Raw genomic sequence first — 72,089 nt, forward strand, 5'->3', positions numbered from 1 at the left:
AGTGCCTGGTTTGTGCACCTGCCTGTCCTGGGGCTGCTAACACTTCAGAGCAGTGGTTCTCAGCCTTCCTAACGCCGACCCTTTAATACAGTTCCTCATGTTCTGGTGACCCCCAATGTCATTGTTACAAATTGAACATAATTAAAGCAGAGTAATTAAACACAAAAACAATATCTAATTTATCTGTGTTTTCCGATGGTCTTAGGTGACCTCTGTGAAAGGGTCATTCGACCCCCAAAGGGGTCACGACCCACAGGTTGAGGGCCACTGCTGTAGAGGAAAGGGTCTGGTTTACTTCCCACCAAAGTGCCATCCACTTGCCAAGCCACGTGTCTGCAGGACTAAAGGGGGGAGCAGAGGAGCCAGCTTTACAGACTAGAGCCCTGAGTGGCTATCCTGGATGTACGTATAAACTACAGTGGGGCCTGGACTTACGAGTTTAATTCGTTTCGAGACCGAGCTCGTTAAGGAGCTCCTTAACTCAAATTACTCTATCAACTCAATGCAAAAAATGGGCCGAGAGACTGCTGGTATCTCAAAAAACTCGTTAGTCGGGACCCTCGTAAGTCAAGGCCCCACTGTAGTTATCTCTCAATGGAAATTTGGGCGGTTCCTGTAGCAGGCACCAATAATTGTCTGCATGCACATGTGTGTAGAAAATTCCTGAAGTGCAATTGCTGATAAGGTCCTGTGCAACAGGATACATTCACACCAACGAATGTAATGATCAGAGCTGGCTGGTGCTGTGGAGTTGCCTGCTTTGGTGGTATTCAGGCAGAGGGGAGTCCTCAGGGAGCATGTGGAGGGCTGTCCAACTGGTCAGGATCTGGAGCCAGCTGGCCTGGACAATGATTTAACTCGTCGGTCCTCAGTTTTCTCATACAGAAACTGAAATAAATCGTAGATCTCACTTCCTAGAGCGGTTGTGTGCTAATTCATACAAAGCCCTTAAAACCATGCCTGCACAAGTGCTGAATAAATGTGAGCTGTTACCACCATCCTCTTCATCATCACCATATCACTGGACTTCTGGGTGGGCTCTCTGGCCTCGGGAGGTCCTTTTGGTTCAGGGAGCACCTCAGGCCACTGGAGTTCAGGTAGGCCTGGCATTTGTGATGAGTTCTCGCACTGTTTCCCCCATAATTTGCCACTGATTAGCTGCCAAAACTTGAGACTTCCTTGGGCTTATGCTGTTTCTTCTCTCCAGGTTAGAGTTTTTCTCTGCCTCTTAGTAAGACCCCAGCTGTGGGATAGTTCCAATGTGCGTGTGTGCGTGCAGTCGGCCTGGTCGATGACCGTTGTCTGCCTTGTCCCCTGCACTGTCCATAGCTAGGGTTCAGGGTACTGCCACCGGCAAGCACGCGGTGGGAAGGGCGGAGCAGGTGTCCCCACTAACGGACTAATTGGCCTGGCTCAGGACCGCATTTTCCATGTTCTGAGAGGGTTTTGGCAGCAGCAATAACTCCCAAAGTTGGTTGAATGCTGCCTGTGTGTAAAACTGTTGCTCTGTCAGGGCTTGAGAAAAAGTACTTCTCAAGGGGATAACAACTTTCAGCATTACAAAGGAAACCAACGCTTTCTTTGCAAATTAACACATCGTCCGGAGTCCTATAAACGCAATGCAAATAGCAGGAACAGGTCTCGGGAGCAAGGGCGGCCCTCTTTCCACCTGGAGACGGTGGCTGGGCTCCTGTGGTCACATCACGGTGTGGCTGGCAATGCTACGCTCTCAGGGCCCTGGGCTTCGGTTGCTAGTTTTTGTTTATGCCATTTTTGCAAAGCCAGTGCACGTGTCTGAAGCAGACAGATTTTCTAGAAGCTGTGCACTTGCTACCGATATCCTGTGAGTGCTCTGTGAAGCCAGAGAAGGTTCGCAGGCTGCCTTAGCCGGAGGGGCCTGTTTCAATGGCTCTAAATCACTCTGCCTGTCTGAGCTCACGTCTGGCCCAGGAGACAGACCGGGCCCTCTCTGTAGAGTGTTCATTTCTTATACCTTCCTTTCCCTATATCTTTTAAGGGATGGAGCTTGATCTCCTTTGTTTCTGCACGTCTCTGAGGTGTGTATGAGGCTGAAACAGTACATTTTCCTGCTCAATGAATTACACAGATATTTCTGGGTAGCACAACGTCAACACGGGCTCCAGCAACCAGGGGTCTCACGTCTTCGTTTCCCAGTGAGCTAAGTAGGCTCATTTCTGTGGTTTGCTCCTGGTTTCACGAGTCTTGGTGACGGCATTTATTTATATTCACTAAGATGTACACATCTAAGTTGCAATTTTAGAAATGTGTTGTTGTTTTAAGAGCAAACTAGATGTCAAAACCCTTTGGTTTTGTTGGTTTGCTCTCTGATTATTTGGTAAACATCAGAATGACCATGAATCTTGGGCAGGAAAGTTTTACATGAGAACATTTTATACGGTAGTAATTTTCTTGGAAGTTTAAAGAAATATTACAGAACAAGGGGATCCTCATGAGTGAGCACTTTGGTCACTCCAGGCCTGTGTCCACTTTGCTATTGACAGTAAAGGGTCATTTAATAATAATAATAATAATAGTAATAATAATGTATACTTGTAAGCTCTCTACTCTTTGCCTAGTATTCTCATATCTCCTTTATCCTACTAATTCCCACATCTCCTTTATCCTACTAATTGCACTATGAATTATTAGGTGGAACCATAATAATATGTGACCCTTTTTGACAAAAAGAAAAAGGGCAATTTCAGAGGCCCTTTGAACAGAAAAGGCAGTTACTAATCACCAACTTCATCTCTAAAGTTCAACTCAGAACGTTAAATGATGCACCAAGGCCACATGGGCTGTTGCGTGACTGAGCCCAGTCTGAACCCCAGGCCCTCTTCTGATGCCCGAGTTTCTGCTCTCCCCAGGGCTACCAACATCTGCGTCTGCCCAAGAATGAGGAAGTTTCCAGGACCAGGGACTGGACAGTGTGATATGAGGACAGATCCGGGCCAATCAGGATGAGGTGGTCACCTGCCATTCCCTGTCACGCCAAGGGACACCTGGTGACCAAGGTTCCAGAGCTCTCTTTGATCACAGTGCCTTCCTGACCCCAGCTTCTCACTTGGGGCACCTTTCAAGGCCTCCCATCCCCTCACCAGTCCTTGTCTTCTCTCTTTCTCGGGTGAGGCTTCAGTCAGAGAGGCCCTGCGATAGGAGAAAGAGCACTGAACTTGAAGTCAGAAGCCCAGAGCAGCTCCATATTTTACTCTCTGTGAGACCTTGGGCAAGTAATTTATTAATGTCGAGTCCCAATGTCCTTGGTCATAAAATAGGGACAATAATTCTTACCCCATCTACACGACAGGGTCATTTTGAGACTCCAATGAAATAATGGATGTGAGAGCAAACTTTCAAAGAAACATGAACTTATTCATATTTTGGAAAAAGCTCTGTGCATGACTGGACTTAGGGCACCTGCCTGAGCTTTCCGGTCTCATCTCTGTCTCTGTGGCTTTGCCTTCGTGCCGCTCAGATCTTTCAGATTTGCCAGCTGCCCTGTGAGCCAGTCCGGCCCCGGTGATTAGCCGACTGCTAGCCCCTCAGCCCTGGCAGTGACGCCATCACTTGTTCTATCCAGGGAGCTCAGCGCAATATCCACCCTGGTACAGTACCTATGCGCTCATTACTAACTGGCTCTAACTTTCTTGACTCTATGCTAATGCATTATCTCTTTTACAAGAAAGTGTTCCTTCATATAGACCTTCCTCACAGAGAATTTGGATTTCCTTTACTTGGATTTTCCTGGGCCCTGCCGTCCCATCCTCTGGCATGCTGGTCTCTGTTCTGGACTCAGATTCGTAATAGGTCATGTCATTTCCTATGTCTGAGACTTCCCGATAAATGAGGGCTCCTAGAAAACCAGCATTCCAATTCCCCTGTCAGTTCTTGCATTACTATGATAGTAAGAATACCTTGGTTTCTCTGTTTTTTGTTATCGTTCAGTTGGTTTGGAAACCAGTTACTAAATCAACACCATTTCTCTCATTACCTGACCGCTCCAAAGAGGTATTTGTCTTTTGACCATCCTCAGGCATTCGAGGTGCTGCACAGGTGGGCCATGTGGCTTTTTGGCTCACCCTACAGTCCTGCTCATTCCTATGTTCAGCTTTATCTGGCCGATGGGCCTCATCCCCAGGTGTACAGGATGGCAAATTTGGCCCTTACTTATGGTAAGGCCATTTTCCACACTGTGCTGTATGTTTCTAATTCTTTCTCACTGTCAGTCTCATTCAGATCCTCCCTCAAAGTCAATTCCAAGGTCCTCATCCTCTGTGAAGTCTTTTCTGTCCCAGACCAAGGCTAGAAGTCTCTCTTCTGTGGGGTCCCCATTGAGGCCACCTTGCATGTCTTGAGCTCCCGGAAGACAAGGATTATGTCTTAGTCTTCTTTGTCCACAGAACATTTCTTAGTGTTTGCTGACTTCTTCAGAAAACAAGGCTCACATACAGTCTTACAATGATTGCTTTATTGCTTCACTTATTTATTGAACAATTGTTTGTAAAAATCCTTCTCATAACACATTTATAAATTCATAGATACTTTAAATGAAGGAACCTCACATACCTTTTATCATGGGAATCTTGCTTTCATTCTTGCTACTCTGCCACGTTCTCTAGCTTCTAAAGTGTGGGAAAATGTAGACACATTGACTTTAAGAAATAAAGCTCATGAAACCATTTATAGCCATCCTATCTGGTTTTCAGGTATCAAATCATTTGCTCATTTATTCACTTTTTAATTCAAGAATCTTTCAGTGAGCACTGTTGTTTTAAGTGTTGGGTTTCCAACAACTAACCCATGGATTATATTCTCCAGTTGCTCAAGGCCCACTCAGAAGATATACACATAACCAATGATGAGAACACTGAGTAATATGTGTTACGATAGAGGGTCCAATGGAGTGCAGCCAAAGCATACAGAAGGCATCATTATCTGAGTTGGAAAGGTCCAGAAAGGTGAATTGGGGATGGGAATTCCTGATGAGGGAACCTTCATGGGAAAGGCTCATAGGTGGGAAATAGCATGTGGGCTTTAGAGACCTTAGGTGTCTCTAAACCCAAGAGGGAGCGTGGGATAGAGAATGAGAGGAGATCACAGAAATTGGCAGGGTTCAGATTATGAGGGCCTTAGTGTTCTAAATGAAGGAGTTGAATTTCACTCTGAAAAGCCACAGGGGGGACCATTAAATGATGCACAAAGGTTACTTAGGTTAACATTTTAGAAAGACCATTGGGTCAGCAGAGTGAGTTGTAATATTCAGACAGGGAATTATGAAGTCTGAACAAAAGCTGTATGTGAGAAATGGAGATGGGTGGTGAAGGTAGAATCAACAGGGTGAGAGAGAAGGAGGAATTATGGAAGATTTCCAGGTTTTAGTTTGTCTGGCAAGGTCAAGGGTGCAAAGCTTTTTTTTGCCCAGGGCCATTTGGATACTTATAACATCATTCTTGGACCATACAAAACTATCAGCTTAAAAATCAGCCTGATATATTTGGTCAAACATTTAATTAACTCACCCCTAAGGCCTTGGCAGGGCCAGACCAAATGATTTCATGGGCCTTATATGGCCTGTGGGCCGCACGTTCCCCATCCCTGGATTAGGTGGATGGACATTGTTGGTTATTTACTAAGATAGAGGATAAGAAGCAAATTTTGTGGAGAAAATGTGTTCTGCTTTGAAAGTTATTTGGGTTTTAAGAAGACATGGGTTTGATAACCATCATACAAATATATCCATAGTTTTTAAAGTTTTGTGTTGAAGGAGGTCAACAAAGAGACTTTAATGGTGAAAGGGTCAGAGGGCCAAGGATGGAGCCCTTGGGACACTGACATTTAGTAATGAGTAGGAGACACAAACACTTCAAAGGAGACTTAAGGCTTGGGTGACCATCTAGCCCAGTTTGCTTGGGAGTGAGGGGTTTCTCAAGATGTGGCACTTTCAGTGCTAAAACTGGGGCAGTCTCAGACAAACTGGATGGTCACCTACAAAATAATGGCTAGAAGGTACAGGGAGAAAAGCCAGGAGACTATGATGTGAATAAGAATGTTCAAAGGAAGAAACTGGCCCAAAATGACAAAAGTTGCAGATAAGCATAGAAATGTCATCTGAATATGAAGATGAGAAGTTTCAGGGACCTTTTAAAGATGAAAGTCAGATTACAGCCAGGAGTTCATGAGAACTGCAGACAGCAATACAGGAACTTTGGGGGGAGGTTTTTATATAATGAGATTCTAGGGTTTGTTTGTTTTTTCAGCCTTAATTAAGCTGTACCAACTATTCTAAAATGTACACAAAAAGAGAAAATATCTGTTTCCTGTGTGAGGGAAAGGCACGTTTTCTGCTGTTTCTATTATTTCTGTTTATGTTTTGGTAAGATATTGATTCCCTAAGTGCACATTTTAAAATTATTTGACCTAAGACTGTAGATGACTTGGGCCTTGAATACCATTGAATCTAGCTCAGGAAATGGTATTTTCTCATTCTTCATTCTGCAATGTGCAAGCCTCTGGTGATTAGTCTTCCTCTACATGCTTCTCACAGGATTGGAACATAAATTATTGCAGTGTTGAGATGTCAGAGTTTAGATTAAAAAAACAGCATTTAAATATCTTAGGAAATGGAGGACACATCAGAGAAGAGAATGAGGTGAGGACTGGAGCAGACCTGAGGGAACTTGATTGGAACTACGGGCAGAGTAAGTGAGCCCCTGGAAGCAGAGTCATCATTAAGACAGCAACTGCTCAGGAAATAAAAGGATTACATGGCAATTCTACTACCAAATGACAAGCCCCAATTTCAAGCAGAACATAATTTGCAAATTGAGACCAGGATGGCAATCTATATATATAAAAGCCAAGTGGCCAGAATGCGGAAACAACCGGATTGACTGGAACAACCAGTTGCTTTGACGCCCACTGTGGCCCCAATCGCCACCCCCCCATTGGGGGGCAGGGCTGGCTGGCCAACCACCTAAGGCTTCTCCCCCTGGCCGACCCTGCCCCGATCAGCTCCAATCAGGGCAGGTCAACCAAACCCCACCCATGCATGAATTCATGCACTGGGCCTCTAGTCATTACATAAAAACACAATGTATGGAAGTTATACCAGTCCATTGGGTTTGTCCAAGAAAAATTTGGAAGGAAAATAGAGCTCAGCTTGGTTTAGATGGTTACAAAACTTCTCAAGGACTTTTAACCAAAAGAATTCATCATTTGAGATGTTACTCCCTTCCCCACCAACTCTAATATTACAGTTGCTGTCTGTGTCCTGTTTGGAACTCTTTCAACTGTTGTGCTTTTGCTCACATCTCACCAAAGTATGATACGTTTGTCCTCTTTATTCCTCTGTTCTAAGCAGCTTGGTGATTGGCATGCTTCACCAGTGTGGACAAGTTAGCATGGAGAGAGCATCATCAAGTTGAAGATACTGGAAAGAGGTGCTGGAGTTACACCTCTACTTCCAGGCCTTGGTTTCCAGGCTATCCTGACCATACCTTGGTTTGTCACTCTTAGATAGACCCATTCTTTGCACTGTGTCCCCTTTTAATAGCTTTAACTTCAGGCTTCTATAAGTATTTTCTCTGAGGTTCCTTTAAGTTGAACAATTGTTTTTGGAAGCCCTACTAGACTGTGATATATTCTGGGCTGTGTGGGAAGCCACCGCTTTCCCAATACTGTCATGAGAGTGCACCAAGGAATGCGGAAGGCCGATGGACCTTGGGCGTTAGCAGGGCTGTGTTGAGATAGAGGTGGCTCGAAGCAATCTCCTGACCTGATAGCCTCAAAGTAAATGTTTCCTGAACCTTACCGATCTTTACTGATCTTTAATGACCTTAGAGACGGTTTGTCTGCTACCTATTTGCCGTGCTTTACTAAGGGCAAGATGTGTATCTAAAATTGAATAAAAAGCGGATAAGGCCAGGTTTCAGTGTGCCTCTCCAAGAGAGAGGACTCCACCTGGCCCCCCATGCCTTCTAAATTCATATTTCTTGTCTAGTGTTTTCATTTGTGCGTCAGCCCCTTCTTCAGATCCTGAACCCCTGCCATAAAAGGTTGTGGCAGGGCTGGAAGAGATAAATCAGACAGTCCCAGAAAAGACCGAGTGCTGTGAGCATTGACTCCAAAGATATGACAGGAGCCTTGCAACACCTGCCATGGAAGTAAAACATTTCTGAACGCTCAGGGGCTCATACTGAAATACACACTGAGAATGTGCATATGGCGACCCTCTTTCCTTGATCTCAAGCAAGGTCCGGAGAGCATGTTTTCTGTTCCTAGGACCTTTTACAAATTTAAGAACTTATCAACCTGTTAGTATGTGACCGGCATTGTTCCAATTCATTTGATCCTCATAACAACCCCATGAGAGGTACTATTATTACTTCATTGATGTAAGAGAGGCATAAAGAGATTAAGAGACCAGCCAAGGGATCAACAGCTAGTAAGTGGCTGAGCCAGAATTCTAGTTCAGGCAATCTGCCTGTAACCACTCCTCTATGCGGCCTTTCCATGGATTCCCACTGGAAATCACTGGCTTGGTAGACAGCTGCTGGTTAACTGTATTAGAGTTGTGGGTGGGTTGGTGGGGAGCGAGTAACATCTCAAATGTCAAATTCTTTTGGTTAAAAGTCCTCGAGAAGTTTTATAACCATCTAAACCAAGCTGAGCTCTATTTTCCTTCCAAAGTTTTCTTGAACTAACCCAATGGACTAGTATAACTTCGTAGCGAGCGCCCGGGAAGTCACATGGACCTTTCTTTAATTATTGGCAGCTGAATCCAGGGGCGTTTGGCAAAGCCACGTCCTGGAAACATGTCCTTTGCCAAAAGGCAGGAGTGTTGTCAGCTTGACCTTCAGCCCAGGTGCCAGGGGATGGGTTTTGTTATTTAAATCCAGCCAAGCACCAGGAATGAATACGACTTGGGCCCACCCAAGAATGAAATAATCTCCTTTGTCTTGACTTTCAGTAAAACTTCCTGTTTTTTTGCTGTATAAAATAAATACGCAGTATCAGCTCTGGGTCCCTGTCCCTATCTCTGCATCAGAGGACAGTGGTCCCATCTGGCCCAGCTTTTTGCTTTCATCTCTGTGTCTGTCTCTTTCTTTCATTTTCTCAATCCCAGCCACCCCTACTCAAGAACCAGACCGCTCTCTAGCCGCGCTGGACATGGAGAAGAGAGACATATTTACATAACTTCAATACACTGTGTGTCTATATAATGAATGCTGACTTGGGTCTTAATTTACAGTTTATGCTCTGGTTAAAATTAGGGTTTGTCTTTTGCTAGCAGAATTACCATATAACCCTTTTATTTCAAGAGAATATTGGATTATATACCCTGTGGTTCTAGAAGGAGAACAGCCCCTGAGTATAATGTTAGAGAAGATGTAGTTGCATTTGAAAATCTTGACTGAACTCTCTGGAATTCTAAATAAAAATTCCAGGAGACTTGGAGGTTTCTGAACTGCAAGGTCACATTCAGGGGGAAATAGATATTTTCTAGCAAATTCTAAAATCTCTTTCTCAGATGAAGTGTTAATAAGAAATAGCTGTACAGTGGGGATGCTATTCTAAGTGATCTATTTTTCCTCATGTCCTCTGGCTTTTTGAGAGCCAACTCTGATCTAGTGTAGAGGGCTCAAGTGGAACCTCTTTCTTTTTTTCCTCCTTGAACTGAGTGTAACCGGGTTCAGGACTCTGAATTTAGATTACAATCTGGATGTTGCTTGATTGATACCTTACTAAGTGATTACATTCATTTCCAATGTGTCATTGAAAGTATTTATCAGAAATCATTTACCTTTTGGTCTTCGCTGCTACATGAAGTTCTCCATCATTAAAGAGTGGCCCCTTTGGTTGGCCAGGGGTAGACTCCTTTCCACTTTTCAAATTTATTCTGCCTCTTTGTTTCATCCAGAAAACTGGTGGTCTGATGGCCCTCCCTGCCACAGCATGCTTCCTGGGCTCTTAGTTGACCTCGGGACACAATACAAAGGAGAATTGAGAAGCATTAGCTGCAGGCCTATTGCTGCCTCCAGACTGCATGCAGAATCTATAACAGAGCTACTGCTGGGCTGAGATCCCAAAAGGAAAAGCAGAACCGGTAGTACACCAAGCTCTCCTGGTCATTACCTCTCCCTTAAAGAGCCTGTTCCCACCACCACCTTCCTGCCTGGGCTTTCTGGGTTCGAACCAGCCTCTGGGTACCTGCCTAGAAGTTGCACATGATCAGAGTATCCCTGGGGCCACCACAATAGGTCACATCGTCCAAGAGCTCAGAATTTCCCCCATTTCCCCTACGGCTTAGAAGTAGATCTAGGAAGGTTTTGTAACTCCCCAAGTCTCCTCCCAGCCACAGAGGGAATGTTGGGACTAATTCTCTGGGCAATCTAATTGCCAGTTTAATCACGTGCCCCGCCCCCCCCCAGCCCCCCGCCTCACCTGGTTCAACACCTAAGAATAAAGCTTCATTCATTTATCTTCTCTCATGTTATTCTGATCCAACCTTCTCTGACCTTTTTATTCCATTCTCTGAAGCTTCCAGACCAGGATAGACACATTCGTATTTCTCTCCTCTCTGCACCAGGCATTCGTTTATCTTTCATGCTTCAATCAAAAACTGAAGGACACAGCTTTCTGGAAGCCATTTGTTACCGACTGTCTTTCATGTCAGTGTTAAGGATGGGGTCAGTATCACCTGAGGTCTTGCTTCACTTCACTATAAGTCCTCCACCCTCACTGAGAGATCTAAACCCCTGAAATGATTCTTCTTGGGGTTCTTGCCATGAGTGCCACTGCCTCCTGTCGCTTTCATCATTTGACATTCCATATTTTCTACCCCAGCTACTGGAGGGGCTCAGATTTCTCAACCCAAGTCCTGACATCATCCTGCATGAGGTGACTTCAGCGATGAAGTAGATAACTCATCTCGCCAGGGCCTCTTTGCTCCTTATCTGCAATAACTTTGTCCTCCGCACTTATGAAGCTACCCACTCCCATGGCCAAACCTCCTGGACCCATCCTCACATCAAATGCTTTGCTTCTAAAATAATGAATGAGTGGATGGAAACATCTGGAACAATAATGATGATGCGATAGTGAAAACGTGGAAACGTGGAAATGTGGAAGGAGATCATATCATCCCCAGGTGGTTGATGCCAGGGGGATTTTTGAAGACTTTCTCCCCCCCCCCTGGCAGATTTGAATTAGTAAAGAAAGAATATAGAAGAAACAAAGATGTGCTTTTAACCCCCCTTCCTGTGGGGGTTAAAAGCCTGTGATTTCTCCAGGCTTTTCCTCCAAATGCAAAATCAACCATATCTCAAACCTGAAGAATCTGTTCCAATAGCCTCATTCAGGGGAGATCTGGAGGACGCGGCTGTAGCCTGTGTGGCTGTGTGTGTGGTAGGGATGATGGAAGGTAGTGCATGGGGTTGGTAAGTGAGGGGTGACAGGTGTACTGGGCTGAAAAGCGCCTCCCTCCCCCACATTCATGCCCACCCAGAACTTCTGAGTCTTTTGGAAATAAGGCCTTTGTCGATGTAATTAGTTAAAATGAGATCAAACTGAATTAGGGTAGACCCTTATCTTATGACTGATTTCTTTATAAGAAGAGAAAGCAGAGACATAGACACAGGGAAAAAGGCCATCTGACGACACAGGTAGAGACTGGAGCTAAGCTGCCACAACCCAAGGAGCACCAAAGATTACCGGCAGCCACTAGAAGCTAGAAGTGGCGAGAAAGGACTCTTCTTGCAAAGTGGGGGGAATGGGGACATCTGGAATAGTGTCAGCAATAAAAATAAAGTTAAGGAAAGAAAGAGGGTTCTCCCCTGGAGCCTTCAGAGGGAGCACGGCTCTGCTGACACCCAGGTTTCTGATTTCTGGCCTCCAGAACGGGGAGAGGATACAGTTGTGTAGTAAGCCACCCAGTTTGTGGTCATTGGTTACAGCAGCCCCAGGAAACTAACACACAAGGGGAGTAGTGAGGTTGTTTCATCTTGGTTATACTCCCTGAAGCGCTTATTTTCCCTGCATGTTAATGAAGCTCATTACTCTACTGCCCCGTCATCTCTCCTCCTTGCCTCCTATCTCCATTGACAGTCTCATTTGAGTTAGGAAAAGAATGGAATAATCTCTTGCAAAAAATAGAACAGAGGCAGCATCACCATTGCTTTTGCTGGATTAAAACAACTATTTACTAAGTGTCAATACTATGCAAAACACGGCAAAGCACTCCACATACACTATTATCTCTAATTCTCGCGACAGCTTTGCAAAATAGGCTATATTATTACTATTTCTGAAGTGAAATGAAGCCTCAGGAAAACTTCTTACAAGTAAATTGATTTATGTGGACAGTTTGATGACAGACTCGACATCCGTTAGAGTCTTTACCAACCGTGCATAAAAAAAAAATTGTGTCCCTAAAGCATTTAGTTCTGAATATGACGAACAAGAAAGAATGATGCCCAGTAATTGCTTGCTCCCTGGTTTGTTTGCTAGCCCAAATAAAATGTTATTAACGTGCAGTAGACATTTGAGATATTCAATCCAGGTTTCCTCCTCTCCCGCCCTCAATCCCACAGCACTTTCCATGACACTTGTACAAACCCAAACTCTCAGAGGGAGGCCCTGCCCGGGCACAAGGCTGCTGTTTGGTGGTCTGCCTGCCCCTTGGCGTCCTTCTCACCTGCCCAGAGGTGGGCACGCATGCTCCAGACGTCGCTGTCTGTGCAGTGATTGACTGAACAAGCCAGACAGGTTAAATAAATAAACCCCCCACTGACCCTGCACTTGGGTCCATTAGGCTTCCTTTGCCAACACCGTTACATATGCAAGTGTAACTGCCTCCTGGGAAGGAAGCAGGAGTCCTGAGAGGTAACCTCGGGTGCTCGTGAACAAGGACAGAGCAGGAGACTCATCTGCTATGATGAGTTTCTTTTAAAGATGAGGATTGGCATTTGCCTCTGTCTTTTCTTGGATTGGGTATTAAAATGGGGCTTTTGTTTGCTCCCTCACAGAAAGCACTTTGTGGTCCTTCTGTCGGCTTCTTTTCCAGTTGGAAGGGAGAAAAACTAGCGGTCTTTGGACATCAAGTCTTTCGGGGGCATTCTCTTAGTCCTCATCACTTGGAAGAGTAGGCTTATAAACGGACAGGAGAAAACCTATTATCTTTCTCAACCACGTTCCTAGAAACAAATAAGACTACCAGAGAGAAAAACAACATCTGCATTCAAATTCTTGGGACGTTTATTGTTACCATCAGAACTTATTTGCTTGTATTTAAATATTAGCATATTATTCTGATGTGATTTTCAACTTATCAATCAAAAATATATTTTTTCATTTAAGTATTTATTTTGTACCTTCTGTGTTACGCTATGGAGACTATATTTATAAGGTAGTTATTCCTGTTACCAAGGAGTTATTCCTGTTATCAAGGAGCTTATGGATCAGGTCTATGAGAGCTGTGCACAGGTGAAAGAGAAGGAGATGGCTTTTGCCAACACTTACTGAGTGACTTCTATGTGTCAGGTACCATTCAAAGTGCTTTACAAGCACAAACTCTTTTAATCTTTAGCTACTCTATGAAATAGGTGATATTTTTATCATCATTTTACCAATGAAGAAACTGAGGCAAAAAATGTTTGGAAACTTGCCCAAGGTCAGACACCTGGTAAGTAGTAAAATCAAGCCACAAACTCAGGTGAATTAACCACAATTGTTATATTACATCTCACATTGGGTAGAACACACAATATATATCAATAATAATAAATTACTAGTAGTCACTAGCAATATTAAGGCAAATGATAAATGGGGAGGTAATGTGATAAATGATGAATGGGTCAAGGAGGCCTTTGTGATGTGAAACCACAATTAGATCCAAACAAATGAGATCACTCCCATCCTCTCCTTTAGCACGAGGCTGCAGGAGAGAACCTGTGTCTTAAACCCATTGTTTCTCAAACTCTTTGGGTTTGAAGCCATTTTTTCTTCAGGGAACACTTAAAGAATACCTTTGTCACATTTTAAAGCAATATTGAAAATTGCTCAGGGCCCATTACTTCAGCTGAAACTCAGAGTGAAGGCAGAGCTATGCCCTGAGGGTGGGACCAGTCAAAAGATTGGACGCCACTCAGTCTGACTTTCTGGCCCAGTGTTAAGGAAATGGATCTCGTGATGTCGCCAGGAGCTCAAGGCCCACCCAGATGTGATGTAACTTCCTGTAATTCGAGTATAAATAAAACTGCTTCCGGTGCTGGCTCTCTCTGTCTGTCCCTCCACGAGAGGGCAGATGCCACACCCAGCCCAAGCCTTTAATCTATTTTTGTATCTGTCCAATTCATTTTTCCTTAATCCCAAAAGCGCCTCCTAACTTAAACCAACTGGTCCACGTCTCTCTCTCCCTGCGGGACTTGAAGAAGAGACCCCAGCCACAGCCCGGCATAGAAAATGTTAGCTTAGAAGAGTGAACTAGATTGTAGGGTCATCTATTTACAGAGACTACCCTGTATTTCTCTGCCTCTGCTGTCAGTATCCAGAAAGGATCTGAAGTTATGAGAGGAAGGGCCACTGGAAACATCAGAGGATTGTAGGATGTGAGTGGAATTCACAACCATCAAGTTTTATTTATTAGGTAAACCTTCTCTCTAGCCCGGGTTGTATTGTCATGGACTCTAGGGAAGGAGTAGATTAAACAGGTTGGTTCACTCTGGCTGACTGAGGAGTATTTACTTTAACATAAAAAAAGACAGTTCCGGCCTGGCCCATGTGCTCAGTGGTTGAGCACCAACCCACGAACCAGGAGGTTATGTTCAATTCCCAGTCAGGGCACATGCCTGGGTTGTGGGCTCGATCCCCATCACTTAGAAGCGTAGGACACTTCTTAACATCCCATCAGAGAAGAGAGGAGACTCCCAGCAGGTCATAATAAATGCGAGAAGTCCTCAAAAGGTTGAGTGGACATATTCAGCAGGGCTGAAAATCTGCATGTTATTACCTGCTGCTGGAACAGCTGAAGGCAATTCCCCTAACGTGATGGTCCATTACTGTTTACCTGGACTGTACCTTGGATATGTGTATCTGCTTTGCTAAAGGGCAGAACGTGTGAATAAAAAGCCGTGGGTCCGGACATTCAGAGAGCTTAGTCACTAGAGCCAAGCCTCCAATGGCTCCCCCAACATGCCTCCCAAATTTATATTTCATGTCTAGTTTATCCATTTATACGCAGCCCCTTCTCCAGATAACTGAACCCTAGGGCGGAAAGACTGCAGCAGACTCAGTCCTGCCTCCATGAGAATGTAACAGACGAGTGAACAAGGAGCTGTTTGCTATGAAACAGTCCATGATGGGCTGTTACAGTCCAGTAGGGGATGTGCAGGAGGTGGCCTATCAATGTTGATGTTTCTCTCTCTCTTTCCCCCTCCCTTCCTCTCTAAAATCAATAAAAACATATTAAAAAAAGAAGATAGCTCCTTATTTTCTCTGATCTTAGGTATTTAGTTCCATAGGAACACTTTCGTCTTCTATCATACACTTTTATAACATTTTGTTCATATTATAAGGATTATTTTACAGTCATGTTGGTCACCTGTAGTTACAATCATGTTCAGTGTCTATTAATTGGTCTTGTGTTTCCTGTTGCACAAAAATTGTACAACCTAGAGAAAGCAAAAGATGTATCCCAACTCCCACTTTGTAGATTTTTTTCTTTAAAATATATAGACATTTACATTTGTTGAGTACACTCCTTCTGCTAGAAACTATACGTTATGTATGTCTCAAATGTTGACCGCACTCTGGGAGGTAGGTGTCACTCTCAGTTTATACAGGAGGCTCAGAAAGATTAAATTAACTACTTGGGGTTAAATAGCAAATGATTAACAGTGATTTGAATTCTCCTCAGTTTGACTCCAAAGCCACACTTTTAAACCTCTACCATATTGCTTCCTTAAATGGGGAAAATTACTGAAGAATAAATCAGCCCTTGGAATATTAGAATTTAAAGCATGTCAGGCAATTGAATAAGAAAATACGTCGTTGCTTAGATGATCAAGACAGGCAATTTTCAAACCATACCAGCTAAAACTTAAAATTGTTCCAATCATCTCTCTGGCTTAAGTGGGAAAAAAAGAAAAGCCCAGTATGGACGGTTTCATTTCTGCAACCCCCCTGTGGAAGAAGTCTCATGGCCCATATCTGCATCTGTGCTCTTTTTCTTGGATGTTTCCTCTACTTAGCACGGGATCCTTTTTGTTGAATCCAATTGGATAGCTGGTAACATGTTACTTGGTGAGAATCAGGATATTAGCATGTTGTTATATTTTTAAGAAATTACCTTTATTTTGATTGTTTATCTAGACATGCCAATGGATATTTAGGCCACATTTTGAGCAAAAACTCACAAGGTGTTTATTTTTTCCCCTCCCCAAAACTTACTTGTGTACACAAAACAACACAATTTTAAGGATTTGCTTAAAAGAACAAAGCGTAAGAAATACAGTGAGATACAAGCTCATAACCAATTTTCAAATCAATGAGCATATCTGATTCTACATGAGAAAAGGTTACAAAACAGGCCTGCATTTTGTAGGAAGCACTATATAAGGACAGTGTTGCAGGATGCGCTCTGAGTCCCCTTGCGGGAAGCCTTAAGCACTAGAAACTGGGATCTTGACTCAGCCTCGCAGGCTATGGGTGGGTCAGGGATTCATGAACAAGGTTTGAACTATTCACAGAGGCTGTTACAAAGAAAAGCAGGCTTTGCCTACCAGGCCTGGCAGTGTTATATATTCTCTTTCTCTCTTTTAATTTGATTTCAACTTTACCTTGCTTACTAAAAATAGCCCTTTGACCCTTTCTTCTCAAGCAATGAAAGAATTAAAGTCACGTCAGCTGTCGGTGGCCCATGGACCAGAAGAAGAATGTGAAGACAAGGTCCATGGATGGTCTGCAGCTGTGTCTTGACTAGTAACTGGACTCCTTCCACTGAAATATTGCAAGAGAGCTACTGGTAGGCAAGAAAGAAATGTTTTCACATTCTCTTGTTTTGCCTAAAAATAAAGAACTCAAGAAATCTCCAGATGACTGAACGGAGGCCACAAATGCCACAAATGCATCATGTCTCATTTTACTTCTGATTGTTATTGCACCAGTAGCTGCTCCATAGGCTTACCCCCTGGATATTTGGTAGTTTTCTCCGTGACTTTTTCTTTAAGACCTAATTGTCGCATAAATACTTTGGCCCTATAAAGTTGGAACTAGTAAAAACGCCCCCAATATTATTTATTTAAGATACAATATAAATATAATTTAAACAAAGTCCATTTCCTAAAGTCAAGGTAGAGCTAAACTAGCCTTTTCTTTCTAATCTCTACTGTATTGTCCCCAGTAGCTGCTGTCCTTGCTTTGACCTCATGGACATTAAAAACAGACGACTCAAAAGCCCTTTCTGCATCATCAAACCAACACAAGTGAGGTTTGGAAGCAGGAATACATTCAACATCTTCCCTTTTGGGGCCCTACCAAGCTGAGAGCTTCCGAGTATTACAGCACTAAAGAATCCTCTGTCAGGTCATAGTTATTACAGAAAAAAATAAAGTTAGTGTTAAGTTTCCACAACTTCCCTTCTTACCCCTACCAACTATTTCAACTTATCAAATCCATCCATTTCATGAGTTTTCCACACTTTCTTTACTACGATCTGACAATCTCTCCATATTTAATAAAACGATAACCAACGTTCCCAACTCTTCCTAAACCTTAACTCCAAAGCCTTAGTCTCTCTGCAGGAACTTCGTACAGTCCCGTCAAGTTTCCAACATTTCATCTCTGTGTTAGGAGAAATGAAAGCCGCACGTAGGAAATGGAGAGTTACCGGCGTTCTATTGTGAAACAGCTGGATAGCGGCAGACACTATCATAAAGTCACCTCCACCTCCACCCCGTTTACAGTAAAGAGAAAGGACAGTGCCGGTTTTCGCCTAACGTTAGTGATGCTGGGGCTGCTACACAGAAGGTTCAATGCACAAAGGTTAGCCGGCTGGAGAAGACTGTCACAAGCTGAATTACAGCCAAGTGTGTGCAGAAGAAAAATGGCCACAAAATTCCCAGCTGATTCTGCTAGTGACAGCCGTGATTCAGCAGAATGCCTGCCAGAAAGGTAAATTCTGTGAGAAAATATGTTCTCTACTTAAATAGCGTCACCCATCTTCAGCTAAACAGGGGGGTAGCTATTCACATGAAATTACAGAAAAAGAAAAATCCAGTTATGACGAACACCAAAGAAATGCACGCCAACCATTAACCAAAGGTGCTTTGGTACTACAGTCATGAACGGGAGGGTGGGCGGCGGGCAGGGAATTCCCTGACGCTTAGGTGACAGGGCCATAGAGACTCCTGAGACCTGCCATGTCTCCTGCAAGGCTGACCCACTGCCATGTTCCATGACAAGAGTCACATAAACACAAGCTCATCGGGGGCTCGGGGGACAGAATGTGCAACATCGCTGCGTTGAAAAGTGACTTCAGGCTGGCCGAAGGGTCTTGTTAATCTGAGGAAATGATGCTTGGTGCCACAGATCAAATGCTGTGGTCTCAAGTGGAATGCACGTGAAGTTTCCAGAATCTTTCCTCCAAGACTTTATTGGGTTTGATTTGTGACCTTAGCTGGGATGCAGAAAGATGGATAGGGGAAGGAAGTTCAGAAGGACATCTGTGAGGACTGAAGTTGGGCAGCTTTCAGAAGATGAAAGATGTTTAAAGTTAAGGCCTTTATCTGCAAACAATAGTATATTAATAAACTCTATACCATATTTACAAATGCATTCTCTTGTATTAAAACTAACAGGATTCTGTTCACAGTGCCGTTGTTTATACAGGTAGCAATCCCATAATACTCATGTATTTTGGCATGGGAATCAGTAGCGCTTGGTATTTACAGAAAATATACATGTGGTGAATATAAACATGTCATTGAAACTGAGTTATTGATAAAAGATAGATTGGCTAATGGTGCAAAGGAATGAACTGTACAGCACCTTCCCCTCGGATTGGATAGGAAACGTGGATTCTTAAATTGAGAAGATGCCAAATCTCTGACCCAAAGTGGCATAAAGTCAGTAACAAAACGATGAACCCCCTGTTCAAGTTTGGGTCTTAGTCCAAAGTTTTAGATCCATTGTCTAGTGCATAAAATATAAAAGTTAAAAAGATTTATTATTATTTGATAATAATAATAATTATTATTAAAATAGAAGGTTCTTTCTCTCATGCTCTCATCTGTGCTCTTGCACTTAAGACCAATATCCTTGGAGTTCCAAATATGCTGGTGTTTTTGTCATGCAGATCAGCAGTCAGATGACAAATGCTAAAATGCTCTGGACTTAGGAACTGCTGCCTGTCACAGTGTGACCCAGGGCCGTGGGGACATGGCAGTAGCACCTCTTTCTTTCTCCCAGTCTTCTCCGTGAGGGGCAGGCCTGCCCCTGGACTCGGCTCCCATGTTACTGAATGGAGTTGCTCATTTCGGCAGCTAATGCTGAGGTGATGAATGGCTTCTGTACACTTGGAAGAAGGAGGGGAGGCAGGTGAGTGGGAGCAAGGTGGCATTCCAAAGAGCCCCAGGATGAAACCCAGAGAGTGGCTGGGTTAATGGTGAAGAGCTCCTAGAACTCCCCTCTCAGGAGGTCTCTGCTCAAGGCGGTTCTCATTCTCTGTGTGCAGAGCAGGGGGCAGGCCTGGCTGGCACTAGGGGGCGATGCCTTCAGTCACAGTCTGCTCCTCATTCTCAGTCCCGTGGTCTGTGTGGTCTGGGCTGCCACCAGCACAGCCACCTCCACTGCTTCTGTGTTGCTTGGGCAGCAGGCTCTTCCACTGGGCTTTGTTGTGTGCAAGATGGCTTAGCATGTTCTCAGACAGGGCACTGTTTCCGGTGAAACGGGCCCATTCCTGGAAGAGTGGCTCCACGATGTAGGTCATGAAACCTGAAACAGGCAAGGCCACACGCATCACCACAAGGGCAGGAAAACATACTCCTTTCTCCCTCACAGACACGACCGGGCCCACTATGTATTCGGCCCGGGGATATGGAGGCAAAGTAAATGTGGTTCCTACCCGCAGCCAAGGGGCATGAGCTATGTCTTCTTAGGCGTGGCATTTAACCGCCCCGTGCCTCAGTTTCCTCATTTGTAAAAGGGAGTTAAGAAGGGTACCAGCCCCACAGGGTTGTTATGACAAAGAAATGGCTTAACACATGTAAAATGCTTAGAAAACTCCTGGCACACAGTAAACACTCAGTAAATATTGGTTATTATTCCTCACAGAGGGAGAAAGACATAAACAAACAAGTGGAAGGAAGTCTGTGCTAGAACTGAGGAGGATGGGTGGGGAGGCAGGAAAGGGAAAATGAAGTCAGCAAGGGGCACCTCACTGATTTAGGCCGTCTGAAGAATTCATACATTAGCCTGTAGAACCTTTTTTAAGGATTATCCTTTCATAGTTTTGTCTTACTTTCAATTATGTTAAACAACTAACAGTAGGTAAATAAAAGTTCATCTTCAATACAGATTTTTATGTACATAAAAGTCTTGGTTTAATTAGATAAGACTGTTTGATATTAGACTTCTATTTTTGCATGCCTGTTCTCTTAATTATTTTAGACTTGTTGCTTTCTAATCATATTTCACTCTTAATGTGTGTTTCATATTAAACATAATTTATGAAAGTAAAGATAACTTTCAGTCTAGGCAGGAATTATTAGAATGATCACAAACATATACATATTTAGGTTTTATTGTTATTTCCTTGAAATGTAGGTGCGGGGAGAAAAGGCAAGTGTTTTTCAGCAAAATAATCTTCCACCAACTCATCCTGTATGTGTACAAGCATGTGCATTATGAGGCTGGATTTGATTATCTTTTCATTAGACAAAGAGTAGATCCTTGGCCTTTGAGGATGCTATACAGATGGGAAGAGGATGTAGCAATGCAGAATGTTACTGTACATTTCTGCATTATCTCATCTTAGGTGAAATATAATTTAAATATTATGAGATCATCTTAGATAACCCAAACTGAGGAGGAAAGTTAAGCCAGTGACTTTATGTCTGTATTTTTTAAGAATATATATTTCTTTATTGATTTCAGAGAGGAAGGGAGAAGGAGAGAGAGATAGAAACATCAATGATGAGAGAGAATCATTGATTGGCTGCCTCCTGCACACCCCCCACGGGGGATCGAGCCCGCAACTCAGGCATGTGCCCTTGGCTGGAATCGAACCTGGGACCCTTCAGTCTGCAGGCTGATGCTCTATCCACTGAGCCAAGCCAGCTAGGGCTATGTCTGTATTTTAATAAGGTTATGTAGGGAGTGAGCAAGTAAGTATTTCATTCTTGAATTTTCTTGCTTCCTATTCCTGAATTTTCTTCACCTCCTTCACAATCTCCATATCTAGTTTCTAATATCTTTCATCTTAACAAAGATTAGATATCTAAAAAGATAGTTTGCAAAACGATAATGTTTTAGATGTAAATATTTATCAAGTTTACCTTAAATATAAAAACATGACAAAGCCAACATTTTAAAATCCAATACTTAAAAATCAACTCATTTTCTTCCTGAAGGTACTCCAGAATTACACCTCTGTGTTTCCACTTGCCCTGTATAAAAACCTCTTACAGAAGATAGGAAAGCCATTTTAAAGTCTGAACGACAGACTGTTTTTCAGATGAGTGCAGGCTTTCATTTTAACGCAGGACCAGACTTGGGAACCTCCCTCTGCTACGCAAACGGACTTTGCCAGGATATTGTCCTCTTGAAGGGGTGGGAAGGGGGAAAGGAGAGATGGCGGCCTTAGAGTAAACAAGGATTGAAGGAAAGCCTCTTCTCCTCATCTTTCTACACATGTCACCAGAGATTCTTTCAATCCAATATCTTCTTTTCAAAAGGTAGAGTTTGATGGAGAGGAGAGCAGGGGTGGGGTGGGTGGGGTAGGAGATAGGAAGTCCCAGTTCCACTTGGGTGAATATGAACGACTTAAACAGAAAATCAGATCTAAACCTGGGATGACACTCAGGAAATTCCCATGTGGATTGCGACTGGGAAAAGAGAGAGGACATTTTCAGTCCCAGGGGAACCAAGACAGAGGAAATTGCTGCATTACTTAGGACCCACTGGGAAAACCTTTGTCTGGGACGCTGAGGCCTGCAGCCCCCATTGGACTCTATCTATTTGTTTGGATTTTTTCAGTTCATTCTGATCTAGCTCTACACACCACAGCTCCCAAGCCTGAACCTACACAGCTGGGAGATGTGAAACAGAGACAAAGATATATGACTAAGGATTGTTTTATAATCACCTTCTTTTTCTCTTTATTATTGGTGTGCTGGTGTAGCAGCCAGGGGATTTTCCTAGTCACTTAGTCCCCATCCCATTTTAAAAACAGGTATCTATGGTAACCACATTTTCCTGAGCTGAAAATCAGGATGTATGATCTGACAAAATAAATGTGTTCTCATGACAACAGGATAGAATCTCTGAAATCAGCTTCATCGTGAAAATCCAGGTTGTGTGCTTAACAATGTGAATGTTTTTCTTTGGTGGTGCCAAGTGTCTTTCACAGGTGCCTGGCAAGTTTTTCTCTCCAGAGCTTAACAAAGTGGGTCAGTGGATTAGGAGTTTGGTCGGGGTGTATTCCTTTTGAATCACATTTGTGGAACCTCGACTGGAGGGAGCTGGGTCCAGGGAGGCCAAGGTTGCATTTCTGTTAACACTGTTCCTCCTCCCCTCTCCTAGCAATTCTGTGGCTTCACCTGCCCCGGATTCTTCCTGGGTTCAATTTTTAATAAAACCCCCTTTCCTTTTTTTGGGTAGGAATCACTTTAATGGTAAAAACAACGGAACAATATTAAGGAAAAAAAGGACAACCAATAATCTCATAATTCCAACATATTTATCTTAATGTTTGTAGATTCCATTCAATTCTTTGAAACTAGGTTAATTTTGTTCCTATTTCCTTAGGATTACTTCATCTTATTTTATGGGACTGAGGATTTGATTTGAATTTCAGCGATCATAAGTGAATCATTTAAGAAATATTTTTATTGTTGACAGTATTACAGATGTCCCCTATTTTCCCCCCTTTCCCCTCCTCTGCCAAGCCCCTATCCACACACCCCCCCCGCCCCCCAGGCTTTCACCGCACTATTGTCTGCGTCTATGGGATATACATATAAGTATGTAAGTTCTTTGGTTTATCTCTTCTCAACTGTAAGCATATCATATTAACTTGCTCTGGTTTTCTCAATTTTAAGCTTATTTTTTTCTGGTGCCCTTTCCCTCCCAGTGTCAGGGCATTAAGCTTTGAGGCTCTGAGGTCTGCAACTTTGTGAATGCACTAAGCTGTCTGAGGCCTGTGGAAACTGGTGAAAAACATGAACTGGTACATGTTAGGGCCATTGCTTATAAGTAAAACTAGAGGCCCGATGCACGAAATTCATGCAAGGGGTTTGGCCCTCACAGCCGAGGTGGCTGCCTTGGCCCTCACAGCAGCCCTGGCTTTGTCCAGAAGGGGGTCCGGTCTAATCAGCATATAATGCTTTTATTATATTATAGATGTTAAAGTTCTGAGTGGTTTTAATTGGAGGGCACTGTAAGGAAAAGAAAAACATGCTTCATAATATGTAGATGGAATTAATTGGTAGAGTGTTTAAGGAGTGATGGAAATTCTTACTGGGTCAAAAATATTTCCCCCCTAAGGTACCTAAAATGTCCAGTTTGCTTTGCTTAACCATCTTATACATAACTTTTTAAAAGTAATAATTATTTTAGATTCATTAACATCACAGTTTAACAGTTCAGTGCAATGGACACTTGAGAGTGTGGGCTTAGGAGAGTGGGACTGAAGGTAAGTTTTGAAGGAGAGCAGAGAAGCACAGAAACCCAGGCCACAAGGCATCGCATGGCTGGCAGGGCCGGGATGGATCTGGGCCTGAGCTCTGGAGGTGGAATGCTGGGGACGAGCCACAGTTATCCAAACTGGGATGGTCCTAAAGGCCGATCCTGCTGACTTCCCACCCGTTAAGTCCTAAAGAGAATGTGAACTCATCTGCTCCTCAGCAGCAAAGAGTTGATTCTTATGACGTTCCTTCTACTCTATTTGGTTTTGATTTAATTCTGAAATATGAAGTTAATAAAGGTTAGTTAATGAAGTTAATAAAGGTTAGTTAAGGGTTTATAATAAAGCCTTTACCCAAGCTTTCATTACTTCTCAATTGGTAATTACCCAGTAGGTTAGTCATGATTACGGTGTTTATTTGGACTCAGTCATTCACAGGGGCATTGATTAAAGCTCTAGTTTGGGCCTTTCAAACCCTTCCTGTAGATCGTCTTTTCTTTGTGATGCTTGGCAGAGGTGCTGAAAATATTCCTTTAAAATTAAAATTGAATTCGACTCACCAATTTGTATACTAGGGATCGAATCTTTCTGTTGGTTACAGAGAGGACTGATTTCCAGTTCGAATTTCTGTTCAAGGTCACCTAAGAAGAAAGAAGAAACTTGTTGGTAATCTAGAACTTATGCAAATGAGTGTTGGTAGTTTCATCAGCCTATTTGGAAGAAGTGATTCTGTGCATTACTGTTCTCTGCCTTGTTATCCTTAGGAAGGCTTTTGCTTCCATTCGCCCTGTCTTGCTCTGGCAGCTTCTGTGAAAATTTAAAATATCAGAGTGTCAATGGCCAATTATAATAGGCTTGTTGTAAATAGCTGTGCTCTGGGACAAAAATAAACTTTCGAACAAGCTCTATAAAAACAAGGGCACGACGAATGGGCATTCCTAACCTGAAATGCACGTTCTGGCTTTAAGTTATAGGCTAAGGACACAGGTTTTATGCTTCTCCCCCACCTTTCACTCTTCCTGACCCTCGTCTGGTTTCACCTGAAAAACCAGAAATGATAAGTAGGTAGGAAATGGAGGCCAGGAACCAGGAGGTCTCATCGGTATCAGAAATAAGGGTCTGATATCTTTCATTCTCATTCCTTAGACTTTTACCTAATATAACTGACGGTTTAAAAAGTATAAAGGTCAGAATGATAGTTCTTTTTAATCCCTATGTCAGCTAGAAAACCAAAGGAGAAATGCTTCATGCAAAGCTTTATCAAAATACTGTTATTGGTTCTTCCTGAGGGTGAAAAATTGTGGGTAATTGCTGCACTGGGAAAAAACAATCTGGGTAAGTAGTAGATAAGCTGGTCCTCAGAGATTAGCTGGGTTTACAGGTATGAACGTGCCCCTCCAAACTAGAGGAGCTAAAAATACATTTATACATGCTCACTCACAGTGTGCCAGGCACTGCCCTAAACATTTTACCTAAGTAATTAACTTAATTATTTTACCTATGTAATTAATTAACTACTTACCATTAACTAATTATTTAAATCCTCATAACCACCTCATTGTAATCCCCATTTGACAGATAAAGAAATTGAGATGCAGGGAAAGGAAGTATGTTGACCGAGGTCACACTGTTAGTAAAGAGGGGAGCCTGGGTTCCAACCTAGGGAGTCAGGCTTCAGAATGTCTGCACTTCACCGCTGAGGCAGGACCTCAGAGATGCCACATTTCCTTCATTTTCTCTAAGACTGTAGCTGTGCCTCCCCTGGTGTCTGTGCCCTGGCGATTCTCAGGAATGATGTGAGGCAATCATTCTGGCTTAACCTGAGGAGCTCAGGGAAGCCCGATGACAATCGCCTTCTGAGGACGGGGCGTGCCACTGTTTCATACTGAATTGAATTCCCCTAAAGCCAATTCTACTGCTTACCTTCCTGTTTCTGTTAATAGTGGTTCTTCAACCAATCTTGACACTTTGGACGGATCGTCTTTGATTTTTCCCTTTCCTTCACCCTCCACATTGAGGCATCAAATCCTGTTTATTCTTCTCTTGCCTTTCCCCCCACTACTTTCACTCTGCCTAACTCTAATCTGGTTGATTGAGAAGACACCCATCTGTACTTCCAACAGGACAGAGATTCTACTTCCTTAAGGGATTAAGAGAAGGGGTAGAATCCTAACCCCCATTCTCAGAATTTAACACTGTTTTCCTAATTTCATCTTCCTTTCTCTCTGCCCTTTGCTCAACACCACGAGTTATTAAAGATACTTTAGATGGGACTATTAGCAGTCTGTGGAAGCCCAAATCCTAAACTGAAAGCCAGATAGGATTAATCAAAATGATAAAGAATTTTTAAAATATCAATTCAATATGGAGGACGTGTAGTTTGGATGGCAAGAGTTTGCTTTCTTTTCTTAAACTGGCTGAACTTCTGCTAGACCAACATGCAATTAAATAACAAGGACCCAATATGCCCTCTCTACCTTCTCTCTCTGCCAGGAGACATGCCAGGGCAAAGGGCATGGAAGCTCACCTTTAGTGATCAGAGTAACAGATGTTCTAGGTTGTTCCTTTTATGAGGCTGCGCGTGCACATACTCTGAGAACAGCAACCAGTTTTTGGCAGAGATCTCACAGATTATTTTTCTTGGTTGGTCCTATTTACTCTGCACTTAGACAACAACTTTGATGCACTAACTGGGTGGACTTTACAATCTGTCCAGGTGACAGGGTCCCCGAGTTGCTCATAGTCCAAATAAGAGTGCAAGCTAACCAAAGGAAGGGGTTAAACTGCAATAAATGCCAACAGGAGCTCATGATTGAGTCAAAACCAAGAGGGACAGAGTGGAATCTCTTCTCTTTTCCATTGTTTGATTTCCAAGAACGAAGAACCTAGCCCTCCTCTCACTCTGCTATCCCAATATTTTCTATATCCCACAGTAAAGGAAGTATCATATCAAATCTGCAACCTCTCTGCTCCAATTTCATCCTATTTTCCTTTGTTTTTCCCTCAGTGGAGATTTTATATCACGGGCAACTAGAACTGACCTTTTTGATTTGTAACCACTTACACCCAACTGCAGTGAAATGACACAGATTGTGGGAGCCACGTGAGCACTTTTCCTCTGAGCAAAAGAGGCGGTGAGTAGAGCCTTTTGGCCCCACACAACCTAATCCATTCTGCTTTGTCTTCTGTCTTCAGGGCCATTACAATGTCACTGACACATCTTTAGATGGAGGCTTCTCCAAAAGGCTCACTGTTGCTACTTGACCTCCCCCAGAGCTGGTATGTGGGACACATCAGGCTTTATTTGTTCTCAGCCGCTCACACCTGATCCCGTCACTAACATCAGGGCACTGTTGCGCCTGAACAAACATCCTGAGCATGGAAACCAGGCCAGGAGAAGCAAAACTGTGTGCAAAGGCTGATATCCCACCTGATGGCAAGATCCTGCTCAAATTCTGTGCCTTATTTCCGAATGAGTTTGATCTCTTAAACTTTATACCCTAACTTGGGGCCATTTGACTTTACATGTATCTATGTGAGAGGAGGAAATTAATTCTTGGCCAGCGATGTTCTATTTCATTATTAGCTTTATTTGAGAAAGCGAGGGGGAAGGAACACAAAAGGAGTGAAGGCCTTCTGTCAGAGTGGAAAACATTGACCGCGGATGGCATTTAGCTTTTAGGCTGTGCTCAGCTCATTAAAATGAAGGTCAGGGTAAAAATCAAACTGTCCCTCACATTTTTATATCCACAGAGGGAAACCATTAAAAAAATATATATTCCTTTCTCACTCACTTTTATTGCACCTCATTACTACCTGTTTCTGTAATAAGTCAATGTTATTTATTTTGAAATTATTTCCAAAAAAGGAATGGATGGTTCGCAAGAGAGTTAGAGAAAGGTTAGGATAATAAGAGTTGATGAAAGAACAAATGTCATGATAGATTAGCCACTTCCTGTTTTATTAGGACAAATGCCTGAAAGGAGGAGGGGTCGTGAAAACGCAGCTGTAGGCTTGCAACTAACCTTGCCTGTAGAACTCTTCACAGACCCTTTCACTCCACTGCTTGCTCATCTCCCAGATTCTGCAGGGGTTGCAAATGTCAGCACACTTCAAGGCAATCTGAGAAGTGACAGGGCAGGCAGAGACTGTCAGAGAGTGATCTTTCAGCAGCAAATGCACCCCAAGCCCAGGGGGCTGTCCAACCCGCCAGAGTGCCTCCTGGTGCCAGGACCATGTCCACACAGGGCCTCCCTGATGTGTCTCTTCAGGAAACAACACTTCTTCACCACACACAAACCCTTCATTCAGAATTCCCACTTTATAGCAGTGAGAAGGAGAGAAGAGCCACCGTCCAAGGACACAGAGCTTTCTGGAGGAGACTTGGGGTGTGCTGGCCAAGGAAAGCCAGGGCCTGGTTCCTTCTGCTGCCCCACCTCTCACAGGGAGGGAGGCCACCGGGGCCCCAGCCAGGCTCAAGTGAGATCATTTGGACCTCACTCTCACAGTGGCCAAAATGGCCAACCGCATGGATCACTTAAATGATGTGTGTTTGCATTTATGTTCCCGTGTCTGTGTGTGTGAACAAGCTCGGACTGTCAGCCAGGGAGCTAGGTCATATCAAGCTAGGAGTGTTTCATTTGCAGAACTAAATCGAGGCCTCCCAGCTTGCCTCAAACTGGCCTGGATCTGGGATGTCACTTTCTTGGTGATGTTGATCCTAGGAGGATTACCTTGAGTTCCCAGAGAAGTAGATTCTGCCCCTTACCACCAGCTGCAGAGAGACCACAGCCCAGATGGGCTCCTGTGGTATGTCTTGCTCACCAACAAGGTCTGTTTCTTTTGATCCAGTTCCCTGGGATTATAGAGCTGCTAACAGTGCTGGGGTCTGGGAGAGCCTGCATTATATTAAATTGCAAATTTGGTTGCTTCTCTATTTCCTGGCTAATGGGGGCACCAGTACATGTTGGAGTAGATAAGGGGCAGAAGTCCCCTCCAAATTTATTTGTGTTAGCTAGCTTTCCCTTTGAAATGCAAGTGCTCAGGCCAAATCTTTCAGCTACTCACAACTTGGTTTGAGTCTCTAAAATCAGACCCTGGTTGATCTTTGTGGCACTCAGGGAAGAGAAGACTAATTTGGGAAGAGGAAGGAAGAAGATACAGGGCTGCAGGAGAGCATTTCCTGGGAAGGAGGGTCACTTTGGACAGCTAGGGGGCAGCATGGAGGCATGGAGCAGAAAAGACTGCACAGTCCAGTCTGCCACCTGCAGCTCCAGCCCCCTGGTTAAAGCTGATCTATTCAGATGAGTCCAGGGTCCATCCATTCAGTCTTTTGTGCCAAAAGGAAGACAAAAGAAAATGGAGGATCAAGAAGAAGGCGCTGGTTTGATACCAACTCAGAGTTCTACTTCTGGCGTCCACTCCTCCTCTTTTTCTCAGGTTGCAAGTGGCTTCTTGCCATAGAATGACACAGAAAGGGTTGGGTTTGATATGATTTAATTAATTCAGTTGAAACAATTTAATTATTGGTGCCTAAAAATGCTAAGACTTGGTAAACACACACAGAGAGAAAATGTTTGAGCCTCAGATGAAAATATGACTTTAGGTAGTAATGACTTTAAGTAAAGCAGGGTTTGATTAAATAGGTTTTAGATAAAGGAAGGTTACTTGCTTCTTAAGTTTTTATTTGTACCATAGTTAACATAATATACTTTTGTGTTATAGAAACAGCCTTTTAAAACTGCACAGGTATCACAGTGGTCAATTTTACATCAAGCAACAAGATGTGGTAGATTCTTACTGTGTGCAACTGCCCAGAGGGGTGGCTACTTTGTGGTGAAGCAGTTACCAAACAAGGAAGAGTGAGATATTATCAACTTACTGACACGAAACGCAGATTTTGCTTGCTTGGAAACCACTTAAAAATTTCATGTGTCTCAAAGCTTTTCATAAAGTAGGCCACTGCTCTAACTCATACCACGGGAGATACTCCTTCTCAAATGTGCTAACATTATTGATCGTGTCACTGTGTGTTGTTACCCCAGCAAGAATAATGGCTTTGTTGTTGTTTACCTGAAGCAGAAAGTGCCTGTCCTGTACATCCTCCAGCCTTAAGTCTTTATTTTGGAGGTGAGCTTTCAATCTGGTCAAAAATTCATTCTGCCTGTTGATGTCTGTTGCCAAGATCAAGGAGCCCAGTTGCTGTTCAATATCCTGTCTGCATCCACAAGAATGAAAGAGAAAACACACACAGAGAGAAAATCCTTTTGAGGAGGGCGATTGATTCTGTCATCAACAGGTGGCTTGCAATCTCATTCCTGCCTTTGATATTGTTTATTACACAATGTTCCAGTCCCTCACAGAGCAAGAGTGAATTTCTCACCCACCATGGCTTCTGCCCTCAGACCAAGAACTGTAGAGAGTGATCGAAACCTCGGGTGAACAAAGTTGTGGTAGTTTTTACATTTTCACAGTTCCCATGGGTGGAAAAATTGAAAGCGAAGTAGAAATGTATGCTTTACGGAGGACAAAAAGACTCACAGAATCATAGGAGTTTGGGTTGTGCTTTTATAGAGTTGAAACAAGCTCAAATGTTAAGATTTCCATGGGGAAAGAAGAGCATAATAACAGTAATAATAAAGACATAGTAGTGACTGATACTGTGGGATGGAAAGATTGATAAATGGAAAAAAACCCAGGTAGGCTGGAAACAGATACTGGAACTTAAAAATGATAGTGGTTGATTAAGGCACCATTAAAAATAGATGGGCAAGCAATATATTAGTAAAAAATGGTATAGAGAAAATAAAACAAAAGTGTCAATCTGGGAGTTGTCATGCAACTCCTATAGTTTTAATATGAATTTCCTTGATTATTAAAATGAGGTAGGACATATTTTCATGTGTTTATTTGCCATTGATATTTCTTCTTTTGTGAAGTTTCTGTTATTCTCTGGTGTTCTCTCCCTTTTGCTTACTGATTCTGAGAGTTTTAAAATATTTTTTCAATGATAGTCATTGGCAATTATGTGTTGCAAATATCTCCTTCCATAATATGGCTTGTCTTTCTACTTTTAAAAAATGATGTCTTTTGGTAAAATGAAGTCTTAATTTTTAGTGTAGCTTAATCTATGTTTTTAAATTTATGGTTAAGCTAATTCTTTTCTGAACTTTCCTTAGTTTGTACAGTTAACCTTTACTTTTAAAAACAGAAAAAATTATTTTAAAGCATTTACATGAGGATAGAAGGAATAATCCTGTTACGATGATGATAAATTTCATTATAAAGCCCTTTCACATATATTATTGCATACCAATGATTCTTTTAGCAAAAGCAAAGACATTCCATAAAGAAATAAAAAATGTGGGACTTTTATTTGGAATCCATAGGGATGAGTAGGAGTATCTTAGGAAATGAATATGAACTGAGAAACACAGAATTAATGTGGGCATTATCGGAACAAGTCCTCTGTTTTTCCTTTTGTTTTGTTTTTTTCCTGTCCTCATTCTCCTTCCCTCCATTCTCCTTTCTTTCTTTAGCTGACCTTGCCACTAACCTCCTATTTCATCTCCTTCTTACATGATTTCTTGTTCTAGTTCTTAGTTCTTTTTGCATTTCCTTGATCTTTGCAATGTATTGTTTTAGTAAAAGACACAAGTTTTGATCTCATGCATGAGGATTGCTTTTTAGTTTCTGGGAGTAAAAAGTTATCAGAACTGAAATTCTTCCTGCAAATTCAACATTCCTCCGGGTGCTAGGAAACAGCATGAGATAATATCAGATGGCCAGGAATAAGCCAAGGAGCCCAGAGCATAGTGCCTGTTTTATGGGGAGACATAACCTGACCTTACGCTGTGTGCCCTTCAGAAAGAAGGTTACAGAAGCCTATTTATTTACTTCTCTCTTAGCTACCTCGGGTTTGTGCATTTTAATTTCACAGATCAGAATTTGTGCTGGCCTAGGTAGACAGTACAGCAGCTACCTTGGGGCCATGCATTCAGTGAGGCAAGGGCCTTGGCCTTGGCTTTAGTGGGACTAGGCCTAAATACTCGGGCTAACAAACAGCAGACCAGGAAACTAGTATTTCCCATTCTGTTTTAAATACCACAGACCTGCATAAATTGATGGAGAAAAAATTGCTGGGCCAACTCAGTTACTTAACAAAAGACATTTTAGAAAAAAATTCCTGACTTTTATTTTCGCTGAGACTGGCAATTATGAAACAAACGTCATTGAACTAGTCTTAAAGCTAGCTTGAGAACTCCTGTGTTCTTTTTTGATAAATATTTATTATTTGTGTCTACACAGGAGGACAATTTTGTTAACAGAAAAGACAGGAATTTGGCAAAGCAGAGTGTTGATGCTGAAGAGTGTGAAAGGGGAGGGCTGTTTATTCTCCTTTTCCTGACGTGAGGTCAGAGACGATTCAAGGCCCTTTCAAAGCTCACAGAGAGATTCTGGCTTCTGGGTTGCCGTAACTGACATGAATCTCCTCTGATGGACAATGCGGAGTGCAGGCAGGAAGCACAGCGAGCTGGCTCCCTACCATTAACCCGGGGGGTCTCGAGTGTGCCCTAGAGAAAGCGGCTTATCTCTTATGTGTGGACATCAGTGTGTTTCATCTCTGCACTACTTACGTCATTTCCTTTGGCAAGTGAGCAAGAAGCCTGGATTCTCGAAGCATGCCAATTGTAGATCGCCAATGGTGATTTTCCAGCACAGACATATTCTAGAGAGAAAATTAAAGCTATAAACGAGAGAGAAGCTACATACTGATCGTTCATGCTGAACACAGCTTCCCTGAGGCCAGCATTGCCCCCTTTTGATGACAAAGAGGCAGACTGAAAAAGCAACACAAAATAAAACAATCATAGGGCCTATTCTCAAGGCTACACGGATGATAGGATAGTGGCCCTTGCTGGCCCTACAGTGGAGGACTGAATGAAGGTCTATTTCTAGTGTCATTCACTCCTGCTTCAGCCACTGTTTTTGCTAGTTTGGTCAGGCAACACTCGATGTAGAAGAAAGTGAAGCAGATACAAAAAGGTAGTAATGGATACCATGGGGCCATATGCATAAGATACACCAAGATTATACGACTCAACCAAATAGAGGCAGGCCTCACAGTCTCTCTGATCTACTACACTCACCATTGTTTGTCAACACGCATAGGAAACCTTCTCCGTAAACCACCTGGGAAGCTGATGACATACTCCGACTCCTGAGGCCCAGTCAATACAGTTTTGGTTTGGTGGGTTTGTACCGATTAATTTCTATGTACGCTAAAGTTTGCGACCCACTGCGATAGGGACAGGTCTGTCCGTAATCTTTATGACCTAGTGTTTTGGCACTTAGCCCATTCGTTCTCAGTTTGAATCTACAATTGCTTCCTTGTTCCATTATCTTGATATTTCTTTCCTTGCAGGAACTTTTACTATGTTCAGTCTCTCCTTTGACCCCACTGTTATCTTAAATATGCTGCTTGTCTGAACATTAACTATTGAAATAATGAATATTTCTTACAATCCAGTGTTTTATTCTAGTCAGCAAACATTATGGCCTTACTACTGACTTGATATGTATACATGTAGAATGGGACTCATCTAGGTCCTTGGAAATAATTTTGCTCTATTTCCTTATTTGTTTATTTATTCATTCTCCATTTTGTTTCAAGTGGGGGTTATAAAACTTAGAAAAAATACAGGAAGATAGCATTCATTAAAAGTGAGGAGAAATTACATGATTCTGCTTATATGAGGTATTTAGAGTAGTTACATTCATGAAGATAGAAAGAATGGTGGTTCCAGGGCTGGGGGAATAGGGAGTTATTATTTAATGGGTGCACAGTTTTGCAAGATATAAAGAGTTCTAGAGAGGGATGGTGTGGCGACTGCACAGCAATGTAAATGCACACTTAAGACGGTTAACATGGTAAATTTTATATTGTGTTATTGTGCCACAATGAAATGAAAAGGTGAGGGGAAAGAAACAAATAAAACAACATGGAGTCTAAATGGAGAGAGAGAGAGGAAAATATTCCATCATTATGCCTCCCGCTGCTATAACGGAGCCACCCATATAATGCTCAACTTTTTCAGGAAGTGAGAAAAGAGAACCTCTGTGAGTAACACAACCAACGATCTATTAGGAAAAAGCAAGTTCAGGAAAACTGCCACTATATTTGGTTCTGAGCTCAGACAGCAATTTCTCTCCGGGACGCTGTAGGATTTAGTTCCATGAGGTACAGTCTGATACTGACCTGTAAGCGCTCTTTTAGTGCTATTCATTCCTCTCCTCGCCAAAGAGTCATTATTCGTTATTTATCACTTGACTATGTTGGAACCAGTGATGAGATTTTGTTACTTTTATCAACGGGTCTATTATCTCCTTTTGGGCATGAGCCACACACAACAAAAGAGACTGTTTATTAGAAATAACATGCTAGACTAATTTGTTTTGACCGTCAAGATTTATGAGGGAAGAAAGTGATAGGTTAGTGTGATGTAACAGATGTTCTATCTTGTGGTGACATATAATTCCGTAACTCATGAGCGGTCACTTGCAAGATTAATTCAAGTGAAATGAGTGTCTTCGTGTGAGTTTTTAAGGGGCTGGAAAGCTGTAACAAGACCTAATGATAGATGACACCATATCTCTGATGAGTAGAACAAAAGTGTCCGGAGGATTGCTTTAAGCATTGTTATTTATGTCAGCCTGATTTAACATCTCCATTAATAATCTTTTCAAAGACAGAATAACAGGATACTTGGAAATTTGCTGGCGAAACCATATTTGGAGATGAGCACCAGGGAGATGGAAAGAAACTGAGGGGGCCTAGAAGCTGGCACAGAATAAAAGACAATGGAGTACTCGATTATAAACACAACCTTTCTGGGGCAGTCGCTATAAATAAAAGTATGTTTTGGCTAGAACTGTGTTGGAAGTTGGGGTACTTCAGGGGATCCTAGAGAATAAGAAAAGAAGGGCAGCACAGGAAAGCGGAACTAACAATTATGAAGCGCCCAGTTTACACGGTCTCATTTAATCTTTACATAATTCTACTATTTTCATCATTAACTCATAGGTAATACAGTTTCGGGTTTCTCTGAGAGTTTGCATAGCTAGTGAGGGGCTAAGGAAGGCCTTAAACCCAGGCCTGCCAGTTGTCAAGACCTAAGCTTTGCACACACACCTAGCTGCCTCCCAAGAATTTCCTCTGTGGGGCCACATCCAAACATTCAGAAGCCGGAAATTAACAAACTGGAGAATGCCTGTAGTGATGCTTGCTTCTCCAAAAATAATGTATAGTCGCTGCTTCAAAAGTCTATGGTTGCTTGTTTTAATTAGATGTTAGTTTGTAAATCCAGCCTGGAATCTTTCCCTCCAAATTTGGTTTCATTGTGAAAACCCCTGCAGTTTGATTGTTAGGAGTTGAGTAGATTTCGGTTGTATTTGGGGAGAACTCATCTTCCAGCCACGCTCAGTCCTCCCATCCCATCAGTCTCTGAGGCCTGTTGGTTCTTCCAACATGACATCACTTATGTCTACCCCTTCCTTTCATTGCAGTGCTTCCTTCAGTCCACACTCCCTAAGCTGCCAGAATGTGACTTGTTTATCTGACAGAATTTCCTACCATGTCCCTAATCAATGGTTGAAACATTAATATGTATTGAGTGCTACTATTATGCCAGGTGCTAGGGCAGGCCCAGGGGATCCAAAGATTAATGACAAAAATTGCTACCCTCAGGAGCTCACTAACTTCAGTAGGTTCCTGGGCCGATGCTCACCACTGAGCCACACCAGCCAAACCACACATTTCTTTTTTTTTGAGATAAACCATTACCATTTGTTAGGGAAGACCTTCCTGGTTCTCCAAAGAGAACTGACAGCTCCCTCTCCTAGCTCCATACCCCAGTTCAAGCTTCTTCCTATCCCAGTGCCTAAAAGACTTTGTGACAACTCTGTTCCCTGGCCTTGCTCTCATGTGTCAGTGATCTTCACAGGTTTCTTCATTTACTCTTGAAAATAATTTTTAAAAATGATGCTTTCCTTATACTTTTTATGTACTTTAATTTATTATTTATTATTTTTAGCTGTTTTTCTATATTTTGCTTTATAAGATTTTTTTTATTTATTTAAAAAAACTTTAGTGTTAAAAGTATTGATACCTAAAATCGCAAATTTCCATGGTAACAAAAGATGTAATGTTCTGTATATTTGTAAATATCGAATTTTAATGTAATGTCATAACATTCTTTTATATATTAAACATATCTAAGGGAATTTAAAAGCCAATGGCATTTAATGCCCATTCATCACCCACAGAAAAAACCACATGAATAATTTATTCTTTTAGTTGAAAATTATAAATTGATTCTTTTCCCTCTAGAATTTATATTTCCACTCTATTTTCCCATAGAATTTTATTTTATGTAGTAATATAAAACATTTTATGTGTGAAATTCTTTTATTGTCACCCTATCACATTTCTCTGCAACAAAAATAAGCATATGCATTGAAATTTTAACTGAACAAATTTTCCTAACATCAGTCTCTAAGTAGTAAATGTTTTTCCATCTTGCATTTTATAATACAATAATTATTAGTAACTAAGTGGTCAAAATACACTTATATTACAAATGTGAAAAAAATAATTTGCTTAAGAATAAAAATGTATTAGAGATGCATCTATTTATGAGAAGTTTGGGAGAGTTATAGCACCTCAGTCATAGGAGACTTCCTTTAATATTTTCATTGTTCCCTTGTTTTTTTTCAAATGGAGGTAGCATGTGATATTGGCACAACTGGAGCAATATGCAGCATGCATCATGGGTAAGCGCTCTGTCTTCTGTGAAGTGGGGACAGGGTGATTGGGAAAGGAGTGGAAAAGTAGGACTGGTTTGACTGCCCTGCAAGCACATTCCTGGCAGGTCGGTTTAAGGACCTGAAAATGGATTCTGTTAGCATATTCATGCCCAGGCCCCCTGAGGAAGCCTGCGAGTATCCCCACGGGCACACAGGCCTTGTCGGAGACCGGCTGCCATACATAATTGCCATGGAGAGCAGGGAGTGTATCTTATTCATCTCTGTGCCCCAGTGTGTGGCACAGTGCCATTTAAAAAAGTAAATATTTGTTGAGTGGATACTGAATAAATAATTTCCGAAACCTGAAAGTCCAGTAGCTGCAAAAGTTTAAGTAACTGCTAAAAGAAAAAGAGTCCTGTTAAAATTTTGGTCAATAGCTGAGAGAAGCCAGACTTGGGATCTTTTGTGATGAAATCCTTAGACTTAAGTAAAAGCCTTAGAGGTTTTAAAATTATAGCAATAAGCACTCTCCTACTACTCATTCATAGACAATTAGGAACAGGTAAGTGACTCCAGAAATAACATATATCAGATAGATTTGTCAATTATCTATAATAATAAAAGGGTAATGTGCTAATTAGACCAGACATCATTCTGGACGAAGCTGGGGCTGGAGGGAAGCCTGGGTCCCGGTGTCAGGGGGAAGCCGGTGCTGGCAGCTGGGGGAAGGAAGGCCTACTCTTGCACGAATTTCATGCATCAGGCCTCTAGTAAGATCTAAAGTAAGAAAATAATTATAAAAAATTTTTCAATCAATGCTTCTCATTCTTTATGCTGGACCTTTAACGTAGGGTAGCAAGAATGTGACAAGCAGCAGGAGTAGCTATTAAGTGGACAGTGGGAGTGCATGCCTTGGCTCGGTGGTCTCCCTGGTCTGCGTGCTCGTACCTTTGCTTGTCAGGTTTTCACCCTGGTCTTTGTGTGTACTCGCCGTTGCCAATAGTCCCCATCTCTCAGTGTTACTCTGGTTCTGTCTTTCTTGCTGCATGTGTCCAGTGTGTTCATGGGTCCATCCATCTACCCACCTAGTTACTCATCGAACAAACCTCTGGTGTTCACTGGACACCAGAAACCTGCTGGATGCTGAGGCTACAACAGTGATAAGCGGGTGTTCAGGAGCTTGCAGACTATGGGGATGTGGACATCGAATCAGGCAGTGGCAGGTTTGAGAGAAAACACTGATAGAGGAAGATATAGAAGGCTGTGAAATTGTATAGGAGGGACATGGAAGATGGACATTGAAAGAAATATCTTTCAGGAGGAAGATATGTCCAAGTTGAGATAGAAGGAATAAGTGAGTTAGAGAGCAGTCAAAGAGTTCAGGCCATGGAGAGGGACTATATTTCATTAAAATAGGCAGAAGGAAGAGCACATGTTGCAGACTGTAAGAGGAACCCTATCTAATATACTACATATTTTACTTAGCTATTTTCTGTTTCCCCTAGTAGGAAGCAGGGATTTTCATTTGTTCTGTTCATCTCCTGTATTCCCAGCACCTGGCATGTGTTAAGCACTCAATGAACATTTGTTGAATGAAAAGGAATGAGCAATACATTCAGGACTTGGAGAGAAGTTCAGATGGGATGATACACAGAAGCATGGTTGAGTAATGATGGGAAGTGAAGCTGGAAAGTATAACAGGGTCAGACCAAAACAGGGTTTGTAAATTGTGCTGTCATTTGGACTGAATCCTGAGGCAGTGGGATTTTAGGGAGGCATCTATGGGTCAGATTTGAGCTGCAGCCGAGGAAAGGTTGGAGCCACATCACTCTGAATGTAGACAAGACAATGCTGGTGGTGTCCTGCACTAGGGGAGAGGCTGGGCGAGCAGGCTGGACCGTACGGGTGTCTCACAGGGAACAACCGGAGTTACCTGGGTCCCACTCACAGGGAGGCGGCTCTGCTCCTATCGGCTCACCTGCTTTCACAGTGGCTCAGAGAACAGTCTCAGTAAAAGGGAGGTTTGAATTAAAGAAGAAGGTAATCAGGAATGCTCATGGATATCTGAGCACAGGATGCGAATGACGCCATTCTGTTGAAATCTGGAACTGTTTTGGACTCCCACCTAGGGTACCACACCTGTCTACCCGTAAGAGCATCACCTCAGCAACTTCACCTGATCCCAGGGACAATTTGTTCTAGCGTTGCAAACGCTTCCTATTTGTAGTTTTAAGAATAATCTTGACTTTAAAGCTGAAACAGTAAATGTCCACCTTTGTGTCACAAAACCTATTAGAATTTTAATTTGGAATAAATGAAACCCTCAAATCCCCTACAGCAAAACCTTTATTTTTCTTTGTATCAGAATTTTTAAGTATTATCCACTCTGAGAACAAAAACAATCCTTTTGTTCCCCAATAATAGCACAGCTAGCATTTAGTAAACCAACAATACAGGTTTTAAAATTAAATCAAGAGTCTATTTGTCAAAGGAAATCTGGCAGAGCAGGTTTGCTATTGTACAAGGTGGCTTCAAACCGTTGGTCCCTCCCCCCAACCCCGTTCTGCACCCTTTCTCCCCCCTCCCCACCCCTACTGTCTCCCTGCCACTCCTGGGCTATTTATTGGACACTTTTTTTGATTAAAATACTCAGGATGATGTTGCTAAACTGAGTCTGGTGTTCAACAGGAGTCAGAGTTAATTACTCTTTTAAACCAGAGGATACAGGAAGAAAAACAACATGAACATAGTCTGTTTTCATTTTTAATTGCTCATGAAACAGAGAAGCAAGACTCTAGGAGATAATGAAGTGGCTGAGCTCTTCCTTAACAAGCCAAGTGGTCTCCTTGGTAATGCTGCACGAGTCCCAGCCCAGGAGGTCTCAGAGGGACAGACCTTGGCTTTGGAGAAACCACAGCACTGGTACGTTTACTGCCTGTTTGAAGATACCGCTCTTTTGTCCGACCTACACCTGCCCCAGTCACTGCTCTGGGAGCAAGGAGCCTGGACATTCATTGTTGTCCAAGGGGCAGGCCCGTGTTCAGATCAGGGCCACGGACCTGCCACATACCAGCTACCTCGCCATGAACAGCAGAAACTTTATCAAGCAGAAAATCAAAGTTGAGCCTCCTTTTTAATATTTTCACAACGTTTGCTCAAACAGCTTTGCTATTGCAGGGATCGTGAAGTTACGTATCAGCTTTGCAGTTGCTTGTTTGAGAAGAGGCCGTAGGACCAGGTGGAAGGAGCACTTCTGGTTCTGTCAGCTCCATCTTTATGGTTCAGAGTCATTAAAATAATAAAAAGTGGTTAAAAATGCTGACCTCCTCCTAGTGTTTGTGATAAGTGACTAAGAAAATGATTATAAACGTCTGCAAGACAGTATAAAATGTAATAAATATGAAATTTTATGGAGCAATTAATTAATTATTTTATTCATTAGGTTGCTCTGTCACTAGTTAATACATAGTCGGACTCCATCAAAGGGGATTCAATTTTAAATTAAACTAAAAGTGATTTCTTTTGCAATTGTAATAATACCATATCTGACTTAATGCTTACTTTGCCCAATGGCTGAGCCCACGTGTGTGTGGGGTTGCAGGGTAGAGGGACAGAAGGCAAGTTGTGGGTTCTGTCTTTCACATGCTCTTTACCTCTCAGTCCACCATGGACACCTGGACTGTTTCCACTCTGATGAGAGGTGCCAGGTGGAAGTGCCTTGATGGCCTTCATGTTGAACTTGGGTTGGAAGTTCAGCTAGTGAGTCCAGCCCAGACACAGGCAATGGGAGAGAGCCCCTTGACCCAGCCTTTGTCCAGCTGCCCTGGCTCTCTCTTTGTCTCAGGGCAGAAACACAGGCTAGGCATTATGCAACGATCTTATGTATCCGAGCTGAAAGAACATAGCCAACAAAAGGAGGGAGAGGACGTCCTTTCATTTTATCTCATTTATAGTAAATCTGGATTGTAGTAGTCATGCACAGGGTGTTCTCAAAGCCACATAATTCCCAGCACCTTTCTATTGTATCTTTGTTAACCAAATGTGAGTGCATGTTTCTGTATCATTTCACAATATGTTGTATAATATATGTAGTGTGTGTACATAAATATATTTTCACTCATTACCATGGTTCTTAATATTTTCTGAATCTATAATTCATTTTAAAATATGAGTCTAAGTGATGGGTCCTCTCTCTAGAAAAATGTGCATAGGTACATGCTCAAAATCTTCATGTAATTTCCTGAAAGTTCATTCATGTTTCAACCAACAGACCCTTGGTAGGTTAAAAGGCTACAATTCCAAAATATTTTTAAATATCATGTGTTGTTAATGGTCTCACTCAGCTTATAGGTTATGTACCATGATTTTTCTGCTTGAAATTGAAAACCTGGAGCCTTATGCCAGTTCCTCATCTACAGCCTGCGCAGTGTGGGGATTTTCTGACCCAAGTCCTTTTCGGTACAGCTAATCTACAGGGAATTTATCAGACACTGATCTGAGGGTAGGGTGTGTTCATGGCAGGAGTATGCTCAGCTAAAGGCCATAGGGACAGTCCGTTTTCAGTTATTATGAAGTTGTGGGTTTTAATCACAAAAGTACACCGGACTTCCAAAATGTTACTCAAAATGTTACACATGCTTCAAGACTAGTTTACACCATGCTTCCTCCATGAATTTTTTTACTTTCAGAAACCATCTGTAGAATCAATTACTGTCTTCCCACCACACTCTCTCACTGTTTACTATAGAGTACTTAGCAAAGTCTCCTGCTTTAAGCCACTGACCTCTAATCCTCTTGTCTCCCTCACTGCAATAGGATGAGCTCGAGGAGAGCTCTTAGTTTTCTGCATGTAGTAGGTAATTTATATGAGTTTTAGAGGCAGTATGTATAGTGCGTAGGCACTTCGGCTCTGGAGACAAAAGACTTGCGTTCCAATCCTAGCTTTGTCATTAACTAGCTGTTTATTTTTAGGAAAAATACTTAATTTTTCCTAAGTATCAATTTTCACCTTTCTGTAAAATAGGTATAATAATAGTACCCACCTAACTGGGCTACTGTGAAGATGAAATAATATAATACATAAAAAGCAGTTAGCACAGCATTTGAATCATAGTGAGTGTTGAATAAAGGTCAGTTACATACTTTTTAAAACTGAATTTAACAGGGAATTTATCTTTTGGGAGTTCCTTCAGATAGTTAACAATGGTATATAGCCAAATATTAAAGGCAGCATCAATTTTGGGGACAGAATTGAAATCTCATTTGGCTGATAAAAGTTTCATATTGGAAGTAATTTTATAATACTGGTTTGCCATCAGCATTGTTTCTATAACATAAAGACAGATCTCTAGCCTCCAAGAGGTCCTAAGATCAGTCGAGCAGGAGACTGATGAAGACAGTATCTTGAATGTGGTTTTTGGGTCCTGTATCCAAATTTCTCTCTAGTCATTGTCAAAAGGACCTTTTTGTTTTCTATCAAAGATTAGATGCTGATAAACTCACTGTTAGAAAAAAATAATAACTTACTTGATTATAGTAATATCTTTGGATGTAAAGAACAACACAGGCATTTACTCTTCAAATACTTTAAAAAAAGTTGTATCTAAATGCATACCTTTAGCTAATTCCTCAAACCTTTCTCAAATTGTGATTATGTTTTCTTGGATTTTGCACATCAGAGTTTGAACAAATGTTTGAGGGCAGAGATTATATGTTATTCATGTTTGTATGTCTAGATACCAGTATATCATCAAATATAGGCAATAGTTGCTGATGAAAAATATACAAAACTATATGTTGTATTGAAAAGGCTGGAGAATTCAGTTGTATTGGAATGTTAATAAAAATTATTAAAAGTATTTGCACTTCAAAGGTTTGAGTAAGGAATCCATTTTTTGAGAACATTTTTTAGTATCCTAAGAAGATAGAGTATCTTGCTTTTGAGAATCAATTTTTGTTAATTAGCAGTGGGTACTTAATTCTTCATTATTGATGAAATCTACACTTACTTTCTTGTTTTTATGTCTTTAATATCTGGTATATTTCTGACTTCCACCTAAATGTGAATTCATTATGTGTTTGTATATACTTACTACCTGCCAAAGTACAGTATGATGAACCTAATTTTTATGTATAAATTACCCAATAGCAGTAATACTCTCAAACTCCCATTGATATAATTTACTTGATGATGAGAAATTGAAGTTATATAAGCATTTAGATTTTTTGGGAATGGATTAAGTAGCCAATTGCATTGATTGATTTCTCTTTCTCCCTTTTCTTTTTCCTTTCTTTCTTTCTTTCTTTCTTTCTTTCTTCCTTCCTTTCTTCCTTTCTTTCTTTCTTTCTTTCTTTCTTTCTTTCTTTCTTTCTTTCTTTCTTTCTTTCTTCCTTCCTTCCTTCCTTTCTTTCTCTCTTTCTTTTTTCTTTTTTTCTTTTTCTTTTAGTTTTTAGTTTATCATCAAAAGACTTTCTTAGTTCTGTCATCCTGTCCCCCCATATCTATCCCAGCTCCAGGTGCTGGCTGACAGCCCAGGGAAGCCCAATGCTAAAATACATACCAGATGGAGCCATAAACCTTGGAATACCAGTTTCTCCCTATGCCCAAAGCAAATCAACTGGATGGGAAAGGCTTTTGAAAATGTTCCAGTTGTGCTTTGTTGGAAATAAATACATTCTTAAGCTGCAACATCGTGTAGAAGGAAGCTGTTTTATGGGAGGGATCTGCCAGGAATTCTTTCAGCACTAAATTTTTTACAAAAGCTCTACTAAAATTGAGATCAGTAATTTTCTTGTATTTAATGATTTTGTGAATGACAACCAAAGGTCTCCAAAGAATCCTGTTGAAAACTCTGGGGATAATTCATTTATGACATATGGCTTAATATCTGAAACAGTATCAAGGGGTGAAAATTCTCCTGGCCAATCTTCTCATGCTGCTGAACTATTTTTTTTTAAACAATGTCTATTGTCTTTGATAAAATACCTCTAACTCAGAGGCCTATAAAGTACAGAAATGGCCCTAGAGACATAGTCTGAATTAGGGTTACATCTGAGCAGTATCATTTATAGAAGTCCTATAAAGATGAGCTTCAATTAGCCACGATATGTGAGATAATTCCCAGGGACACAGATATTCTCAGACCATCAGAGAGTAAGGATCCTGCTTGACTTCTAATAATTTCAAATCTGCTTCAGAGCAAATTGAATTCCTTGTAGATCCTTGTAAACCAATTTAATCCTTTTGGGGGGATATCCTGGATCTATTTCAAACCCATGCTCTTTGACTGTGGTCATCACTGTGGCTGACCCTGAATGAAGCCATCTCCAAGGGTGAGATTCAGGCTCCAGGACCGGGTCTAAGGCCGTTGGCCACTCTGCGCCTGGTTCACTGTTGAGCTCTCCTACCTGATACAGGTTGGCAAGGTGGTGGTTAGTTTTGATCAAAAACGGCTGGTTCACCCCGGGATGGTCAACATCGTGGGCTGCTGCAGCCAACAGTCCAAGCATGATGTCCAGAGGTGTGAGGAAGCTGGCGAGCTGTTAAGAAAGTCAAATTGCGAGGTCAAAGGGTATGTTTTCACAAACAGGTTACCATTTGTTTTGGTTAAATCATACTGAGTGAAGCATCACAAAGCTGCCCAGGCCTTTCATCCTTCAGACTTCTATCCTCTGAAGCAGTCGGTGAGGTGAGAGTCACATGGAATTGCAAGAAAAAAGAAAGGACTGTGCAGAAAGTAACTGAGCAAGTCAAATGGTGTAGACCATTCAGGTACCCTCCATTTCCTACTGCCACTCTGTTTCCTTTTATTGTTGCAGTGTTGTTGCCTGTCTGTGGGTAAGGAGAAGTCAGAGCCTGAAACCAACCTTGCTCCAGAGAAAACTACAAATGAAGTAAAACGTTAAAACCAAAATGATGGACACATAAAAAAATAATTTGTATATTTCAACCACCCACTATATCATTGCCACACTTTGAATATGAAATTCAAAGTGTGCTGAATGCCCAGCCCGTGTGGCTCAGTTGGTTGGACATTGTCCTACGCACCAGGAGGTTGCCCGGTATAATTCCTGGTTAGGGCACATGCCTGGGTTGTGGGCTCAATCCCCAGTAGGGAACTTGTAGGAGGCAGCCAATCATGTTTCTCTCTCATCAATGTTTTTCTCTCTCCCCCTCTCTTCCTCTTTTTGAAATCAATAAAAACATATTAAAAAGTGAATTGCAAAATTTGCATATTTATTCAACGTGTAATAGTGGAGTGTGTGGGTGTGTGAGAATCTCTCTCTCTCTCTCTCTCTCTCTCTCTCTCTCTCTTTCTCTCTCTCTCTGTTAGCTAGGAAAACAAGCAGGGGAATGGGAATCTAACACTAACTTTAAATATATAACTTTCAGGCTACCTGGAGATTAAAAAAGAAAGCCTTTAATGTCTTCGGGCTGTTTTATACGGATGAGGCATTTACCCAGTTTTGTCTTGGGAATGTTTGTTTGGCATCTGCATAGTCAGTGGTAGATGTTAAAACTGATTGAACTGAACAGAGTCTTGGACTGGGATTTTATTTTCAAAAACCTTAAGAAATTCATCCTCTATGTTTTACCAACTTTATACGACTAAGAAATGCCTCGGTCTGTAGTAACAAGCACTGTTCTCATGTTTTTAATTTTGGATTGGTTGATGACATCAGAGCACACTTGCTAAGAGGTCTGTGCCGTTCACTCATTTTCTTGGGCCTGAATCAGGATATTCAGTTGCCTTAGTAGGAAGTGGAGTTTGAGCCTTGAGGAGTTTTGATTCTACTTGTCCATCAACAACCATGAGGTGGGGGACCGTTCCCAGAAAATGTCAATGCTGGTACCATTTGTAGCAAAGATTCAAGGCAAAATGGCTAGTTCCTGGGACTGTTGAAGATATATAAGATGCAGACTATCATGGGGAGGATTTTTTTTTTGTCCTAATGCAGCCTTTCATACAAGTTATGAAAGGAAACCTCGGAAAATGTACATCCTCTTTCATGAGTATTGCACGATTATCAGAGTTGATATTGGAACTGGAATCTAACAATTTGTAGTTGTGTTATAAAGGACCCATCACAGCTATTCTGGTATGTTGGGTGATTTAGAACCCAGCAAGTAGTTGACGTGGCATTTCCAGATGGCTGAGGAGGCAGCCTGGTCTGGCCTTACCTTTGGCTCCTTCAGGTAGCAGTGCATGGCCTGGGTGACATCGGCTGCATGGACGGCGTTGTGATACGGGTTTTGGCTGTGGTAATCTTCTTGAACCATGACTAGGAGGTAAACAGATATCTCAGTCAGTTAAAACCAAAACAGGAAGACCTCAGATTTATTAAGGGTCCCTTTTGCTTAAAAATATTAGTGACTCCAAAATGTGCACCCAAGGGATTCTTTAAAAATGAACATGGCTTAGGAGTTTCACAGTTCTACTGAGCTGCTTTTAGTGGCGAGAAGGGGGAAGGCAGATGGGGAAAAGGTTAAAAGGATTTGTGAGGCCCTTGGGAACCCTCACCACCTTCATTAATCATCCCTCTCTGGCATGCATGAAGGCTTTCATTCATAGGAAAAATAAATATGTCGGAAACGAACAACTTTACTTCACACTATAGTTTAATTATTTAATTTTGCTGCCATTTATGAATATTATGCCATAAGAGAGGTTTCCTTTTAAACAGCCCCAGTAGGTAGCATCACACTCCTGAGATCCAAGATGGGTCTACCACTTGAGTAACAAATACTGACCACAGCAAATCTGGGGCTTCTTCAGGCAGATTTTCTATTTACGGTGTTGATCCAACTGAGGACTCCCTGGCTTTATTTCTGCCTCATTCAGAGCAGTTATCATCTCTCATGCCCTTCCAATTTAAGGACCAGAGTGCTCTTGGAATCAAGTAGAGACATAAGCAGGGCAATTTTAATTGGCTATTTAGAGAAGCCACTAGCCTGCTTCAGCTAATGACCAAGGCAATGCTTAGGATGCAATATAGCCAGTATGTATAGAACATCCAGGTTTGCAAGTGTGGTCATATTTTGTCAGCCCATGCTGTGAGTTTGGCTCTGGATTCTGGTGTTATTTTTGTCATCAAATCTTTGCATTCTTTACATGTACTCTGAGTGCATACACATGCCCAAAGTATCTGCATTCTCCTTCTCTAGAAAAATCAAAACTATTTGGCCTTGTTCATGGCCATTACTTTGCTCAAGCAATCTAACTTCAATTGCCTGAGGTTATTTGTATTTCTGAAACTGATCCATGTTGTGGCTGCTTTCAAAATTTCCTGTTGTGTCACGTATACCTTTTATTCAGCAGGTTTATTTTACACTTATATTTGAATTCTGCCCCTAGCATTATTATTTGTATCAGGCAAGTGACTTAACCACAAGGATCCTCAGTTTATTTCTCTATAAAATGGGAATAACAATGACTCCAATCTCAAAGGGCTATGGCAAGTGTTAATATATGCAAGTCCTTAGAAGAGTTCCCAGCATATGTAAGCACCATGTAAGCCTGGTTGCTGCTACTGTTGCTATCATTTTCACTGCTATTTTACTATTGATGACAGACATCAAGTCAGCTTTCAAATTCAAAGCACAGAAGCCAGAAACATGCTAAGTGGCAGCAAAAAGTTATGTGGTGATTAAAAATGTGCCCTAGATAATTCACTGGCAGGTAAATAAGGATGCACATAACGTCAAATAAGACTGGGGCTGTTTTGGACAGAGAGTGATGGTGGAGTTAAGGGGAAAGATGGTGGTCTTTCAAGTCAGAGAGCCCGGGTTTAGATTGCGGCTCTGCCAATGATAAGTTGTTGACCTTGAGCAAGGTACAAGACCACTTTGTACTTCTCCTTAACTCTGGGCCAAGTGGTGGGGATAATGCCCAACTTGCAGGGTTGTTGAAATGATTAGAAATAACATACCACTACATAAATGGTAGTTCTTATTACTAAAAAAATGTCTATTGAAGATATTCAACAGCTCATGTCCAGATTGGGATTCTTTGAGGCATGCCTTACTGGAGTTTTATTGACATGTGAACAGATCAGTAACTTCTTTTTTGGGTCCCTGCTCTTATTGGTTTTCTCTGTATGGCCTTTATTGGATGTAAACATAACTAACCAAATAAACATTTTTTTTCAGTGATTTAAATGGGTAAACCATATTTTAAAATTAAGATGAGATAATTTGAGATTAATTTGAGGTCTTCATCTACCATGCTAGGGTTCCTGCTAGTTTATTGTGGACTGTCATTATTCATGGCAAAGGAGGTAGGAATATGAAAGAAAAAGAGACTTACCTAAAAACCTGTGTAAGGTCACCATATCTAACTTGAAATGGTGAATGAGTCCATGGGTGTTGAAGAGGTGGCACAGCAGTGTTACCAGGCTGTTTCCTGGAGGAAAACAGTCACCAGTTTTAACTCCTTTTCATTACCATTAAATTATCAAGATTGACAATAGGATCCACAGTTTCTGTGATGAAAGGTCTCTAATAGGATCATTTATTTTCCCCTTTAAATTTGAAATTATTCAAGCATAAAGGATATCATTACTATGATCTGGTCCTAGGTTTCCTCTTATTGTACAAAGAAAATTAGTTCAGATTGTCACCCTATACCAAAGGCAATGAATTATTAGCAATATTAAGAGTTATAAGGAGTTATAGAAGGAATCTGCCTACTTAGGTATCAATCAAGATTATACTTACCTTGAAACATTTTATAACTCAAGTTGGCAAAGATGCAAATTTGAAGCTACAATAACATGTAAATATTGAAGGAATATTATTTACTAAAGAATCATGATTTTGAATTTTAAAAGTATCATAGAATTTATGAAAGACTGTGAAATGGGCCAAGAAGACGACTGGATGTCTTAAATAAAAACAATGTGTTGCCTAAGAATACTCTTCCAGGGTACCTCATTCTATGTGTTCCTGCAACTTTCCTTGTTTTGGGCTATTTCACAACTATCAAGCTGTAGATAACTGATAGTATTTCAAGCAACCCTTGTCCATATACATGCAAACGAAATAATTCAGATGGAAATATAATTGATGTCCTCTTCCCAGTTTTATAGCTATTTATAAATTCATGTGTTTCTTACTGCTTATATATGTGTGGCTCTTTGAATGCTCTTTTGAAAGACCTGTAGCATCTTACCACATCGCTAATTAAGTTAAACAAATCTTTGCCATGTGCTCATTTCATATTTCTATGAGTCATGAGTATAATCTCTTTTGAACATGTTCTTTGGTTCACAGTTAATTTCATTTACTGGTACCAATTTCTCAGATGATTTGAGCAAAGGGAGCTAAGAAATTATGGAATCCATCCCTATGTGGCCTAGTTAGCTTTCTACAGTGGAAAGCTCAGTTTTATGGTCTGAGGCTGTACTCTCTCCACTATATGTTGTTTCTCCAGTAATAGAATGATGAGAAAACAAGTTGCAATGACAAATCACAAGCTTTGTAGATGGTGGGAATAGGAAAGTTAGCATTAAATATGATGTCTTTCATTGGCTCCCTAAGCTCATCAGCATTTGTTGAATAGGCAGATGAAAATATAATAGGATTTTATTATTTTCTTAAAGAAAGCCTTTGTAGGCACAAAAATTTTAAAAGTGAAACCAAAGACAATATCTACTTTCCTTTCAGCTGCAGCCTAAGCGTTTCTACTCTATCCTCAGCAATTGTTTTCATCTGAAGACGCCAAACATACCTGGACAATACCGGGCGCGAGGGCAGGTTTGACTCACTTAATGAAAGTGCACAATTACCTGCCCTGCAGGACTGATCAGATGAGCAGTTTCTAACATTATTGGCTAACATTGAACTTCCTCTTTTTGGAGAGAGCCAAAGTGCTCTGCAAGGACAGAATCTAATCTGTGGTTTCCTAATTCCTTTGGGATCATCAAGGCCAGAAGGAAACTGTCTTAAGACTTTAAGGCCAAATTTATTCATTATTCTTTTTCAGCAGTAATTTTCCCTGCCCTGGTCCTCCTTGAGTGGCTGGAGACTTATGAAAGTGGGGGAAAGAGGGAAAAAGGATTACCAATGTTTAAAAATAAGTATTGTTTTCATAAAATTAATCCCATTTATGGTGTATATTTTAGTGTGAATTCTTTGGGGTGACTTACCATTTGTCAAGCGATCAAACAAGAAAATGTCAAAATCCCACATTCCCACTTTGGAGAGCATATGCTGAAAGGCAAAAAAAAAAAACCACTCAAATGAATCACATTGAAGACTCAAATATTCACTTTGAGACACAGTCGCTTAAACAATTAAGATGGTGAAAATACAGTAGCATTCTACTATCAACGTACAACTGTTTTGTGGTGAAATAAATCTTACTCTACTGGCTAATCACAACAGTGTTAAAGGGACAGGCTCAGGGATCAGTCTGCCTGATCTGATGTCAACCACATCTCTTATTGCCTGTGGAACTGTGGGCAGGTTCCTTAACTTCTCTGTACCTCAGTTTCCGAATTTGAAAAATGTGGCTGATATTATTCCTTCAGAGGGTTGTTGTAAGGATTAAATAAGGTAACGTATGTAAATATAAATGCCTGTAATTTAAGGGCTTATAACAGTGCTTATACATAGTAAGCACACCCATGTTAGATGTCTGTTAAAACTATAGTTCAGTGAAGCCTCTACATGGTAAACTATTATTCACTTAAGGCAGGTTTACAACTAATTTTAATAAAATGGAGTCAAAATGATGGCTGAGCACATTATTCTGCTCAACGTGGGACTAAATGTGAAATGAACCACTGTAACAGAAAACTGAAGAGCGAGCAATTAAAAATATTGGGGAAATCTAAAGACCTACTTTCAATAGGCTTATCCTATTTTTCTTTTAAAATACCCCAATGCTTAGAAACTCTCAGTTAGACACGTAGTTGCAGATGCTGATTCTCTCCTCACTGTAGCTTCTGCGACTGCCTTCCTTCTTCTCCGCTCACGGCCATGGCTAAGGTCAGGACCAGCTCCTGCTCCCCTACCTGCCCCTGAATGGCTTTGTATCTTGTGAAAAGTCCAAAGGCCTCATCGTGGCCCACGGAGACTTTCACAACAACATCAGGGCAATGAAGGGTTAAGAGGTTGTTTGTGAGATCTAGATGGAGTGAGCATTTTACCCAAGTCATACAAAGCTAAGGGCCAAGCCAGGACTTGGTGCTGATACATGAATTCTGGCCCGCTGCTCTTCTGTATCTCAGCGTTGCCTTTCTCGAGAGGTGGCTGCTGTCACTGAGGCTCCGGTGCTGAGGGCTTGGTCTTATTCTCCTCTTACCAAACAAATGAACAACAACAAACAAATTCGCTCAATTCAGGCCTTGGGTTGTTAGAAGGAGTGATCCCCGACCCCTTCTCTTTTGTGGACCTAATATTGGGAATTAGTTCTTCTGATATTACTTGCTACTTATTTCTTAATAGTATATATGTAGCATAATATTACTTAGCATGTAAACTATAAGACACTACCTTTGACTTATATTTAAACTGAGGCAGTTTATTTCTAAACTCTCAATTCCTTTGGCAGTTTGGGTTAGAGATAGCCTGCAGGCTTTTGTTTAGAATGTCACACATTAGTGTCTACCTCAGTTGGACCAGTGAATGGCAAAAATAATTATAAAATTAGTAACAATTATTTGAATGAATTAAAAATTATGGAAAAGATAATGCACCATATTGCTATCTTAAAATGGAATTAAGAGTTGGTAATTATTGGGTTAATTTCATGGTAGCTATTACAATGAGATAATTCAATGGGTTAAATATGTTTTGCACATTTATACACTAAAAATAATTAGGTATGAATATATTTAGCATGCAAACATGCTTTACCTCATCACCCCTATGAGGTGTGTATTTCCATTAACTTCATTTTATATTAGAGAAAAAAGTTCAGAGATGTTGAGTAACCAGCCAAAGCCACAGAGCATCTCAGTGTCAGAAGCAGGACTCAACCCTACTACCCGTGGTGGCACATGCTCTCGGGCCCTGTCTGCGGTGAGGTGGCACGGGGGTAGCTAGCTCACCCTTGCTTGTCCAAGGTAGTCTTCATCCAGCAGGTGGAGAGGGGCCTGTGGGATAATTCCACGAAGCAGCCTCGATGCATGGAAGTATCTTTGAAAGCTTAACAGTCTTTTCACCTTTTTCTTGGTGCCAATTTCCCCTGAGTGTGTTGTATCTGTGGAAAGTAACCAAATTCAGAAATTATATATTTATAAGGCCCATTTTACCCACTATGTAAAAATACAAGGTATTATAAAGGAGAGAAGTATTAAAGATGCTCTCAAGCCCAGGTGGTATGGCTCAATGGTTGAGCATCGACCCATGAACCAGGAAGTCATGGTTTGATTCCCAGTCAGGGCACCTGCATGGGTTGTGGGCTCGGTCCCCAGGAGGGAGCCCACATAAAAATAAAAAACATATCCTATATAATAAAGAGGGAATATGCTAATTGACCCTCACACCTTCACACAAGATGGCCACCCCCATGTGGTCAAAAGATGGCTGTCAAAAGATGGCCGGCAGAGGAGGGCAGTTGAGGTGGGGGCAAGCCTGCAGGGGAGGGCAGTTAGGGGCAACCAGGCTGGCAGGGGATGTCAGTTGGGGGTGACTGGCTGTCAGGGGAGGACATCTAGGGGCAATCAGACCGGCAGGGGAGCAGTTAGGCATCAATCAGGAGCAGTTAGGCATCAATCAGGCTAGCAGGCAGAAGCGGTTAGAGGCAGGCAGGCAGGCAAGCAGTTGGGAGCCAGCAGTCCGAATTGTGAGAGGGATGTCCAGGCCTAAACTGGCAGTCGGATATCCCCCGAGGGGGTCCCAGATTGGAGAGGGTGCAGGCTGGGCTGAGGGACAACCCTCCCTCAGTGCACAGATTTTGTGCACTGGGCCTCTAGTTTTTTTTATAAAGATGCTCTCAATGCTTTCTTAAATATAGTCTATTTAACTCTATATTTAAAATTTTTCTAGAACAAAAAGTAATATTTCTTATATATTATATTTATTAAAATACTGAAATATTTTTAGCCCTGGCCAGGTAGCTCAGTTGATTAAAGCATCATCTCCATACACCAAGATTGTAGGTTGGCTACCTGGTCAGGACACATATCAACCAGTGAATGCATACACAAGTGGACCAACAAATCAATCTTTCTCTCTCTGTCTCTCTCTCTCCCCGTCTCCCTTCCCCTCTCACTAAAAACCAATACGTTTAAAAAAATTTTTAAAGTTGAGATATTTTAAAACGTAATTTTCGAAGACAAAGTGTATGAATTAAAAACTGCATTTTCTTATTAATGATGCCAATATGCTTAGTAAGAAAAATTCCCATACTTCTGCATGAATTTAAAGAAACAGTTAAGGTTTTTTCTGCTGCATTAGAACGAATGTTTGAAAATTTAGATTAGGTTCTCATTCTACACTCATTCTAGTCTGATCACACCCTGCACCTGAAGTAGAAGGATTGAGCATACACTAGCTTAGACAAGAGGAAATGTTTTCTAATGTTCCAAGAATATCAGTGGCAAAGGCACCAACAATCTCAGCCTAAAAGCCACCTACGTTCTCTTGACATGCAGCGTTTGCTTTCTAACGGAGCACATTCTCTTGTGCTGGTGGCCGTGAGAGTCTGATCCTGACAGTAGAGAGATTTTAATACTCATTCACATGTACCTTTCAAAACTTGACTGTTGACATCGTGGTGATTGCCCAGAAATACCCCAAGCACATTATTTGAATGCCTGTCAAGGTAAGTCTTGTCTCAGCTGAAATGCTGTGAGTCACTCTATGGCCACGTCAGAGACATCTGCTGCCAATTTTGGATCTGGAGTCAATTGAACAGTTTAGTAGGAAAATGTACTGTTCATGTATAAAGAACTTTGGTTTCTCTCATGCCTCCTCCCATCTGCCCTTTCCCTCTATGGAGCTCAAAATCACAGTGGATGCCAGAGGCAGCAGAAATAGTGGTCCGGGGCTCCTTAGCAATGTGGCCCTCCCCTCCGACAGTGAGTGAGTGACTGGTATCGGTTTGTTACTTATGTTGTATTATACATGCTGAGGCATAATTCAGGGCAGACAAAACCTACTGTTCTCTGGAAATGCTGCCTAATTAATTTTTTATTTTATTTTAAAATGAATCTAGATTTCATGTGTGGAAAGAGGCAAACACATAGATTAGAGGAATATAATAAAAGTTGGGTGTTTAGGCACATATCAATATTAAAAAAATGGATTATATGACTCAATTCTACTAGTGAGTTCTTACTCATTTTTATCAGTTTATCAAGTCAAAGTACAAGATAAAGTAGGTGATTTATCTATTTAAAAAATATTTTGAGCCTGGCTGGCATGGTTCAGTGGTTGAGGGTTGATCTATGAATCAGGAGGTCATGGTTCGATTCCTGGTCAGGGCACATGCCTGGGTTGTGGGCTCGATCCCTGGTCGGGGGCATGCAGGAGGCAGCTGATCAATGATTCTCTCTCATCATTGATATTTCTATCTCTCTCTCCTCCCTTCCTCTCTGAAATCAATAAAAAATACTTATATAAAAATATTTTGAGTGTTACTAAGGACAGACAGACACTGTTCTAGAAACCTGATGAGATCCTTCAGTTCTGGATGCCCCAGGGAGAAAAACAAAGATCCCTGTCCTCATTCTAGGACAGAGAGACAGACAATAAGCAAGAAACATAAAGAAGAAGTAATTTACAACAATGTGTTAGAAGGTCTTAAGTGCAATGGGTAAAAAAAAAGGCGAGCAGGGAATGAGGGCTCAGAAGTTCTGTGTTGAGGGAGGGAGTTATGTTTGGTGTCATCAGAGTCTGCAATTAAACAAACAAACAAACTTGAAGTAGATGAGGGAGCTGGCCAAGCAGATATCTGGGGAAATGCCTTCAATACAGAGGGACCAGCACCAATAACTCTAGAGTGGGAAGGATCCCTAGCATGCTGGTATGCAGGAAGGAGAGCAGCACCTGTCCTGCGGGGATGGAGATGGGAGAGAAAGGGGGGAGTAAGAGGTGAGGGCTTAGAGCAAAGGGGGTATGAGAATCATACAGGACCCTGTAGGCCATTGCAACATTTGGGCTCTACTCTGAGTGAAACATGGAACCACTTCAAACACTTTGAGTGAAAGGGTGGTACAATCATGCTTACATTTAAAATAGGTCATCCTGGCTTCTGTGCTGAGAGCAGATTATAGGAGTAAGTTTTGATGTAGTGAGACCTGTTGAGGCCATTGAAATACTCAAGGCATGAGGTTATGGCTGCTCACACCATGTGAGAACAGTGTTGAGGTAGGGAAAAGATCCTGACTATATTTTGGGTACCTCCAAGTTTTTGGCCTGAATAACCAGGATAATGGAGCTGCCATCATCAGAGATGGGGAAGGCTGCAGGTGGAGCAGGTGTGGGGGTGGATTTCAGTTTTGCATATGTTGAATTTGGAAGTCTATTAGAAAATCAGGTGAAGATGTCAAGTAGAAATAAGTGTGGCTCAGTGGTTGAGGGTCCAGCCATGAACCAGGAAGTCATGGTTTGAATCTGGGTCAGGGCACTTGCCTGGGTTGTGAGTTCAATCCCCAGTAGGGGACGTACAGGAGGCAGCTTATTGATGATTGATGATTCTCTCTCATCATTGATGTTTCTGTCACTCCCTCTCCCTTCCTCTCTCTGAAATCAATAAAAAACACACACATGAAATAACAGAAATAAGCGGATATAAAATCCAGAGCTTGGGGGAGAAGACTGGGTTAGAAACATAAATTTAGTTGTCAGATGAGATGACCTAGGGAACGAGCGTAGATACAGATGAGAAAAGCATCCAAGTCTGAGTTCTGCAGTACTTCAACTTTAACGGGTATGGAGAAGAGTAGAAAAGATCAAGAGACAGAAGGAGTACCCAGAGGGTTGGAGGAAAACCAGGAGAGTACCATTGTTTGGGAGGCTAGTGAAGACAATATTGTGAGGAGAAAGTTGTGACCCTCAGTCTTAAATGCTGCTAATAGATCGAATATAATGAAGACTGAGCATTGACCATGGGCATATAAATCTGTCAGAATTCATTGAACTATGCTGGTTATGCCAAAAAATAAGGGAGAGCTCAAAGAGTGATGGGATTACTTAAAAATGACAGAGGAGACAACTTGAAGGGATCCCTCTGAGCAAATATGGGAAAACTGGAGCATCAAAATGGAAAATGGGAGAATGGATCATAAACCCTAAGAATCCACAGTCCATACTGGTAGTAAGCAAGTAAATAGTAAATAAATAAATAAGGAGAAGGGAAAGTTCTTTCTTTGCAGAGAGTGACAACCAATAATGTAGATGAAATTAAGAGTTAGAAAATTACCATTTTGCAGCCTTTATAGTAAAAACTGATTCAAATAGAATCACCCATGGATACTAACATTATTAAGCCAAAGTTTAAAAAGCAACAAAATAATTACATTGTATCAAAGTATCTTCCCCACAAATATTCATTAGAAAAAAAAAAGAGTGGTATTTTAGTGAACAAATGTTCTACTATTTTAAATAAAGTTATCATCACCGGTGATGGGAGAAACTGACCTCATATGCTTCCTGATATAATGTGACATGGCCTGTGTAGTGTTCCTCCACCAATGGCACATCTGACCCCAATAAAAAGGAAATACCAGAAAAACCCAAGTTGAAGGATAATCTACAAAATGATTGACCTATACTCTTAAAAAATGTCCATGGTATAAAAGACAAACTTGGGTATTGTTTCATGATATTAGATGCCAGATATAGTGCACTAAATGCATAGCATGACCCTGAATTGGATCCTGGATTAGAAAAAATTTCCATAAATGAAACTATTAGGGAAATTTGTGAAATGAGGATATGGACTTAAATATGAGTTACATGTTATTTTTCCATACATGAGTTACATACAGTAAATGTAGATGATCAGAAAGTAATTGTTTCTATTCACTAAAATTGTCATTTTGATTTAAATACTATTGATCTAATGATCCTGTGAAATGGAGACATTAAGTTTAGATCCATTTTATCCTTAAACCAAAGAAGAAAACAAGATTCTCGCCTTCCCTACTTGTTTGTTTCACCCTGTAATCAAACAGATAACAGTCCACAAATATGACAGAACACAGATCTCTTGATCTTGATTTAAATTTATGATATTCCTTGGCCTTAATTTTTAAAAAAATATATTTTTATTGATTTCAGAGAGGAAGGGAGAGGAGAGAGAGATAGAAACATCAATGATGAGAGAGAATCATTGATCAGCTGTCTCCTGCACACTTCCTACTGGGGATTGAGCCTGAAACCTGGGCATATGCCCTTGACTGGGATCGAACCTGGGACCCTTCAGTCTGCAGGCTGACGCTCTCTATCCACTGAGCCAAAACGGCTAGGGGTCTTGGCCTTAATTTTTATTTTAAAAATATTTTGTTAACACATTGTTTGTGGGTAGTTTTTATCGCGCGCTAACAGGTGGCGCGGGCCATTTTTGCTAATTTTTTGCGCAAATGGCAACATTCAGTAAAATTACGATAACTTTAGTTTACGTATTTATACGTTACCCGCATTCTACTGCTAGTCTATAAAAAATGTATTAATACGTGTCCCATGCTCTACTACACTGGTAGAACGTATAAATACGTAGAACGTATAAATACGTTTCCCTCATACAATGTGTTAAAATATTATATGTTGATTACTGAGTTATTTGGTACCCTCTTGAATTTTGAGCCCGAGGTAAATGCCTCAGACCCTCACCCTAGTTCCAGTCCTATCACATCTTTGGAGCATAAGCACAGATAATGTAAAAATCCTATATAATAAAAGGCTAATCTGCAAATAGACCGAATGGAGTAACAACCAAACAACTGGTTGCTATGAAGTGCACTGACCACCAGGGGGCATGAGCTGAACATGGTGGGTGTTGGCCATGGCCGGATGGTGGAGCAGGTGAGCAGGGGCACCAGACCAAGGCGGGTTGCTGGTCCCTGTCACTGGGGCGAGCCTCAGGTGGTTACTGTTAATTCTTTGCTCCTGCGCACCATAGTCCCACCTGGCGCTTGCATCTGCTGCCGGCGCCAGCGCCACTCGCACCCACTGCTGGCACCAGAGCCGCCTCTTGCACCCTCTGCTGGTGCCTGGAGCTGGTCCCGATCACTCTGCACCCTTAGCAGGTGCGAGCGGAGCTGGCACCAGCAGCGAGTGGGAACAGTGGAGGCTGGAGCGGGGCTGCCAGCAGACAGGGAACGGGGGTGGGAGGGGCCGGGTGGAGGTGCGAAGGATGGGCCGAGACTCACCCTTGTGCCTGCCGCAGCCTTGCAGCCACAGTTCCTTTCAAGAGACAGGAATTCATGCACTGGGCCCCTACTAATTCGATAATAAAATAAACCTAGACAATAAAATCATCTCATAGTTAATTTTTATGGCAGCCTATAGGTTAAAAAATGTAGCATATGCTATATATAGCAATATTTTTAAACTACCAAGGCAAGCCATGGCAATGCTTTTTAGTATTTCCATCTGGATATTCTTTAATCACAAGAAAATAATTCAGGATTGATGCTAGATAGCTATTTATAAAAGCAAAAGGGCTTAATTTTTTTATTTGAGAATATACATAAGGCTAAATGAAAAATAAATCCTCAAGGTAGCTCTTTAAAGAGGAAGAACATTCAATAATGCCAAAACAAATTTATTTAAAACAATATTAATAACTTATTTATCAACTTTCATTTAGGGAGTACTTTGTGCTATGTGAAATAATGAAAAATTAGCATATAAGAAGATGAAGGTACAGTTGGGAGAAAAAGAAACCCATATAAAGAACAATCTGTGAATAATAGTCATAAATACTGCTTTGTGAAGTGTTGAAATGTGTTGTACAATTACTGAATAAGATCTGACACATTTGTTTCCAAAGGACTTTCAGTGAATAGCTATTATTTTAGATATATCATAATATGTATTTCTGAATAGACATTTAAATGATTAGTGAAGCTAAGTTTTACAGATAACTCAACTAAATTCAGCTTGTGAAAATTTAGTCTGAACAATGTCCCTAATACTAAAACACTTGGTTTATTTAATGCCTTTATATAATTAAAAAGATTATTACTTAAAGGCATTCAAAATCATCCTAATGGTGCTTTTTATTTGAATTTTATTGTTTTATGGGCTATGGGTCCCCAAATCCCATTTGGAATGGTTATAAAATGCTGCTCCAGAATGTTTCATTGCCTAATCTATGTGCACATTGACCTTCATTGTAAAATCCATTTTCTGCTTACTTGTTCTTTTATGAATTTCACAAATATGTGCATATTAACACATTTCTATGCTATTTAGACACTAATTTTAGGGTTATAAAGTTTAAATTGGCATGGTCAGTATGGTAATTAAAAAATTCACAAGTTGGGGTTGGCTTAAATGCAAAAATGCTAATAAAAATTATTTTCATTTTGAGTACCTTCTCTATGACATATTCTCTTCAGAAGGGCTAATAAATTTTGGCACCAGGAGAAACCTTAAACCTAGAATAAATACCTGGGATAAAAAAAGCTATAAGCACACCGATATGATGTGGCTCTTTTTGTCAGCTGTGTGCCTGGCTCCTTCAGCAAGGTCTGCCTGCATTGTTTCCAGAGTACGCATGTTAGTAGCTGGTGCAGGAGCCCCTCGGGTGATACCAAGAACAAAGAAAACCTTTCTATTTAAGTGAACAGAACTCGCCTCGAGCAAACATGAAGACCCAACTCCATAAATCTAATATCAATACTTTCAGAACATTAATCCAACTAAATCTTTAAAATAATACTAATAACAAATGCCCTACTTTTAAACTGCACTAATAATTATTATAATACCTATATGTTATATAATTACTATTATATGTTTTAATAATTATATGATACTTATAATACAATTCCTTCCTGGGTGAGTGGTTATTCATATGCTTTGTTTACTGTTCTCATAAAAATTTTAATATGTCTTGTTCTACAGAGTTATTGGTATAAATAACTTACTATTCCCCAAGGTAGGAAACCATCTTATGCAATTTTGTAATCCCTTATATCTAGTGCATAATCTTACACATGATGAAAACTTCACATTAAATTCATTGATTTAATTTGAATAAATCCTCTTAGTTTACAGAAATATCATAATCAAATGCCATTTAACAATAATATTCCAGTTATAAAGTACAACATGCTAAAACATACATGTTAGTTTTTGGAATCATTTTCTCAAACCCCCAAATGGAGTTCTGGGCCCAGGCCCCCCTGCCCAGTGATTGACCTCTATAACACTCAGCTGGGCCTATATGATTGCAAATTCACTCTTATCTACACATCTGACTTTCTCATTAGGCTGAAGGTCTAGGAGGCCAGATTCCTGCTAGTTTTCTTTGCATTTGCACAATATGCTGCAAGTTATAGGTGTTAAATGTATGATGACAGAATTAAATAACTTTCCTACGTGTGTGCTACAGTTCTAATTTCAAGAACGATGAGACTTGGAGAAATCAGGATGAAATTCCAGTTTTAAAGATGCAGTTTTAAAAATGTTGAGCCCTAGCTGGTTTGGCTCAGTGGATAGAGCGTTGGCCTGTGGACTGAAGGGTCCCAGGTTCGATTCTGGTCAAGGGCACATGCCTGGGTCCCCAGTAGGGGGGCTCGGTCCCCAGTAGGGGGCATGCAGGAGGCAGCCGATGATTTTCTCTCATCAGTGATGTTCCTGACTCTCTCTCCCTCTCCCTTCCTCTCTGAAATCAATAAAAATATATTTTAAAAAATTGTGGAGAAGAATTAGTTTGATTTTGATTCTGGGAATCAAACTAATTAATCAAGTGCTGTCACTACTTGATGGCTGTCACTCAACTCTCATCTTTCACAGTTTAACCTCCCTAGACATTAAAGTCTCCATTTATTCATAAAAAGAACAAGCTGCCAAAAAGCCTTTTAAAATATAGAAATAATCTTGATGTTATTTTAGAAAAACCTATTGACTCTATCAAAAAACTGTTAGAACTAATAAACTAAGTAAAATTGCAGGATACAAAATCAATACACAAACATCTGTTGCATTTCTATATACTAACAATGAACTAGCAGAAAGATAAATTAAGACAACAAATCTCATTTACAATTGCATCCAAAAACATAAATCACCTAGGAATAAATTTAGCCAAGGAGGTGAAAAACCTACATGCTGAAAACTATAAGACAGCAATGAAAGAAATTAAAGAATACACAAATAAATGGGAAAATAGTCTGTGCTCATGGATTGGAAAAATAATGTTGTTAAAATGTCCATAGTACCAAAAGCAATCTACAAATTCAATGTAACCCCTATCAAAATTCGGATGGCATTTTTCATAGAAACAGAAAAAAAATCCTAAAATTTGTATGGAACCACAAAAGATCTCAAATAGCCAAAGTGACCTTGAGAAACAAGAACAAAGATCAAGTCATCACGTTCCCTGATTGCAAACTGTATTTCAGAGCTATAGCAATTAAAAAGTATGGTATTGGCATAAAAACAGATACATAGAATAAAGAGCCCAGAAATAAACCCACACATATACGTGCATTTAATTTGTGACAAAAAGCCAAGAATATACAATGGGGAAAAGACAACCCCTTCAACAAAAAGGGTTGAGAAAACTGGACAGACACATGAAAAAGAATAAAATTGGACCACTAAATTACGCCATACACAAAATTTAACTCAAAATGGATTAAAGACTTGAACATAAGACATGAAACTCTAAGGGGAAAACATAGATGGTAATCTCCTTGATATAGGCCTTAGTGATGCTTTTCTGAATCGACACCAAAAGCAAAGGCAACAAAGACAAACACAAGTGAGACTACAAAAAGCGTCAACAAAGGAAACTATCAACAAAATGAAAAGACAACCTACTGAATGGGAGAAAATATTTGCAAATGATATATCGGAGTTAAAAGGAGCTAAGAAGTAAGTTCTCTAAATCGAGGTCTTGAATGGAGATGTTTTAAATCCCCATGTCATCAGCTCTTCTATGTACAGCACTCACGACTACTTGATGGCTGTCACTAAAAGAAGAGTTTTGCTTTGACACTGCCACAGAGTGGGAGGAGGAGGAGGAAAAAGAAAAGTCTTTAAGGCAGGGTAAATTGTTTCTCTAGTTCCACTTTTTAACATGTTTACTTTTCAATTGTCATTTCTCTTTTATGTTCCTGACAGTAAAGAGAAAACCAACATGGTTGATATGAGTCATAGAATAGAATGAACTCCTTCCTCAGTTCACTGTACCCACACCTGCTACATCAGTGCTAGGAAAATGTGCTCAGAAAGTGTCCAAGGGGGTTAAAATCCTTGTCCTCCTGAACTACCCAATGCACTGCTTTTTTGACAAAATATGCTGGTTTTAGCCTATTATTTTACCTAATATACACCCCATTCCAACCCGTGGATTATGAATCTCTAAATTCTGGGGTTCAGGGATGGTTGAAAAACTATTTCCTTTTTGTAAGGAGGGAAAAGGGCTTTAAAAATAAGCTCTTAAGACTTTTCTGGGCAATAGAGAGACTTCAAAATCCCAGTTTGAATGAAATTTAAATGAATTAGTGAGAAGCAGCTCAAATTTCCTCAGTCCTAAAGAAGAAATATATGCCAGGCACAATGTGGTTTTATTGAACCCTCCGCTTCTCAGAGTTTGAAATGTTTAGCAAATCCTGGGTTTTGAGGGCAATGGTTTGTGGTGAGCAAATTGAGATGACCAAACTTTCAGTTGATTCTAAGTCTCCAGAGGTTAAAAACTGTTGCATTAACTCCATAGTTCTCAGCATATATTTTAAATAAGTTGGTTCTTATATTTGGAGATATGTGTTTGGATTGTTACAGTTCACTACAAAAATTCCAGATGTGTGTTGTAATAGACATGATCCCCTTTCAATCTGTCTGCTTATCCTCTGCCCCAGGATCATGGACTAACCCCTTGATTGCCTCCAGTTGTCCCCTCCAATCTATCTCACCTCCCACTGACAGATTTATTCCTCAAACACAATTTCCATCATGTCAGCTCTCTACTCCAAATTCTTCAATGGCTCCCCAATGTCTACTTAGCTACATTTATATTATTAATTCTGGTATTCATGGCTCCCCACAATGTGATGCCAACTTATTTTTCCATTTTTATCTCCCACCAGTTCCCTTGCAGATAAATAGGTGTCTGTTCTTCCTCTTCTCCTCCTCCTCCCACTCCAGAGAGAAACACTGCCATAAGAGAGACACATTGATTGGTTGCCTTCCGCATGCTCCTGACCAGGGCCAGGAGCTTACAACTGAGGCACATGCCCTTGACCGGAATCAAATCATGGACCCTTCAGTCCACAGGTAAACACTCTATCCACTGAGTCAAACCGGCTAGAGCTAGGTGTCTGTTCTTGCTGTTTTTTCCCCCCTCCCCATATCCCCATGTTTTTCTGTTTCTGTACCGATTCCCACATTCCTTTACAATTGGATATTGTCTCTACCTATTAAAATGCCATCCACCCTTCAATTTCCCACCTCAAGTATTTCCTCCTCACCTCTCAATCAGATCCTTCTGTGAGTCCTCCTAACACTCTGTGGTTGGTATCATAGTATTGGATCTTTTCAGCTCTCCTACCATGTAGAACACTATTGTATACCATGTTGGGATAGGGCCATTTTTATATAGTATGGTGCCTGGTTTAAAAGGCATTTATTGAATAAAAAGTGAAGGTATGAGGTGATTACCAAATGAGGTATAAGTTTTCTATTTTTAATACCTACTGTAGCACATTACCTTCCTCCTTGTAGGAACTACTATGGAATTGTTGACTTGAATGAATTGTCCAGAACAGGGAAGATTCATTCATTTAACACAATATTTCTATTTCTTTTCTGAATTTGATGAATTTTCTGAAATGATTATAAGTGCATCTTTAGCATAGGCATAGACTAGCACAAAGTTTATCCATTGGTAGAGGTATAGATAGGAACATGCATCTCCAAAACCTTTTAGAAAGCATCCTTTATTTTTTATTATTTGGAAAGAAAGTATATTGTAAGTGAATTCCTTTCTCTTTGTAGGTTACAAAGATTACTTGAATTATATTTCACCAAAATGAATCCTCTGATTTGATGGATTGAAATAAATGGGTATTATATTTGGTTGGAGTATAACACTTAAAATGTAAATATTCATACAAGTTCATCAGAGAACTTGAGATGTTTAATTGTACATTGAGGTTTGTCTCCTATGGCCTGTGGTTCTTTATGGGTTATAGTGGCATCTTAGGTGTAATCACATTTACAACTCTTGGTATAGGACACTTGTGAGGAACAAACCTCCAATAAGACTCATACCATTAACAGGCATGGAAAGCTATATATTTTCACATTAGCTAGATCATAGAGGAAAGAATTGTTTCAATGACTACTGCAGTGTCCACCTGATTGGGCCCCTGAACTGTCCCCAAAGATATAACTGATATACTTAATCTAGAACAAAACTAAGTGGCCGCTCCTTCCACTTGTTTCACCTATAGCAAGAACAGCCCTTGGAAGTAGGGGAATGGAACTAAGAAATATTGAGGACCTACTAGGTATGTTTACATTTGTCATCCCATTTACTTTTCATAAAGGTGGGCATTAGGAAGTTGCTATTAGTAGGTACATTATACAGATGAACTAATGGATTTGAAAGGTTTAGTAATTTATCCAAAATTACACAACTGGTAAGTAGCAGTGCTGAGATTGGAACCCAAGTCTATCCGATTTTGGAAATGATTCTCTGCTCATTATATCCTGCTCTTTACAGGAAAGGACAAAAGTAGGGGACATGTGAAAGTCTAACACGAAACCCTATTTTCTCTAGGGTGTAAGGATACATCAATACTCAAGAAATCTCAGCTTCTCTTGCTTTAAAAAGTATGGTAAAATTAAAACAAAAGGAAATTTATTATAATTCATAAATACAAGTGTTTTAAAATCAATAAAGATTTACCTAGAAAAAACATAGAGAAATAACTTCATAGTAAAATTAGGAAGTGATTCTATGTATGTAACTTTCCCATTTCTTTCACTAAATGCACAAACGGAATATTCGAAGGTGAATAATAAATCATGTGTAGATTTTAAAATAGAAACACATGTATTACTGACACTGACTTAATGTGATTTGATTTTTATGTTATTATACAAAGACATCCGTAGGCATTGGTTAGTACCTCAAGCCCTGGAAAAGACAAACATTTTTGTTGTGTACATAGAGCAGAGCCGCAGTTTCTGGGGAAGGGAACGAGTGGGAGGTATTTGGGCAAACAGGCTGCTCAAAATAAAACTGTGAAGGATGCACACAGGCCTAGTGTTTAACCATGTTGGAGCCAAGACTTCAAGTCACATAAGATTTTAGTCAAAGGGCAACTGCTGATTGAGAGGTGGTCTGAGAACGTAATATTACCTGACACAGGCATTTTTTTCCTTTCTTCTTTTCTCCCTCTTTCTTAAAGATAACATTAATTATCTTAATAATGCTAAATAACATCCTAATCAAGAATAGTTATCTATATGAACTATCATTTGGTAGCTGACAATGCAACTGAAGCCCTTTTGGCACGACTTGGCTATTTGTTCTTTCTGAGCCTCTCTTGGTGCCTAGATCTAAGCCATGTGGTAAACACCAGGAAGGCTCCACCTGCAGATATCCATTAAGTACCTACTCTGTACAAGGTACTGTGGCACTCAAGTATACAGGATTTTTTAAAAATATATATTTTATTAATTTTTACAGAGAGGAAGGGAGAGGGATTGAGAGTTAGAAACATCAATGAGAGAGAAACATTGATCAGCTGCCTCCTGCACACTCCTCACTGGGGATGTGCCCGCAACCAAGGTACATGCCCTTGACTGGAATGGAAACTGGGACCCTTCAGTCTGCGGGCTGGTGCTCTATCCACTGAGCCAAACCGGTTAGGGCGAGTATACAGGATTTGTAAGTATACAGGATTTGTAAGCAATATTTTAGTATATAAATGCCTAGAAATTATCATGCAAAGTGGAAAATGTGAGCAAGAGGAAGATCATTTGTCTAGTGGGCTCTACTCTCAAGAATGTGATGACTCACTTTGCCTCTTGCCCTTGATGGTGCCTGGTATGTCTGCAGGGGATGTGGCAGGATGGAGAGGGTGAGAGAAAAGGGTAGGAGAAAGGCATGAAGAAGGGAAATCAAAAGAGAAGGGGCATACAAGCATTCACCAGAGGTAGTCTCTGTACCAGTGAAAGCCAATCTGAAAATAAATTTTTTTTAAAAAATATATTTTATTGATTTTTTACAGAGAGGAAAGGAGAGAGATAGAGAGTTAGAAACATCGATGAGAGAGAAACATCGATCAGCTGCCTCCTGCACTCTCCCCACTGGGGATGTGCCTGCAACCCAGGTACATGCCCTTGACCGGAATCGAACCTGGGACCTTTCAGTCCGCAGGCCGACGCTCTATCCACTGAGCCAAACCGGTTTCGGCGAAAAGAAATTTTTTGCACCACCCTGACTCCCACATGGGTTTTAGATTTGCAACCTGTGAGGTTGTGTTCTTTCTGGTAATGGGTTGGGTTCTACATGCCCTTCCAGGTAAGGGAAAGCCTAACTACGGCCAGGGTAGAGTGGTCCGTTGGAAATATGTTCCTATTCTTAGGACAATGGAGACCACAGATGACTAAAACTCAGCTTATAGAAGCCCATATTGGAAAAAATATGAATGTACACATAACCTGCTAATGCTAGAGAGGCCTGCTCACGTAGGAGTTGTGGAGTTGCACATGGAAAGGAGTGTAAGCAGGTAGCACAGAAATGCACTAAGGAGTATGCAAAGTGTTTGTGCTGAGCTTTCTCTTACCTCTTTACCGTAGCTCATTATTTTAGCTCATTTTCATTCAGAAACTGGATTTTTCAGAATGAAGAGTTTAATTGCTGTGTGTGAAGCAGGTGGAAGAGAAGAAGGAAAGGCAGTGACTTAGTAGCCATAGAATCAATTCAGCTAAGCACTTGTGGAACAACCAAGGACAATTGTCCTTGATTATTTTAATAACTTATCTTCCTTTTCCCTTTCCCTTTCCTTCTCTTCCCTTTACTCCTGCTTTATTCCTTTTCCTTTCTCCCCCCTCCCCCTTCTGCTTTCCTGCCTGTGCATTCCTTTTCTTCTTGAAATATTAACTCAGGGTTTACTTTGATTTAGGCACTGGGCAGTGCTGGGAATGCAAATATGATGAAGACACAGCCTCTTCCCTCAGAGAGTTCTCTGTTAAGAAGGGAGCTCACTCACATTCCTCCATGGCAGTAAGAGCTGAAAATAGTGGTCCTGGCTTGGGGATGGGATATCTGAACTGTCTTGGGACCTCCTATTGCTCTTCCCACAGGCAGCTAGAGTGCTGGATAGTTAGGCAGTGCCCTCATGGGAGTTGGACCTTTAGGAGCAGCTATGCCACTATGATAGTGCTACCATTCTCCCTAATGTTTCACACACCTCCACCTAGGTGCACCATGTTTAGCATCATCCTACTGTTTTACTTGGAGTCTCAGCCAATGGGGCTACATATGTAGGCTACACATGGTACGATAAAATGGATTAAAACATGTAATTCCAAGGAAGGAGCCCTTAGTCCAGAATGAGATGGTCAGGCTCAAGTCTTGGCTCTTCTATTCATTATTAGTCTTTTGGATAAAAGAAATGAAATTAACCCACACAGTACATACATGCGAAATAATATTTAGTGGAATGTGTAAAGACAGATCTAGTCAGAATACAACTATCATCTGGAAAGAATTGCGTGGCCAATGAACGAATACCCTAGCTTGAATTAGTCTGCAGGTAGGCAGGGAGTGTCTGATAGATTCTGATGGAAGGGGGCAGAGAGAACAGTCTAAAGCTTGGGGTTCTGTCTCAGAATGGCCGAGGCTCTGTTTGGGGGAGAACTGGAAGTTGGGGTGGAGGGGCAGAGAGAGGAAAAACAAGGTGGTTGTATGAAAAGTATTTCTTGCCCCTTCTAGTGGTTGCTGGGGTTCTGTGCCGGGCTCCTACAGCAACCCAACCCCAACTTATATTCAGCAAAGCAGTTATTTATGCATATCAGAATTGTCATATTCACTTGTCTTTCTTACCCACTAAACTGTTTACCTTATTTGCCACTCAATTCCTAATTTGTTGCACATAGAATTGCTAATTAAAAAAAAGCAGGTTCTATCTTGAGCTGAGGCAAGTGTTTTCAACTTGCCATTTTTGAAAATAAAGCTCTGTTAGTTATTTTCAATAGTCAGCTTTGTGATAATAATTAAGAGAACAGATGTCAAACCATCGCTTTGGTAACTTGTGTAGGGCATATTTTGATTCAAGCATACATGCTAAGCCAGCTTTCCAAATGAAGGGAAATTAGACTCTCAAAATGCCAGGCTCTAGCTCTTGGCAGAAAGCAAAATCTGCCCAGCATCTTTGGTGTCCTAGAGAACATCCCTCTCCGTAACGACAGATCACAGTCTGCCCCCTTGGTGACCTGGTTGGGTTGACAGATTTCAGTGTTTAAGAATGAACAGTGAGGAGTGTTCTATTTGGAGAGTCTCCAGAACTATTCTTCAAAGTGTCAGAAAGATTACAAAAGGGCGTAAAGTTCAGAAGTTCAGTTAAGTTGAAGGTCCTTTACCCTGGAAAGTTTCATTAATTCTTTTTCTTTTTCTTGTATACCCCAATAAATGCTGCAGTTGCAAATTTCTCAACATGACTTGGTCAAAATCCACTCAAATTTATGCCAAGAATCTGCTTTTAAAGCTATGCTGTCAAAATTTGCAGCCCTGGGTGGCGTAGATAATTCAAAAAGAATCTGATTTTTAGTAACCAGATTTCTAGTTATATTGAATTTCAGATTCTTTCAGGAGTCTCAACTCTGAAATATTTTCCTTAAAAGCAACCAAATTTTCTGAAATTTACTTTTATTCTATTATTATTATTATTATTATTTTACCAATTTTGAGCCAATAGGGAAACTTTATAGTTAACAAGCTATAAACAATAAAACTTCAGTAATAATAATAAATTAGAATATCATAGCTTTAGGAGCCATAGAGCTAATAATCTTCTTTGTTTAAGATGCTTTGTTTAAGATGCAAAAGCTGACACTAATAAATAAAAGGCCACAGTGGATTAATAACTACACATTAGTAGTAATGAGGAACTTAAGAAACAAACAAGGCTGAGAGTGCTATTGGATTTATGAGATCAAATGTTGAGGGGCATTCATGGTTGTCACAATGATGGACAGGATCCGAGTGGAATTTAGAGGAAGAGTCAGAGATGCGAGATGCCTCAAAGTGTTTCGGACAGTTCTTCACGTCCAACAGTTGTCTCTATCTCATTCAACATTGCAATGGCAGTACAGGTATTCATGTAGGTGAAGTCCTGTTTGTAATTATACAAGTCTGAAACCTAATCCTGTTTCCTGGTTTTACATATAAGCACAAAGTATTCTTTTGCACAGTTTTAATACTCTTTTTTTCAGGAATGCAACTTTGGCAGGGAGGGGCGTGTGGAGCAGACCTTATCAGGAGTTGTTCTCCATCTTAGGAAATCTCTAGTGGCAAGACATCGGATTATGTTACTAACATTGCAGATGTGTCAGCCTGCATTAGTTGCTGTAACATTCACAGTGTTTCTGCATGTAGCTGCAATATAAACTACATCATTATGCCTTCTCGGTGGTTATACCCAAACATTATGCATTTAAGCTACATATAGCAGCTCTTTTATTTCTGCTTTATAATATAGCTAGAAACTTATAATATATATTTTTTGAGCTTATGTGAATAAATAGGCTATGGATTTCCTTCAAGATAGTAAAGGAGGACATTAAAAATATGTGCTGTAGAAAGGAGGCATTGGGTCAGAGAGCGTTAAAAGCCATTCTACCAGGTAGAAGTGTAGCTGGTAAAGATGGTGCAGCAACAGAGGAGCCTTACTCCTTAGGAGCACAGCTTTTGCTCTGTCTGAGCCTCACTGCTCCCAGCAGAAACCAAGTTCAGACTTTTCCCAGTTTCAGTCATTCACATGCAGTTATTACGGTGTTTAGCATATCGGCCTACACCACTAGTTACTTAGTGTCTTTCTTTAAATTAAATAAATCAATTTTTACTTAAATATATTGTATATAAATTTGATATGAATAAAAAATAGATTTGATGTTAGTTTCATTTATTTCAGTGTGTTGGTTAGTACACACTGAAATAAATATGCAACACTTAAAGTAAAAGTAAAAGGTTGTTCCTGTCAGAATACAATCATCTTGTATACCCTTTGGTAGGCAGACCACACTTTGGGGAATGGCGCTATGTACTAACGTAGATTACAAACTTGGAAAATACAATTTAAGGACAAAGGATAATCCAGTCCCATGCTTTAATTTTCTTTGCTCCTTATAACATACTAGAGGCCTGGTGCACAAAATTTGTGCACAGGAGGGAGTCCTCTCAGCCCGCCCTGCACCCTCTCGCAATCCAGGACCCTTCAAGGAATGTCCAACTGCCAGTGTAGGCCCGATCCCTGCCTGATCGCCTATAGTCACTCTGCCTGCCTGCCTCATCACCCCTAACTGCTTGCCTGCCTGCCTGATCCTGATCGCCCCTAACTGCTCACCTGCCCACCTGATTGCCCCTAACTGCTCGCCTGCCTGCCTGATTGCCCCGAACCACTTGCCTGCCTGCCTGATCACCCCTAACTGCTCACCTGCCTGCCTGATTGCCCCCAATCACCTCTGCCTCGGCCCCCACCACCGTGGCTTCATCAGGAAGGATGTCCAGAATGACACCCAGAAGGTTGTTAGGCTGTCCATCTAATTAGCATATTATGCTTTTATTATTATAGATTCTCCTATTCCTAAATTAGGTCCTAAATATTAATTTTAATGATTAATTCTTTATAAAAATACAAATAATTTAAAAGTAGGATGGAATATATGTAATATTGTACCTATTCCCTGTAATATTAATAATCTCTTCATGAAGATACCCTTTAACTGTGAAAAACTTTTGTAACATGGCAAACTCTCCAGCCACTTGTCAGCATGTTAAGCACAGTTTAACTTTACAAAAAATAAAATTGGCCATCCACAACAACAAGTCTTGAATAAACAGCTTAACCTACTCATTTAACAAGTATTGTCAAGCCCCTACTATGTGGATGCTAGGATACAGCAATGAATAAAACAAAGTTCCTCTCCTGTGGAGCTTATATTTCATTAATATAAGATGAGAATAAAAGCAAAATTGATTTCCACTAGTCCCAAGAAGGAAATAGATGGGGACATGGCACACTCCATACCAATCAGATGACATAAGCTTCGCCTCAGGGCTGTACACACGATACTATTATTTAGCAACTAATGTTATATAGCAAAGCGATTTCAACATTCTTTTGTTTGCATAGCTTTTCTAACAGCATAATATTTTGTTGATGCTTTGCACATATTTCTCGGCCCCATTTAAAATTCCACTCCACAATTTAAAGAGTGGTATTTAATAATTTTCTAATACTTCAGCCCAAGTTTTCATTTTTTATATGTAATTTAAATTGTCCTTAATTCACCTTAAGTCACGCTTTCCCATTATTCATGCCATTAATGTCATTGGTAAATGGTTGCAGAGTTCTAAATGATCATTTAAAGAAGTATAAGTGTTTCTTCTCTTAATCTTCTTTATTAAAGACAGTTAAAAATATTACCAGAGGGTAGAGCTGTTAAATAGCGAGTTCAGAAATACTCCAAGAGAACATTCCTGTCATAAAACTATGGTGGCATGACTTATTATTAATTTCCATACAGTAGGTGTTTCTTATCTAGCTATTAATGTTAGATGAAATTCATCTATCGTATTACTCTATTTTCAAACAACTAAAAGAAAAAACCATTGCTTTAGACTATTTTCAAAGGATCAGGTGGCATCACTGGCCTTTATAGGTTCAGCAAATGGAAATTGTAAAAATAAGAAAGCTAAACTCTACACTAAGATTGTTTTGAAGTGCCGGTTAATGATTGCTATTTTAAATAAGTGACTCTGAAGCATTATAAGATTCTGAGAAGTCATGAGTCATGGAAGAAAAACTAAGTTATGCCTCAAATAGCTTTTGTGTTAGGAGTTTTTTTAAATTATAATTTTGATTATAATCACCTATTGTTTACCTCAGTTATAGACCAGGTTTTCTAGAAATGTTTTGTTCATTATTTATCTTCCATAGTTGCTAGCCTGGCATAAGAAATCATTTAATCTAGCTTACCTTTTCTTATTTAAAAAGGGGG

At 40.8% G+C, this 72,089-nt stretch overlaps 1 protein-coding gene across 1 annotated transcript; it reads right to left on the minus strand.

The window, feature by feature from the left end:
- Nucleotides 1–17,911: 17,911 nt before the first annotated feature.
- PDE7B (phosphodiesterase 7B) lies at nucleotides 17,912–51,937 on the minus strand (the record flags this gene model as incomplete). Its single annotated transcript, XM_015572062.1, has 10 exons — nucleotides 17,912–20,010; nucleotides 24,481–24,561; nucleotides 27,946–28,042; nucleotides 29,993–30,137; nucleotides 32,557–32,648; nucleotides 44,132–44,263; nucleotides 45,906–46,006; nucleotides 48,031–48,126; nucleotides 49,871–49,934; nucleotides 51,779–51,937. Coding segments are annotated over 10 exons (1,203 nt in total), but the record flags the coding sequence as incomplete, so codon positions are not given.
- Nucleotides 51,938–72,089: the final 20,152 nt, after the last annotated feature.

The sequence above is a fragment of the Myotis davidii genome, unplaced genomic scaffold, assembly GCF_000327345.1.
Source record: "Myotis davidii unplaced genomic scaffold, ASM32734v1 scaffold266, whole genome shotgun sequence".
Taxonomy (NCBI): Eukaryota; Metazoa; Chordata; class Mammalia; order Chiroptera; family Vespertilionidae; genus Myotis; species Myotis davidii.